Genomic DNA, 72089 nt, shown 5'->3' with positions numbered 1-72089 from the left:
TTGTATAGCTGTAGTGTAATTGGCCTTGCAAGCTTCGTGTTTCGGTGATTCACGCGTGCTATCCTTGAGCTATTTAAATGATTTGGCATCATTTATCATCTCATTTCAGTGCATCTAGTGTTGTTACGCTTGCACATTTGTCACTTCTTAGGCACTTTTGAGAGTTGCCCTTTTAGGCCCCTTTGATGAACCTTTCAGAATGGTTCCACAAACTACCGAAGGGAAGCGTGAAGACTTGGGAAGGCCTGACCGAGATGTTTGTGGCCAGGTTCGTGACAAACAAGCTGCAGCCATTAAGGGTAAACGCGTTGATGGCTCTGAAGATCAGCAAGGATGAAGGCTTTAGAGCCGATGCAAAAAGATACTACAAGGTGTTCAATCGAATACCCGAATGTAATCAAGACGTGGCGGTCGTATCTTTCAAGAACGGCCTGAAAGACAACTGTCCACTACGAAAGTCTTTGGCAAAGACATTGCCAAAAAGAATGGAAGAGCTCATGGCGAGAATCGAGAAGTATGCCAGAGCCGAGGAAGACACGTCGGGGACTAAGGAGATAAAAAAAGAGAAAGAAAACGACTCACCGAAGCGAGGCCGAGGTAACAATGGATCAAGCAAACAAGAAACAGAACTGAGGGCCACACAGGCAGCAACAACTGTGTTCTGAATCTCGATTCCCAAAGTCCTAGACCGGATTCGGAATCAACCCTAGTTCAAAACACTAGCGATGGCACCAGGAGAGTTTATGGGAATGAACGTTGGCAAACATTATGCTTACCACAACGAAGATGGGCACGCGACTCAAGGTTGTGAAGCCCTGAAAACACACTTGGAAGAACTGGTAAGGCAAGGCCATCTGAGAGACCTCATTGATGAGGCTAGGACAAGGGAAGAACAGGCAAGATTGCCTCAGGCAGCAACAGCTCTGCCTCCCCCAGCACCACAACCTCAGGCAGGAGGACCTCGGGTAGTCAATGTGATTCACTCGAAGGTCAACGAGAACGAAATTAGGGGGGAGGCCCAGAAGGTGAAGCACCTGCAACATGTCTACCAAGTCTGGGAGAAGAGACATCGGGCAGAGGAGCGCCAAGGACCAGTAGTGTCCTTTTCAGAAGTCGACCTTAAAATGGTACAGCATCCGCATAATGATGCCTTGGTAGTATCCCTCCAGGTTGGGGAGTGCCAAGTAAAACGCATCCTGATTGACCAAGGCAGCTCTTGCAACATCATGTACGTTCGATGTTACAAGGAGCTCGGCCTTCACCTAGACGATATGGAGCAATCCAATAGCCCAATGGTCGAGTTCAACAGAACGCCGACATGGCCACTGGGAACAACCAGCTTGGAGGTGCAGGCGGGCACCAGGAAGGTAACAACAGAGTTCACCGTAATCGACACACCCTCCCCTTACAACATCATCTTGGGAAGGCCATGGTTGCATACAATGGGGGCAGTTCCCTCAACATTGCATCAACTATTGCGATTTCCAACAGAGCATGGGATAGAGGAAGTTAGAGGCGATCAGCTGCAAGCGAAGAATTGCTCCATGGCAGCAATGAAATCTACCTGCAGCATACGAGAGCCAAAAAAGGCAGAAATTAAAGATGAGGAGATAAAAGTCCTAGAAGACGTCGGCAAGGAGCCAGTCGAGAAGAGCGAAGAGGCACTAAAGAAAATCCTCGTCCAGGATGGGGATGAAGAACGCTTCTTTCTTCTCGGCTCGGGCTTAGTCGAAGAAGAGGAAAAAGAGTTTGAAGCTTTTTTTAGAGCAAATATTGAGGTGTTTGCTTAGACACCTTACGAAATGTCTGGCATTGACCCCGAGGTCACTTGCCACAAACTGAATGTTGACAGGTCGGCCAAACCTGTAATTCAACGAGCCAGAAGACCGACGTTGATGCACGTCGAAGCAGTAGAGGAAGAAGTAGACAGACTTCTGGAGGCCAAGGCCATTAGAGAAGTTCACTACCCGACATGGCTATCCAACACAGTAGTGGTGAAGAAGAAGAACGAAAAATGGAGGGTCTGTGTGGACTTTACCAGTTTAAACAAAGTCTGTCCCAAAGACAGCTTTCCTCTATCCAAGATTGACCAACTAGTAGACGTCACTTCAAGGCATGGAAGGATGAGCTTCCTGGATCCCTATAGGGGGTACCATCAGATAGCCATGTACCGCCCAGACGAAGAGAAGATCGCGTTCATCACCCCAAAAGGCCTGTACTGTTACAGAGTAATGCTTTTCGGATTGAAAAACATAGGAGCAACTTACTAAAGGTTGGTAACCAAAATGTTCAAACACTTGATTAGCCGAACAATAGAAGTCTACATCGACGACATGGTCGTTAAGACCAAGGAGCCTAAGGGTCATCTCGCCGATCTAAAAGTAGTCTTTGAAATCTTTAAAACATATCGGCTCTGACTCAATGCATCGAAGTGTGCATTTGGAGTTGGATCTGGTAGGTTTTTAGGATACCTAGTAACCAGAAGGGGCATCGAGGCTAGCCCAGATCAGATCAAGGCCATCTTAGAATTGAAGAGCCCGACGTCGGCAAAATAGGTGCAGATGCTAACTGGAAAGGCCACAGCCCTGAACAGATTCATCAGCAGAAGCTCAGACAAGTGCAGACCTTTCTTCAACTTAGTGAAGAAAGCCACAAACTTCCTGTGGACCGAAGAATGCGAGGCCACCTTGGCCGACCTAAAGAAGTATCTGACCACAGCTCCAGTCCTTTCAAATCCAGAACCTGGAGAGGAACTATTTTTGTACTTAGCCATTTCAGAGCATGCGATAAGCGTAGTAGTAGCCCGAGAAGACAAAGGGGAACAAAGGGTTGTTTACTATGTAAGCAAAACCCTGGCCGATGCAGAAACGAAGTATCTACCCTTAGAGAAATTGGCACTGGCTTTAGTAATGGCTTCAAAGAAGTTGAACCATTACTTCCAGGCCCATAAAATTGTAGTGCTAACAGAACAACCCTTGAAGTCCTTACTGCAACAAGGAGACCTGACAGGAAGAATTGCCAGGTGGGCAGTCACCCTAGGCCAGTATGACCTGGAGTACAGGCCAAGGACAACAATCAAAGGCCAGGTTCTGGCCAACTTCGTGGCCGAGTTCACGCCAGAATCCATCGAACATCGGGCTCCGTTGAGCCAGGGTGAACAATGTCCAAACAAGCAAGGAGAAGCTCAGCCAAAGGCGAAAAAACAAAGAAAAGAGGAAAAACTCAGACCCTGCAGCATTTACATCGGCGACTCCTTTCGACTGTTCGTTGATGTGAGTTTAAAATGACAGGGAGCGGGGGCAGGAGTAGTGCTGATATCTCTAGATGAACAGATAGTGGAACAGTCTATTCGTTTGGGGTTCAAAACCTCAAACAACGAAGCAGAATATGAAGCATTGATTACAGGACTGAAGCTGGCAGTAGCAGCAGAGGTAGACGAGGTAATAGTCTTCTGTGACTCCCAGCTCATTGTCAACCAGACAACGGGCGAGTTTGCTGCCCGAGATGAACGGATGTTGGCCTACGCAAATGAGGTCATCAGGTTGGCAGCCTTGTTTCAGAACTGTCGGCTACTTCAGGTTAGCCGAGATGATAACAGCCATGCTGATGCGTTGGTCTACCTAGCTAGTGCAATACAACCTAGAAAAGCAAGGACAATAATGATCGACTATTTGTCGGGCCCAAGCGTCGAGCCACTGTCCACAGAGCATGAAGCAATGTGCGTGGACATGGGATCAAGCTGGATGGACGCAATTGTTGCATTCCTAAAAGAAGGGAAGCTGCCAGACGATCACAAAGAGGCACACAAGATCAGATTGAAGTCGACAAGATTCAGTCTGACAGCAAAGGGGCATCTCTACAGAAGGTCCTTCACTGGACCCCTTTTAAGGTGCATACATCCTTTACAAGTTGAAGATTTTTTATATGAAATTCATGAAAGAATTTGTGGAAGCCACGCTGGGGGTAGATCACTCGCCCATAGGGCCATCACCTAGGGGTATTGGTGGCCTTACATGCAGAAAGATATAGAAGCCTATGTAAAGAAGTGTAAACAATGCCAAAGGTTTGCACCTCTGATACACCAGCCAGCAGCAGACTTGAACCTTGTATCCAGTCCTTGGCCATTTGCCCAATGGGGCATCGATCTCGTCGGGAAACTGCCCCAAGCAACTGAACAAAGGAAGTACTTGCTGATAGCAACAGATTACTTCATTAAATGGATAGAAGCTGAACCTCTTGCCAAGATCCGAGATGTGGACGTGAAGAACTTCATTTGGAAGAACATTATCACCAGATTTGGAATTCCAAGAGCAATTGTTACGGACAATAGAACTCAATTTGACAGTAAGCTAATCAAGAACTTCTGTGCAAAGTTCAAGATCAAGAACTACTTTTCAACCCCAAGCTTTCCACAAAGCAATAGACAAGCAGAAGCATCCAACAAAGTAATTCTGGATGGGATAAAGAAGAGGCTGTAGGCAGCAAAAGGAAAGTGGGTAGACGAATTGCCCAATGTATTCTGGGCATATCGGACTATGCCGAGAAGATCAACAAGGGAATCCCCCTTCGCCAGAGCTTATGGCACAGAAACAGTCATTCCGCTGGAGGTCGGCATCCCTGGGATCATAACCCAAGGGGCAGAAGAACGGGACTAATGATGTACTCTTAGCCCGAGATCTAGATCTTCTAGAAGAACGAAGGGAGAAAGCTGTGATTCAGCTCGCAGTGTACCAGCAGCAGCTTGCCAGAGCTTATAACAAGAGGGTTAACCTAAGGGAGTTCCACGTCGGCGACCTGGTCTTGAGAAAAGTCGTCGGCAACAAGAAGGATCCCAGAGAGGGCAAGCTTGGCCCAAATTGGGAAGGACCCTACAGAATCATCTCAGTGCTGGGTAATGGGGCATATCGGCTTGAAGATAATGAGGGCAAAGAGTTACCAAGACCTTGGAACACTTGCAATTTGAAATTTTTCTATCATTAGAATTCCTTTGTTCTTTTGTCATTTGCCGAAGTAAATAAATAAAGATTCATCTTGGTTTTCTTTTCAAAATACTTGACATTGTCTCTAGAATACATGTATCATGAGAACCCAAGTAGAATTTAGGTTCACATGAGGGGGCAGCGAGAGTCGAAGTCATTGTTTAACACTTGTTGAAATTTGTGAACAATTTACAAGTTGAAGTTAAACCGAAATCATTGTTTAACACTTGTTGAAATTTGTGGACAATTTACAAGTTGAAGTAAAACCGAAATCATTGTTTAACACTTGTTGAAATTTGTGGACAATTTACAAGTTGAAGTAAAACCGAAATCATTATTTAACACTTGTTGAAATTTGTGGACAATTTACAAGTTGAAGTTAAACCGAAATCATTGTTTAATACTTGTTGAAATTTGTGGACAATTTACAAGTTGAAGTTAAACCGAGATCATTGTTTAACACTTGTTGAAACTTGTGGACAATTTACAAGTTGAAATTAATCCGAGATGATGTCTAACACTTGTTGAAATTTGTGGACAATTTACAAGATGGAAGACTAAGGTTAAACACTTGTTGAAATTTTATATCTACAAGGTGAAACCAAGATTACGCCGAGAAAGGTAGTTAGGTACTTGCCGAGATAAATCATCAGTTTGTACAACCGAGGTGTGTCACCCCGAGAAGGTTGCACAAGGATTGAAGTGTATATTGAAGATATATAAGATATTCTAAGTATGAAAGCATACAAGGCAAACATGCAAGCATTCAAAAGCAAAAGAGTTGTATTGAAAGAACGTCGACGATGTAAAGAGTTTTACACTACTTCAGAAAGGAAACAAAAATAAAACATAAAACTAAGGCTCCTCAGCAGTAGCAGTTGGTTGAGTTTGAAGTTTAGACGATTGTTGAGAGGATGCCTCGGCAGCCTTTTCCTCCGCGAGCTCGGCATCAATTTGAGCAAGGGTTTCGTCTAGGCTCTTGTCGGCAAAGGTGACATCGACTGATGTCTTCTCAGGAACAACATCTTTGAGAACCTCATCACCCTCTTCATCTTGAGTCAAGTCTAGGACTTGCTCACTCTGAAAAGGGGACTTGGTCCCAGTAGTCTCTTTTGACTTCCTCACTAAAACTTACTCCTCAGCCTCATCCTCAGAATCAGATTCATCATCAGATTGAGCTAGAGTTGGAGTTTGAGGGAATGGAAGAGGAATGGTGTCGGCGCTTCTCAAAGGCGAGTCCTCAGGGACATTATGCTTTTTTAGAAGGGACATCCAACCAAGGGTGAAACCCTTGTTGCATGCCTCTTTCATTGGCTTTTCGTAGGCCTCCGTGACATCGGCCATGCCCTAGACATACGCCTTCTCATCGGCATCCTTGATTTCAGCCTCCTTGGTAGCCAAGGCCTCCTGTAGCTCTTTTTGGGCCTGGGCCATCTTCTCCTCGGCCTCTCTTTTTTGGGACTCAGCAACCTTCCTAATGGCCTCAGCAGAATCAAACTTCTCTTTGGCATCGGTCTGAGCCTTGATAGCAGCTTTGGCCTGGTCCTCTAACTTCTTCATTTTCGATTGAAGGCTTTTGTTGGCTTTTTGAAGAGTAGAGAACTCCCTCTTCATCTCGGCCAACTTCTCCGGATTTTCAAAAGATTGAACAGAGAAAGAATGGGCATACTGGATGGCCTGAAAAAACACAAGACAAAAGTTATTGCAAAATCTTCTAAAGTACAGGAAAGGGAAAAATTGCCAGGTAAGAACACTCACTTGAATAGAACGTTGAAGCATCAGAGCGTAATTTTCATACTCGCTCAACCCAGCGTTTCGGTTAAGATCACCGGGGAGAAGCAGAGCAGTACTGAGGGCTACGCCGACGTTGATGTCCTCAGCGCTATTGTTGGCCATGATTGGCTTATCTTCCAAGGTAATTTCGGGGGCCCAGGGGGCATCAGACTTTTTAAATCCTGAGGTCGTTGCAGAAGATGACCTCGGCCTTTTGGATTTGGAAGATTCAGATGAAAGTGTTTTAGCGGACCTTTTCGCAGGAACAGGGGCAGTTTTCTCACTCGGAGCCGGTTTGGAAATAGGCAACGTATCCTCAGAATCGATCTGAGGCACCTTTGCCTTTGGCTGAGCCTTTTTTATTCGTTTTAGCTTTGGAGGAGGTAGGGTTTGTGTTGGCTGAGCGTCAACATCAGTTGGAATGTTAGCCAGGAGATCTTTGGCAACTGGTTTTGGGCGACCCATCTCGACAGAAGAAACTATTCGGCGTCGACGGCAGCGTTGGGATATTGGAATCAAGTATGGAGCCAAGGTTGACAGTATCTCAGCTGGATCAGAGGTTGACCCTTGGTTTGTCCAAGATATGGACGCGGTTTGTGGAGTTATGGCAGATGGTGGAGAAAGGCTTTTCTTCTTCCTCCTAGGGACGTCAGGCAGAGCTGACTTGTATGTTGGAATAAAATTGAGAAGCAGAGGCGCCTTCCGTTTATGGACTGGCAAGTCCAAAAGTTTCTTCAAATCGTTGCTGGGAATGAAGGATTGGTGAAAGTTTTTTGGTGGCTTAGGAACAGCTGCAAGAAAAATAGACATTAAGAAATGGATAAAGTATGAAAACTTTAAAAAACAAGTAGGTATGAATGCAGGGCTCTTACCATTGCCCTCTACAAAGACTGATCGAAGGAAAGGGAAGAGATGGAGGTCTTCATCTAGGGCAAACTCCCTGTTCCTCGAAGTAATGAAATAATCGTCCCCAGCTCCCTTGTTGGAGTCAGGGAGGTCGGCAACGATTTTGTATTCAGTGGACCTCGGCTTGAGGTAGTAAACGTAGCCAGTGTCTTTTTTAAGGCCACACATAGTGTAGCAATATTGGATGTCGGCTAATGTGATCCTAGCGTTTTCTTGTTGGGCTAAGGCTATGATACCATTGATGGTTCGATAGGAATTGATGGAAAGTTGCATTGGGTTCAAGTTGTAATAATGAAGTATTTCAAGGAAAAGGGTGTTCAGTGGGAGCCGAAGTCCACACTCAATAAAGGCTACCACAGGGAAAGGCATGGAGTCATCAGTAGGCATGATGGAGTCATCATCCCCAGTTAACCTCAGATGGACATCGACTGGGATTTCAAACTCTTGTCTAAAGAATTTTAGTTTGGATGGGGTGTCTACCCTATGTTTCCACATACCCATGATATCGGCTTAATCGAAGGGGTTGGATTTCAGAAGATATTTTGAAAGGGTTATTGGGACCTCGGCAAACACTTGGGTAAATACAGGTTTCAGTTTTTTCCTAAATTGTGGGTTCTACACACAAATCTCAAACCTAAGTCTATGGAAACGAAGATTGAAGGCACAAATCTGGAAAAGACACAAAAAACAGAAAACAAGAACAAGTTTCAGAATCAAGAACAAAGATAGGCTATCAAGAACATAGCGAGTACAAGGGGTACCAAGTGCAAGAAAATGGTGAATAATGTGTGTATTCAGGACATGGGCAAAGACAAAATCGTGGAATAAACACACTTAGATATGAGATTCACAAGTCGAATGTTTAAACAAAGCAGTAATGGCAACAAGTAGTAAAGAGCATCAGAGAATTGCAAACGAAAGAAACAGCGGCTTGCCAGAAAAAGTGAAATCGGTATGAAGATCGCCAAAGTCAGGCAACGGTTACAGAAGTAACAGAACGGCGAAAGCTTCACCAAAAGGGAGGAATGAAGGCAGTTGCAGAGCTTAAAGTCTGGAACAATGGCGGATTCAAGAGAAAAAAGTAAGAGAGAGAAAAAGCAAGAGTATCGAATGAAAAGTGAAGAAATGAAAGAAGAGGGAAAAGTTTTTGTTAAAACTTGAAACGATGGCAAAAAAGGGCAGTTAATGCGCCTAGAGCAGCAAATGCGTCAGACGGCGCACGCAGGCGCAAGATGGCTTACAGGCGCATCACAGGCACGATCCAATGAGGATAAGACACGTGAATAAAACGATTGAATAGTGATGCATGACAGCTCATACGAGTGAGGTAATTCACTGGAGTTCTTGATTAAGGGAGACATGTCGGCCTTAAACAATGATCTCGGCTAAAATAATTTAAGCTGACGTACTGGAAGGAGGTACCGATATAGGTTCCATCACCTCAGAATGCCGAGGTAATAGAACCTAGGGAGCAGTTGTGAGGATATATTTTCAGAATACCAACACGTGGCTAAGGTGATGCCGGCGTGTCAGCCGAGGTGCCACGTGTCCTGGTCATGACGCCGAGGTTATCTCGGCGAGGCCGAGGTTACTTCCGAAGATATCGGAATCCGAGATAAGCGGATAAGGCACAAGAATCCTAGAAAAAGGGGAAGACTACAATTGGGAAAGAATAAGACTCTTAGGGAGTTTATCCCAATCCTACTGGGAGTTCAAGATTGATAGTAATCCTAAGTCCGTTAAAGCTAGGCCCCTGTTGGGACAAGGATTGAGTTAGCTATAAAAGAGAGGCACCCCCGTTAGTCTAAGGTACGGAGTTTATATTCTGAACAGTGAGATTTGCACTATTAATTATCTTTGAGAGATATACTGACTTGATCGTCGGAGTGCCCCGGGTGGACGAACCACCGCCGAAATCTTCTCTTTCTGTTACAGGTCAGTCAGGTGTCATCTATTCTGCCAGTGTTCTCCAGCTGAATACTGAGTTGGGCAGTGTGATCGGAAAATCACTCACACAGTTCGATACTTGACATTAAAATAATGCAATTCGTCAATTTCACCTTATTGAGAATCCCACAATTAAATTAAAATAAGAATTAATTAAATGTAACATATTATATGCAGTGGGATCGTCATATAAAACACAATTTTTGTCTTTTTTTTTGTTGTGATAAATATGATAAATTGAATATATTACTATTGTTAAATTGATTTAATTTTTTTTACGATAATAACAAAATGAATAATTTAAATTATTAAAATAAAACCCGTAATAAAATCAATGAACACATATAACATCTTCCAATCAAAACTATGAAAAGAAAAAAAGAAATTCTCGTTCAAAAACTTAAATAAATTTTACCAAATAACTCCAATGCGAACATCTCTCGCCATGTTCCAAGAAAAGCTTGCACAAGGAACCCACATCATACTCCCAAAGCAAAGCTTGCAGGATTTGTGGGGCATAATTATAAAATCTGTAATATTATATGCAGTAATTAGTATATATATTAATGTATCAATTAGTATTATGATATTATTATTGATCATATTTATTATACAAATTATAAATATTTAAAATCATATAAATGATGCTATATTATCTGTTAGTACATTAGTGTATATATTAATTGGTACATATAATATTATTCTTATAAACTTGATGAACACTGACCAAATGTGGGGACACTGTTGCGCAGCAGCGGCTGCTGTGCAGTAAAATGGACCCATTTCGGAATTCATTTTAATAATTCAAATCGTTCATATTTTAAAATATATAAAGTAGAACATGTCTGTAAAAAAATTAAGTTAATCGGATATCGTTTATCAATTCATCCACTCACATTTGTATCTATAAAAATAAATAATAATTGTAATTTAAAATATTAAAATAAATATAAATGTAAGTAGATAAATGATTAAACGATATTTGATTAATTTTATTTTTTATAAACATATTTCACTTAATATATTTCAAAATTTAAATAAATTAAATTATTAAAATAGACGTCAAAATAAATCTAGGGTGCTGCGCAGCCACTGCTGCGCAATCCACGCAGCAGCATCCTTACTTCCATTCCGACCAGGTATAACCCTCCCTAAGTAAGGGCGTTCCAGATCAACCCCATGAAATACAAATTAAATTATTTTTGATCGAGACAGGACAATTATCCCACTATATACTATTATAGTAATTAAAAGTTAAATTTGGTGTCTAAACTTTTGCTTATTATTATTATTATTATTATTACTTTTATATATTTTTATCATTTGAATAATATGTAATAAATATTTTATTTTATTTTTATTTATTTAAATTTCACGCATATCAAGTATGTCAATCGTTAATAGCTTCATTTGATAAGTGAATTAGTTTTTTTTATCTTTTTAACTTTTACTCTTAAGTTAAAAAATCTCGTCTCAGTTGATTTTTTAAATTTTTTTAATTTTTTTAAGAAAAAAAATAAAACAATTATGATTTAAATATGATATTTTATCTTATTGATTTTTTAATTTATTTTATTTTTTTGTGATTGTTTTAACTGAATGATCCCACGCCAAACAATGGTATTTGTATATGGATCATGCTTTTGAACTCAATCCAAACAGAGAAGACACTTTGTGCAAATCTATACTATATATTAAGTAAAATGATGTTTTTAACCCCAAATTTTATGGGAGTTCTAATCTCTCAATCTAAATATCTTGATTTTTTGATTTAAAAAAAAATCTTAGCATTCCTAACTCCCAAGTCTTATCCTCATAATACACTTTAATGCATTAAGAACAAGTATAAAAAAAATTCTTTGAAATCCAACACATATGAATTCTTTAAAAAGTCTCAACACATATGATTATTATCCCTCATAATAACATTTTAATGCATTAAGAACAAGCATAAAAAAAATTCTTGAAAAGTCTAACACATATGATTATTATCAAAATATTAAACTTTAATATAATATAATAAAAATAAAAGATATTTAATCCTTTAAAAAGTCCAACACATATGATTATTATTAAAATATTTAACTTTAATATAATATAAAAAAAAGACATTTAAAAAAAATATTTAAAATTTATAATTTATATATATAAATAATTATATATATCATCCATATATAACACGAGTGATATGCTAGTTCTAAAATGATTAATGCTTGGGAGCACTAAAAAGGGAACACTAGGGGAGCACTAATGAGGTGGCTCTCCCTTTGATGTGATGGTTGTCTCTTGTGTTTTTCTTTTTTCTTTTATTTTTTACATTTTCCAACTCATTAGAGCTATTAGTGATGGAATTTTTTAGTGGTCTCTATCATTGCTGTTCTAAAATTAATCAAATTGTTCGTAAACTGATCAAGATATTCGAATCATACCAAAAAACCAAAAAAAAAAAATATTGATATAGGATAAAAAACAGGTGTAGGTATGACCCTCACCGTGTATGGAATTACCAGATGATATGAACACACCGTTTGGGTAGGGTTAATTTAGTTATTTTAGTCATAAAAGATAAAAAATATTATTTTAATCATAAAAATAAAATATTACATTCAACTCATAATCATTATATTCTTTTCTCACAAAAAAAAGTTAAAAAATTAAAAAATTCTTCTCAAACCAAACTTTTTAATCGAAACTAAAATAATCAAAAAAATCAAAAAATCAACTCACTTCCCAAACCAACCCAAACCGTAATCGTAGGAGGGAAGGAAGGAACCTTCACCAGCTAAGTCTTTGTCATAATCGTACACGCGGCAACAATCAAAAAGCCCACCCATTCTCTCTTTATTTGTCTGGAGTCTGTCTGTCGAGTATTGTTGAGAAATGCTTCCCAGATTGTCGGTCCTCGTAATAAAACACCACCAAACGCGTTTCTTCAAAAAAAAAAAAAAAAAAAAAAAAAAAAAAAACCGCAACAAATTACGTTCCCTCAATTTCAACACCAAAAATTCCACCTTCTCATTTCAAAGTACATCAAAATTATGACCAGCAATTCAAAAAGAATGCTCACTTTTTTCTTTTTTTTTTTTACTGTTGTTATAATTTTTTAATTTTATCAATTTAAATTATAGTATTTTAATTTAGTTTTAATTTAAATTATTTATCTATTTTTGTTAAGTAAAATAGATAAAAAAATAATATTTTAGTTATTAAACTCAATCAAAAATAATATTATAGACAGTTTATATACACTTACATTAAATTTAATGACTAAATAATTTTCTTTCATTGATTTTGCGACAAATGATTTAGATTAAAAATAAATCAAAAAATTATGATTTAAATTGACAATATTATAAACTCAAAGTTAATTTATTACAATGGTCAAATCCTCATATATATATATATATATATATGTTTGTAATTTTTTTTGATGATGAAATTTATGAATAGTTTTGGTATGTGTTATGTTAATTTGTAGTAAATATTTCTAATGACAAATTTATAATGTCCATTTTAAAGTAAAAGTTTTATTTTTTTGTAATGAAATAAAAAACCCCTTTTGTGGTTATAAAAGTGATGCCTTTTTATGATTTTTATATTTTATATATATATATATATATATTTTTATGAAGTGTACATCATATACATCTTTTAGGCATAATTTTCCTTCAAACTATTAGATTTTTGGTAGTTCTATTTACATCACAAAAAAGCAATTCCCTACTCTCTATTTTTCAATTTTCCATTACAATTTTATTGATATTATTATTTAAAATTATCAAAAAAATACTAAAATTTTAAAATTTAAAATTCTAGTTTCTCATTCCACCGACTATCACTGAAGCGACTAACCACCACCCCTCCTCACGTTGGTGGCAAGAATTTGAAGATGATGGTATGTTTGGAAAATAATTAGTAAATAAAAAAATTATTCAACAAATATTAGATAATAAGTCTTTTGATTTGAAATGAATGAATATAAATCTATCACCTCATTCTTTATGATTTTTTTATATAAATTTTCTATTTATATATCATTGTGTTTTCGACAAAGTGCATCAATACTCCTGTTCATTCACATTCACGATTCACGTGAATGTCAATAAATGTAATATTTTGCAAAAAATATTAGGATAAATTACAAATACACCCCTTCAGATTTGCTTAAAATACAGATTGTCTTGTGGTTTGAAAAATTACAAATATTCCCTTATTAAATTTTTTTATTTAACAGAATTAACTCAAAAAATGAAATTCATAATTGCTCTCCTATACAATAATAAAATTATCTAAATTATTAATTGAAACCTATTTTTAACATCATTAAAAACTGTTAATTAACTTGATGATTTATTAATAAAAGGGGCAATTTGTTATGAAGTTAGAAACATCCGGGGATGAAATGTAATTTTTAAAACCATATGGAGTGATTCGTATTTTAATTAAACCTTAAGGGTGTATTTATAATTTACCCAAAATATTAAAACCATTAACAATTTGAAATAAAATGAACTAATATCAATAATTTGAGATTATTTAAACTGATAATTTACTAAGGGTTGTTTTGGAAACTAAAAATTGATATTTTTTTATTTTTTACGAAAAGACATATAAAAAAGTAGACAAAATAATTAACTTTTTGATATTGATATTTTGATTTTGGCTAAAATAGTCTATTGCCAAACTTGTCCTAAGAAAAATAACATGAATAAAACTTTGTTTGGATTATGAATTTAAGTAGAGATTTGAAAAAGAGAAAAAAAAATTGTGAAATATAATTATATTTCATTCACATTTCATGCAACTTTTTTCTTTTTCTTTTTCTTTTTAAAACTCTAAACTAAATTCATTATTCAAAATACAGGATAAATAGTAGTTTAATGGGTAAAGCTAATTTTTCCTATTATAAATAGGAAAATGCTAAATATTTACTAATATTTCTATTAAATATCTCACATGGGTCTTACACTTATATGAGACATTTGATCACCAAAATACAGTAAATTAGTTAAAAGTCACATTTACAAATGTTATGGTAGCTTTTAGATCCTATATAAAATTTTTTGAACCAGTAAATCATAACTGATAATACTATCAGTTTTTTCTAATTTTTAAAACTAAAAACACTATCAATTTTATATAGTAATGTTTCAAATAATTGTTTCATTAACTGATGAAAAAAAAACAGAGTATGTGATTAAATGTTTTTGCCTTTCTACTTATTGATTTGATTCAATTATCCAATAAAATCAAGAACATTATCAATTTTAGTTTTTTCAATTTGAAAATTGATGTTTTAAAGTTTTGAAAATCAAAATAAATATCAAATCATCATTTTTCTTTATAGATAATCATAAATGATGAATAATAATTATTTGAAAGGCAATTCTGACTATTAAAAATTTAATGAGATTTGAGCGTCTAAAAAATTTTAATTAAGATTTAATGGAATATAAATTCAAAATTAAAAGTTATGTCTAAATGTTCCATAAAAATATTGGTAAAATATTTAGGGGTGCTTTGGAAATTTTCAAAAAAAACTAATTTTTTGACTTTTTAACATTTTTACACAAAAAAGCCACAAAAAAATTAGCTTTTTAACACAAAAAAACCAAAAAATCACAGAAAAATCAAAAAATTAATTTTTTACTAACTTTCCAAAACGTCACTTAAAATGCTAGCGTTACTCTTATAAATATCGAGATCTATGTTATGTTCTCACTCCATAGGCATATCGAGATCTATGTTATTTTTTGGTATGTGTTATGTTAATTTGCAGTAAATATTTCTAATGACAAATTTATAATGTGCATTTTAAAGTAAAAGTTTTATTTTTTGTAATGAAATAAAAAACCCCTTTTGTGGTTATAAAAGTGAGGCCATTTTATGATTTATATATATATATTATATATATATATATATATTTGTTATGAAGTGTACATCATATACATCTTTTAGGTATAATTTTCCTTCAAACTATCGATTTTGGGGGTTCTATTTACATCACAAAAAAGCAATTCACTACTCTCTATTTTTCAATTTTTCATTACAATTTTATTAATATTATTATTTAAAATTATCAAAAAAATACTAAAATTTAAAATTCTAGTTTCTCATTCCACCGACTATCACTGAAGCGACTAACCACCACCCCTAATCACGTCGTCGGCAAGAATTTGAAGATGATGGTATGTTTGGAAAATAATTAGGAATTTGAAGATGATGGTATGTTTGGAAAATAATTAGTAAATAAAAAAAGTTACGCAAAAAATATTAGATAATAAGTATTTTAAATCCATTACCCCATCATTCATCTATCACCTTATTCTTTATGATTTTTTTATACAAATTTTCTGTTCGCATATCATTGTGTTTTCGATAAAGTGTATCAATACTCTCGTTCATTCACATTCACGATTCACATGAATGCCAATAAATGTAATATTTCGCAAAAAATATTAGGGTAAATTGCAAATACACCCCTTGAAATTTGCTTAAAATACAGATTGTCTCTGTAGTTTGAAAAATTATAAATAACCCCTTATTAAAAAAATTTATTTAATAGAATTAACTAAAAAAATGAAATTCATAATTGCTCTCCTATACAATAATAAAATTACTTAAATTATTAATTGAAACCTAATTTTAACATTATTAAAAACTGTTAATTAACTTGATGATTAATTAATAAAATGGGCAATTTGTTATGAAATTAGAAACATCCGGGGGTGAAATGTAATTTTTAAAATCGCAGGAAGCGATTCGTATTTTAATCAAACGTCAATGGTGTATTTGTAATTTATCCAAAATATTAAAACCATTAACAATTTGAAATAAAATGAACTAATATCAATAATTTGAGATAATTTAAACTGGTAGTTTACTAAGGGCTGTTTTGGAAACTATAAATTGATTTTTTGATTTTTTACGAAAAGACATTTAAAAAAGTAGATAAAATAATTAACTTTTTGGTAGTGATATTTTGATTTTGGCTAAAATGGTATATTGCCAAACTTGTCCTAAGAAAAATAACATGAATAAAGTTTTGTTCGGATTATAAATTTAAGTAGAGATTTAAAAAAGAGAAAAAAAATATGAAATATAATTATATTTCATTTACATTTCATTCAATTTTTTTTCTTTTTCTTTTCAATCTCTAAACTAAATTCACTATTCAAAGATAAATAGTAGTTTAATGGGTAAAGCTAATTTTTCCTATTATAAATAGGAAAATGCTAAATATTTACTAATATTTCTATTAAATATTTCACATGGGTCTCACACTCGTATGAGACGTGTGATCACCAAAATAGAATAAATTAGTTAAAAATCACATTTACAAATGTTATGGTAGTTCAGATCCTATATAAAAAAATTTGAACCAATAAGTCATATTTAGTAAAACTGATAATACTATCAGTTTTTTTCCAATTTTTAAAACTAAAAATATTATCAATTTTATATAGTAATGTTCCAAAATAATTGTTTCATTAACTGATAAAAAAAAACAGAGTATGTGATTAAATGTTTTTGTCTTTCTACTTGTTGATTTGATTCAATTATCTAATAAAAATAAGAATATTACCAGTTTTAATTTTTTTTAATTTAAAAGTTGATATTTTAAAGTTTTGAAAATTAAAATAAATGTCAAATCATCATGTTCTTTTATAAATAATCATAAATGATGAATAATAATTATTTGAAAGGCAATTCTGACTATTAAAAATTTAATGAGATTTGAACGTATAAAAAATCTTAATTAAAATTTAATGTTATATAAATTCATAATTAAAATTTATAAAAATATTGGTAAAATATTTAGGGGTGGTTTGGAAATTTTCTCAAAAAAATTAACTTTTTGACTTTTTAATTGTTTTACAAAAAAAAAAATCATAAAAATTTAGTTTTTTAACCAAAAAAAAAAACCACAAAAAAAATTAAAAAATTAATTCTTTACCAACTTTTTTAGACACCACTTAGCGCCGTTTTGGGAACATAGCAAAAAGGCACGTTTCAAAAACGCAACAAAAATGATTTGGAAAGTGTTAAAAACGCAAGTGTAAAATTATAAATTAGGGCCTATGACAAAAAAAATAAAAAAATAAATCTCTTATATTGGGTAAAGATATTTTGGTCATTTTAATTTGATTTGACACCATAAATAAATATTAAATTAAAAAACAAAAAATTTAACTTTTTACTAACTTCTCAAATCACTTTTCAAAAAACTAAAAAACTTGATAAAAAATCAAAAATTAACTTTCTACCCACTTCCCAAAACAGTGGTACCGCTACTTTTATAAATACCGAGATCTATGTTATGTTCTCACTCCATAGACATATGTAGCCATCGTAGCCTTGGTAATTTTCTGCCGACTCCCTCTCTTTCCCACCTAATTCTCCACCTAGAAGAAAATAGAAAACTTCTCCACAAACTCAGTCCTCTCTGCAGAGAGAGAGAGAGAGAGAGTTGGTTTATTGAGGCTTTCAAAAGAAATGGCAACCCCAAGTAATGAGAATGTAGGACCATTCTCTCGTGTATCAAATTGGTTTAAGGCATTGCGTGGCAAGTTAAGATCCAAGGTCATGGAGTTTCTCGAGGAGGCAAAGAAACTGGGAAAAGAAGATCCAAGGAGAGTCATTCATTCACTCAAAGTAGGATTAGCCATTTGTTTGGTCTCCCTTTTCTACTACTTTGATCCTATCTATGAAGGCTTTGGCATCTCTGCTATGTGGGCTGTCATGACTGTTGTCGTCGTCTTCGAATTTTCAGTAGGTAGGTATATTGGCATATCAAAACCATATTTCGAATAATGGTATCGGGATACAAATCAGTATTAAATGTTGTTATATGCGGATCAATGTCAATAAGAATCGGTCGATATATTCATATTCATACATAGTCTATCTATAGAACCATAAAAAGTTAAAAGTGGAAACGAAACGAATAGATTTAAATTTAGCATGGCGTGAGTCATATTAAAATGCATTTTGTTTACTCAATTCATTTCACGACTACTTGTCAAACTAGGTTTTTATTTTATTTTATTTTATTTTTTGGATCTATAACATTATTATTTCTCCAGATTTTGTAAGGGCATTGTTGTTCATTAGTAGATCAATGAAACTCAAAGTTCAAGACTGATGGGTTTTGAGATTTTTAAAATTTTATTTATTTATTTTTATTTTTGGCAGGAGCAACACTTGGGAGAGGTGTAAATAGGAGTGTGGCTACATTTGTTGCAGGTGGTCTAGCTGTTGGTGCTCATCGCGTATCAAGCTTTTGTGGAGAGACAACCGAACCATTGGTACTCGGCCTCTTTGTCTTTCTATTTGGTAATTTCACTACACAAACCAAAATTTTAATTTCGATTTGAAAAAGTCTAAAACATAATAATCAATTATAGAATAGAATCAGACACAATTCAATCACATATCTCTAGTTTTATGATTTGTTTCTGTGTAAATAAATGACGTGTTTCGATAACGTCCGAGTTGCTTACTACTTGAAATAAATTTGTGTGATGCAGCTGCTGTGGTGACATTCCTGAGATTTTTTCCCAAAATGAAAGCAAGATATGACTATGGGCTGCTCATATTCATACTAACATTTTGTCTGATATGTGTGTCGGGTTATCGAGACGATGAGGTGTTGCACCAGGCCAACGTCAGGCTATCAACAATCCTGATCGGTGGAGCAACGGCTGTGATTATATGCTGTTGTATTTGCCCTGTCTGGGCTGGTGATGATCTTCATGATTTGGTTGCTGTCAACATTGAAAAACTTGGAAACTTCCTCGAAGGTACATTTCTTAACAGTCCTTTTCGATTGAGTGATTGCTTTGATAAAGAAAAGACTGGGGCGTGCCTCCAGTTCAGACGGTGGACTGGAGGGTCCAACTCGGTTCATTGGTCTAAAAATAAAAAATAAAAACACATGATTGATTTACATAACTTTAAGAGTTCTCAAATATTTTTTGAAACGAAATTATTAGAATAACAAAAAAAAAAAAAAATACTTTTGACCTTTCTATCTTTACAATTTATCATATTAAAAATAAAAAATTCTTATATGACCTAAATGAAATCTATACATTTCTTATATCTAGATGTTACCTGCATTAATAAAACTTTTAATAATTAAAATGGAACCTACCAAAATAATATAACTGAAACAACTCTTGTGAGTAAAAAGGTATTACAAAAAAATATTGACTTACATATATAGAATTACTTAAAAAATGGTGTCACATTATTTTCTAGATACATTGAGTTTACCCAAACGTCACATATTTTGTAGATGCAGAAAGTGAACAATAAATGAAATTCATCAGGTGACATAATTTTTTAAAATGACTAGTTATAAGGGACTAGATTGGTTCAGTCTAGTTTATGAAACTTATTACGGGTATTATTTTAATAATTTAAATTATTTATTTTGTAAAATTTTATGTAAAACATTAATTAAAAATCAAGTTGATTTAATAATTACAATCACATGATTTTATTGTATTTATTTATTTTTTAAAATTGAATAACAAGTATGATTTTAAAAATAAATCATCTATTTATTTATATATTTATTTTTTTATAACAAATATGATAAATGTATGTGATTATGATTGTGAGCTGTAACATTTACAAGGTAGAGTGAACTTTGCAGGATTTGGAGGTGAATACTTCAAAACAGGGGATGAAGAATCCAGGGATGAGGATAAATCATTTCTCAAAGGATATAAAGATGTTCTTAACTCAAAAAGCACTGAAGAGTCCCTGGTGGGTGAAATTTTTTTAACCCATGTCCTCATAATCTCACCCGCAAAAATTAATAACATACTCAAATTCTAAATTAATAAATTGGTCGACGTCGTTGTTGTTGTTGTTGTTTTTTTTTTTTTTTTTTTTTTCAGGCTAATTATGCAAAATGGGAGCCACGTCATAAAAGGTTTAGATATAGGCATCCATGGGAACAATACCTGAAAATTGGAGCTATTACTAGGCAGTGTGCCTGCCGAATTGAAGCTCTCAATGGCTGCCTTGACTCTCAGAATCTGGTATTGTGCTCTGCTCTTATTATTTGACAGATAGTTTTGGAGAAATTTTTGTATGTAAATAGGGAACATGCTATGTGGTATTTTCTATTATTGTGATTAGTTTTGACAGTAAGGTCCACTATATTTACGTTGAGTGTTTGGGGAACAATAATGGGCATATACATTTATGATTAGTGAAAGGTAGTGCCACGTGATATCCTATCTGCATACAAAAATTTCTCGATAGTTTTGTGTTCATCTAAAATTTTTGCATTTCAAATTTTAGCATGATATCTATAAATCATATGTAAATAGGTTGATTCTTTGAGTATGTGTAATGTTTATACATATCAATTAATAAATTTTACAATTGTTTTACTCACTAATGTGACACCTACCATATTATTGAAGCGAATTAGTCAATAAAAACTATTGTTGGTTTTTTTTGGAAGTGTGAGTTTGGGATCAGCTTAAAAAAGTTAAAAAAAAAAAAAAGAAAGAAGTTTTTTATAGGATCTAAAAATGACATCACTCACTTACTCTGACTTACACCTCTATGAAAATATTATTAATTTGAGTCGTTCCCACTTAAATCCAATTTTCCCATTTTAATTTTGGGTTATACCAACTGGTTTAACTTGACAATTTTATGCTACTCATATTATAGGCATCACCACTAGTCCGAGCTAGAATTGAAGAATCACTCGCAAAGATGAGCAAAGACTGCAGCTATGCTTTAAAAGAAATATCATTAGCAATCAAAACAATGACAATATGGCCATCCTCGGCCAATTCCCACATTGCAAACTCAAAAATCGCTGCTGAAAACCTCAAATCCTCTCTCAAAACAGACTCCTGGCCTGACACAGACCTCCTGGAGATCATCCCTGCTGTTACAGTAGCTTCATTGCTGATCGATGTCATCAATTGCACAGAAAAAATTGCTGAATCTGTATACGAACTCGCTTCCATGGCAAATTTCAAAAAAATAGACTCTTCAATAAAACAAGAACAACAAATCATCGTTCGCCAGAGAACAATGCAGCAATATTCTAGCATCAGAAGACCTCATCATGTCATCACAATTGATACTGCATTTCAAGGACCAGCTGAATGAATGAAACACTGCCAATGAGAGGGCGACAAGTCAGATATCATATTTATAGCCATTATATATATATATGTAATTCCCCTAGTTGTACATCTTTCAGTTCTGTACAACAAATTATCCAGAAATTGTGTTTGAGGCAATTCGGATGAAAATATGGAGGAGAAATCAAAGTTCATTGACAATGGTCTCTTGTGAGAAGCCATGATTGAATGCTTGAGACTCTGTCTCTCTGTGTTTTTAGAGTGATTAAATTTCCCTCCATCTTTTTGTCACATATTATATTAGTAAGTGAAAGATGAGAAATGAGGTTATAGAGGACTCATCTTATTTCTTAATTCATTTTCCTTCTATTTTGTAATGGAGGATTTTCTTTACATATCTAATAATTATGAAATAATAATTCATATTTACAATTATTTTAAATTTAAAAAAATAATTACTTGTCATATTGAATGATATAATGAAGTATCTTCATTATAAACATGTAATAAAGAGGATCACACTCTATAAATTTAAAATTTAATGACATCGTTTTGATATAATTTACACACTACGACAGTTTATGTAGAATCTCCATTTGGAATTTTGTAGTAGTGCTATTTTTAAAATTATCAAACATTTTTGTGATTCAATTTTTTTTTTTTTTTTTTTTGACATTTGTTTAAGACAATTCACATTATCATTAGAGAATCTTCAGTGTAATAAGGCTGCCCCTAAAGTTTTGGAAAATAATGGCCGGACAGGAAAATTATACAATAATTTTATAGTATTACGTGGTCATACTCTTTTAGGATTACCGTCACCAATTTTAATAAATATCTTGTCAGTCACCAATCATCATTTATTATACTATTTATATTTTTCAATCACTCAACACAAATAATTAATACTCTATCTTCTTCAACAATCATACTATCATAGAACACCACGTGACCATACTCTTGAACTACCAAATAATTATCGAGACAATGTATAAATTCCCCTACTCATGTGGAGTGCTAAGGTTCTATCTTGAATTATTCGGTAGCCTGCGAGTAGAGTCATATGGTGTTCCATTATAGTATGATTGATGGAGAAGGTGGAGTACTAATTATTTGTGTTGAGTTTACCAAAAAAGAAAAATTTATTTGTGTTGGGTAATTGACAAATACGAGGAGATATGCCTGTGTTTGGCAAGGGCTTTTTCAGGCTTTTTTGGCTATTTTAGTCACAAAAAACAAAATAGGCTATTTTAGTCATAACAAACAAAACATCACATCCAACCTATAATCATTACATTCTTCTCTCACAAAAAAAGTCAAAAAAGCCAAAAAGCCCTTCCCAAACCAAACTTTTTAGCCCAGACTAAAATAGCCAAAAAAACCAAAAAGCCAAAAAGCCAACCCACTTCCCAAACGGAGGCATAATGAATAGTGATTAGTGACGAAATATGGTCATGTGATACTCAGGGGCTATTGTATAATTTTCCAGACAGGTTTAGTGAAATCTTATGCATAACATCAAAATGAGATCTAATTTTATTTAATTTTTCAAAAAATTGGGGCCTTCAACAATGATTTTGTTTACCAATATATATATATATATATTGTTGGACAATTTTCACTATATTTGAAAAAATAAATTCTATTTGTGTACTTAACAACAAACGGAATACAGTAGAAATAAGGAAATGAGAGAATTTGTTTGATTACAAAAATCAAACCAGAAAATAAAATAAAATAAATAAAACAGATTTTTATTTTGTTATAAAAACAAAATGAAAATCTGAAACAGAAAAATAATAAAGTAGAAAATAAATTAATTACTTACCAAATTAATTTTCTTGAATAAATTTTCTGTTCAAGTCCAGTGTTTAATACTGTGTCCTTAAGACAGATTCATCCTCTCCACGGTGCTTTCAGAATATGGACGCCTATCTCCCAAGATAAAATGATCAACAACGAAAAATTAGAGCACTACAAATTTTTTATACAACGAACACACTTAGTGCATACATTCTTTCTCACAGAAAAAAAATGAAATTAATACAGCAAAATGCATAGATGAATTGCAGCAGAGATGAACGAAAATCGGAGTGGAAAAACAAATGAGGGACTTGTTTTATTTATAGAGGAAGATGTGGTTGTTTAGTTTGAATCCAACAGGTATGGTACTTGTTCAGTTTGATTTAAACAGATACAAATCTGTTTGAATTTAAATTCAAATAGGTAAGGGTTTTTCTTGAACTAAACTGTTCAGACAGATTACAGAAGGTTCGGACAGATTTGAAAAAATTTCCAACGACCAAAATTTGAATTTAAACGATCAGATTTTATTTTACTAAAAAATAAAATTAAATTCAAATGTTTTTGGCCAAAAAAGATAAGTATTAGACTGAACAAGCCCAACCCAACCTCACATCACGCACCCGCGCCCAGGCCAAGGCCAGTCCGCTTGACTGGACCGGCGGTGGCAGTGGCGGTGGCGGCACGCACATGTGGTAATTTTTGGGTCCAATTGGTCTAGCCCACTTTGTCCATAACCTCCCTCTCTACAAAACTTGGGTGCCCTTTGGGGCCTACCCCAAGTTCCAAACTCAAACCTTCATAAACCCACTCAAAGTATGCCCACCAAATCAATGTGGGACAAGCCATTATTCAAACCTTTAGGAAATTTCACCAAAAACACCATTTCCATGGAGATCTTTTTGGCTTCAATTTCCTATTTACCCGATAATGATTTTGTGCAATCAAATACATTATGTGAATCACAACGTGGCATAGAACGCGTTACCACTTAGACCCGCCAACTTTGGCGCATGGGTCCCACCTAAAAGTTAGACCAAAGTTTAGAAAAAATTCTACTTTTTTAGAATTTCCAAAACCATTTCTAACAATCCCCTACATGAATGGAATTTGATGACAACGGATATGCAACAATATGTAGAATTTGTCGAAAGAGTATAAATGGAAAATATCTTGCATCAGGATAGGTAGCTTTCGGCCTTAAACCTTCCCTAGTGATAACCTATCGGACTTACTAGCTAATCAATGGGCGCGATGCCCTGAATTGTTCAGCCGTGTGTGTAAGCCAAGACAATAGATTTCACACAAAATATCTTCTGACACATCGCGGTTCTTACGGTTGTGTTCATTTTGGCCTTAAACGCTCCTGGTTGTTCGTGAGTGCTTCTAGAAAATTTAGCCTCTTCATTCTCATAGAACTAGCCCCAGTTCGACACTCATACAGGTGATTCTTATTGTGAGTATCTCTTTATACTCGTCTAGATTTTTATGCCTAAATCAAGATATAAGTAATCATTAAAAACTAAGCTTATCCTTAGACCCCTGCATACAACACATGTTGTAGATATCACTCTCACCATAGGAATGGGTAGGGAATTTTAATCATTTGGTGATTTCTATTGAGCCACACATAACTTAGTTGTCCCTTTGAACTTAGTTCTTGGGATCTTCAATCATCTAAGTAGGATTACCATTATGACGACTCTTATGTAATAGGCTTTAATCACATCCCCTCTGATGAACTATACACTTGCTCTTTAGTCAAACCTTTTCTTAACGGATCCGCAATATTCTCTTTAGATTTTATATAATCTATTGAGATTATTCCATTTGAGAGCAATTGTTTTACGGTATTATGTCGACGACGAATATGTTGTGACTTGCCATTATACATATGATTATTTGCCTTGCCTATTGCAGATTGACTATCACAATGAATGCAGATAGCTGGCACAGGTTTTGGCCACATTGAAATATCTTATAAGAAGTGACGAAGCCATTCTGCTTCTTCTCCTGCTTTGTCTAAAGTAATGAACTCAGATTCTATTGTGGATCATGCGATGCATGTTTGTTTCGTGAATTTCCAAGAAACAACAGCGCCTCCCAGAACCTGATATCCAATTGGCATTACAATAACCTTCGAGTACTACTGGATATCAAGTAAAGTTCAAACCATAATCACGGGTAAATCTTAGATATCTAAGAACCAGAATGATCGCTTTCCAATGGTCTTCTCCGAGGTTACTAGTGTACCTACTCAATTTACTGACTGCATAAGCTATGTCAGGACGAATACAATTCATTAGGTACATTAGACTTCCAATGATTTAGGAGTATTGTAACTGAGACACTGCATCACCTTTATTTTTCGATAAATAAAGACTGATGTCTACAAGTGTTCTAGCTACATTCATATCATCATTGATAAATTTATCAAGAATTTTCTCAATATAATGTGATTGAGATAATGCAAATCCGTCAGATGTTTTAGTAATTTTTATTCCTAATATTACATCTGAGAGCCCTATATCTTTCATATCAAATCTTTTATTAAGCATTTGTTTAGTTAATTTGATCATATTTTGACTGCTTCCAATGATAAGCATGTCATCTATGTAAAGACAAGCTATAACATATCCTTGGTCAGTGTTTTTAACATAGACGCATTTGTCACATTTGTTTATCTTAAACCCATTAGTAAGCATAGCATGATCAAATTTTTCATACCATTGCTTAGGTGCTTGTTTTAATCCATAAAGAGATTTTACAAGCCGACACACTTTCTTTTCTTTCCCCGGCACTACAAACCCTTTGGGTTGCTCCATATAGATCTCTTCATTTAGATCACCGTTTAAGAAAGTTGTCTTAACATCCATGTAGACGTCCCCGAACGTCCCGGGAGGGAATCCCCCGTCCCGTTTTGTTCATATGGGCACACTACAGTTCGGATTCAAAAGTCACGGTCCTATATCTAATCTCGCAGAGTGCAATGCAAGACTGATGAATCATCAAAGAGTCCATATCCGGCAAATCATTTTTTGAAAACAGATTTTTTGAAAGAAGTGCCAAACATGGACTGCTTTGCCAGATACAGAGTCGCCACCTAAATATTTTATTTTGGAAAATTTAGGAAACCCTGACTCGTTGCCTAAGGCCACGTGTCCGTCATCACCAAAGTTGTCTCGGCTCGGGAACTTGGGTATGATTGGGGAAGGTTACTTCGTGAGCACCCCCGCTCGCCCGATCAAAGATCGGCCTCTACTAACCATGATATCGAGTTTTGAAAACATTATGTGTTCTAACTCACAAGCTATGGAAGACATGCACACACGCACCCACACTTATTACAAATTTGCCCTCACTCAGAGGGGCCGAATGAATAATACAAGCCACCTAATTAACTAACTCACAAGCTAATTAATTATTACAGAACCGAATGAATAACTAGCTACAATTAATTATTACACAACTTAATTAATTAACAAATTAATTAACTATCAAATGAAAGACAACAAACAAATAGGGAAAGCAGTAAACGATGCTGTTTCAGCTCTGTTTGAAGAAGAGGAGGGTATGCATGCTCACTTCGGTTCCTCGCTTCGGAAGGCCTTCCGGTTGCTCTTTAGAGGCTCTGTTTGTAGGGTGTCTTCCAGTGCTTGTTGCTGAGACTTACCAAAACACTACTGGAGAGTTCACCAGTGGCCTGCCGGCCATGAAAGGACAGTTGCCGGCCAAAGGTGGTCCATCGCCGGCCAAGGATGGCACACTGCCGGCCATCAGTGGCAGGCTGCCGGCCACTGGTGTGCTGTGACACCAAACTGCAACGAAGCACAAAATAGAGAAAATAGAGGGTTTCCCAAGGACATGTACACACCACGGCACTCCAAATCACCTCAAAACATCAAGGGAGAGGCCTAATCGGATCCACGACCATCAATCACGCATCCCGATGCATGATGGCCAAAGATCCAACTTGTGCCAATCAATATGAAAATGAATGCACAAATAAGGCAAGTAAAGCCTAGAACTCTATCATGAATCATCAAGAGCTTCGGCGACCAAGAATTGAGACACGTTCCATCACTTGAAGTATGAAACGCCCCTCGTTCCTCGTGCCCAGATTAACACTTAATCCAAGCAATGCAACACATAAGCATGGCAAACATGCAACATGACCTAAATGTGCAAACATGCAACTAAACCAAGCATGCAACAAGCATATAAGCATGATGTGAGGTGATGACCTTGGACAACATGACAAAATGCAACATGAACATGTGAGCATGCGAGGTATGCAAAGCTTAAACAAGTATGCGACAACATACGAAATGAAACAAGCATGCGACAACATGGTAAGATGGGCTTACACCAAAGATGGACGGCTCTCAACTAGGTCTAAATCAGTAGCCAAAAGTGATGAATTAAGCCACACAACACACTCAAGCATGCGCCGCGAGAGATGAGGCCGAGCAAGTCATGTTTGGTGCTCTGGACAATCTATTTGCTAATACTAATGTTAAATCTAAGGATATTGGTGTTCTTGTTGTCAATTGTAGTTTGTTTAATCCGACCCCTTCGCTTTCTGCTATGATTGTTAATAAGTATAAACTGAGGGGAAATGTCAGGAGTTTCAATTTGGGGGGTATGTGCTGTAGTGTAGGGGTAAATGCCGTTGATCTTGCTAAGGACTTGTTGCAAATTCATCGAAATACTTGTGCTGTTGTTGTTAGTACTGAAAACATTACTCAAAATTGGTATTTTGGGAATAATAAGTCTATGTTGATACCCAATTGTTTGTTTAGGGTTGGGGGTTCTGCGGTTTTGTTATCGAATAAGTCTGTTGATAGGATGCGGGCTAAGTATAAGCTTGTTCATGTTGTGAGGACCCATAAGGGGGCTGATGACAAGGCTTTTCGATGTGTTTATCAAGAGCAGGATGATGTTGGGAAGACTGGTGTGTCCTTGTCAAAAGACCTCATGGCAATTACCGGTGGGGCTCTTAAAACCAACATCACTACATTGGGTCCTCTTGTGCTCCCAATTAGCGAGCAGCTGCTGTTCCCGAAGGATGAAATGAACACTTTGCAGAGCAACGGCTCATTCCCACTATACAATGCCATTGAGTTCAAATATAGTCCAACGTGGAAGTTGGGATCTGACTTACTATCGTATATTTGAAACCTCGGCATACTAAATCTCTTCGGCACCTCAAACCTGTATAATTCCACTGAGAATGGTGTCCTCGGCTTATCTGGGGAGGTTACCTCGGCGTCGGCATTCTGTTGTTTCCTCTTGAGGTAATCTCTTAAGTCCTCATTCGTCCGCCCAGGAGCTCGGCTATCTCCTACTTTCAATCTTTTTGGTGCGCTACTTTCAGTCTCGTGGTGAGTCCTTTTCGACCCTTCTCCATGAGTTGTGTCGAAGCACAGTGCTTGCCCCTGAACATTCCGATGTCCTTTGGGGTCTGCCTCCTTTGTGCGATGCATCCTCCGTGATTCTTCTCTTCTTGACTCTCTTCGTCCGACTTTCCTAGAAGGTCGGTGAGAGTATCTATCTCTCCCGTTGTGCTGAGGGGCTACGGGGATTGTTTTCTACCCTCCCTTTTGGGTATTGGCCGCTGGAACCGACGTGTCCTGCAGCGGGAACGATGGCTGCATTATGTTATTTTGCATCATGAAATTGACGACTGACTACAGGTCTGCCAATTTGTTTGCCATCTCTTTTACCTCTTCATCCCTCCGTAGGCACCTATCTTTCCAAACCTAGAGGTTGTCCTCGTTGTAGTATCCACTTCGATCTGGTTTCTTTGGTGTGTCGCCAGTCTGGCCGACGTCTTTCACTCCGTGATTCTGGTCACGAGTTTTTGCGTTGCATTCGTCTCCTGTGATATCAAGGTCAATAGGTCTTCCACTCCTAGCAGGAGTGTCATCCCCAATCTTTTCCTTCTGTCCATTACTGGCCATCTATTCTACTTTCTTTCCCACAGACGGTGCCAAATTGTGTGAGTGATTTTCCGATCACACTACCCAACTCAGTATTCAGCTGGAGAACACCAGCAGAATAGATGACACCTGGCTAACCTGTAACAGAAAGAGAAGATTTCGACGGTGGTTCGTCCACCCGGGGGCACTCCGATGATCATGTCAGTATATCTCTCAAAGATAATCAATAGTGCAAATCTCACTGTTCAGAATATAAATTCCGTACCTTAAACCCACGGGGGTGCCTCTCTTTTATAGCTAATTTAATCATTGTCCCAACAGGAGCCTAGCTCTAATGGACTTAGAATTACTATCAATCTTGGACTCCCAGTAGGATTGGGATAAACTCCCTTAGAGTCTTATCCTTTCCCAACTGTAGTCTTCCCCCTTTTTTTAGGACTCTTGTGCCTTATCCGCTTATCTTGGATTCCGATATCTTTAGAGGTAACCTCAGCCTCGCCGAGATAACCTCGGCGTTATGACCCGGACACGTGGCACCTCGGCTAACACGTCGGCGTCACCTTAGCCACGTGTTGGTACTCAGAAAATATATCTCTACACAAACTATATGAGAGTTTAATTAAATATTTGATTTCAGCTTAGTAAATTTAAAATTTTATTAATTAGGACTGAATTGGAGTTGATTAAGTTATAAAAAGAAAAGAAAATAAATAAATAAAAATAATGATAATAATACATAGCTATACATGCTAAAGATGTAATTTAATTGGGGATTATATAATATACAAAAAAACATGATATATAATTAGTTTAAACAGTGGGCCAAATTAAAATTAAGTCAAAAATTAAAATAAATAAATAAATAAAAAAGAGTGCCCTCTAAGCTCTCAAGCCTAGCTTGATGAATATGCATGTATAGTTTTAATTAGTTGGTGAGTCACCTAATCTAGAGGGACAGGTGGAATAGATGGCCAAGTTATAACTTGCCACACGTTAACGGTTGATTGGGGACTAAGGGTTTTCACCAACTATAAATAGAGGGGTTCGTGGGTTGTTGGTCTTGTTTGGCAAGTGTCTCTTTTAGTAAAAAAAGTTAAAAGGTTGTTAAAAAAATTAAAAATTTATACCAAAAAGTTAAAGATTCTATTTTCTCTTTACTTTTCGCACATTTTTTTGTACAAAGCCAAAAAATCATCCCAAACATGCTAGTTTTTTTTACATCACATTTTAGCTAAAAAGTTACTAAAAAAACTTGTTCCCAAACGAGGCCTAAGCAGGAGGAAAAAAAAGGATATAATTAAGGGCAGCATACTAGAAATATTAGGAAAGTAAAGATTAAGGGTTAATATCTAAGTGAATTATATTATACATTAAGTCACTATAATATATTTTACGTATATTTTGAATTATTATAATTTATTTTATATAAGTTATGTTTTATAACTTATATTTATATTACGTTAATTATTTTCTGAACTACAATTGCTTATATGAAACCCATAGATATGTTTGTTTAAATTTTAAAAATTATTTGACAATGATTTTGTAAACAGTTATTTTCTGTAAGTACTACCATGGGAGTCTCATGCCTTGGGAATTTAAATAACCATTGGCCTCTATTTTGCCACTTTGTGATCCTTTGTTTGTCATAAATACATTGATCTCTATTCTGATTGTCATCCCGGTGACCTCTGTTCGATTCTGTTTTGTACCGTAGTTATGATTATTTTATTTATATGATCTATATATTATATGTTTGTTATTCAAAATGATTTTCGTATTTTATATTCTGTATTTTAATATCAAACTCTGTTTAAGCCAATAATTATCCATGGTGATTTTTATACTCTCATGCTCTCGGTATAATATTTCCCACTTTGTCATGTGCTTGTAGTTATTTACCACTTTCAGGTGATATGTCAGGACTAGTACGTGGGGTAGGCACAAGACACTTTATAATCATAATCTAGGCTCATGCAATAAAACTAAATAGAAGCTCCAATGTATATGTTCTGTTATTATTAAAAAAGTTTTGGGTATCATTTTATTTTACTCCGCTGCACTATTAATTTGTCATGATTTCAGTTATTATTTTGTTGCGACACCAAACCTCCGGATACCAAGTTTGGATCGTGACATTTTAAAAATAAATATCATTTATATTTTTTGTGATAATTGTGTTTATAATTATCGAATTCACCTAATTTTTGTATGGATGAAGCACGCGAATTGTTCGACAAAATGAACAGTTCGAATTGCCGAAACAAGAACCCATGGTGGGCGATCCTCATCAAAGTTGTTTATAACTTATTTTGTTTGGGAGCATGTGTTAAACTATTTGGTTCAGTTTTTAGGTATAGCTTATTAAGTAGTTGTTTGGAATGATTTAAATAATTTTTGAATTTTTTATGAAAAGATATGTAATGTGATAGAGAGATAATATGACCCAATTAATAGGTAATGTTCTTTTATTATTTTGGAGGCCTAAATCCACTGATGTATACCTAGGAGTTCTTATTGGAAATAATAAAAGTGTACAACTATCCGATGAGCCAAGTCTTGGGCCAAAAGGAGTAATAAAAGGGGTTGACGTTGTTAAAAAGCCTTCCATTCCGGTAGTGAGTAGCAATTCGGTCAAGATTGAGAAATCTTCTAAGAGGCTTGAGGATGGAGGTGATCTTAAGGCCTCAGACCCTAACATTGCTAGTCAAAGAAATAAAGAAAGGAAAAAGAAGTTATTGAAAGCATCCATGGTACTTCCAAATTTCAAGAGATGAGGGTATTGGTTTGAGGTGATTGGTTGTTATAAGGGTCTGAATTGAAAGGGGATTTGTTTGGTATGAGGTGTAGGTGGACTGTAAAGATTGGTGTTTTGGGTGTTGGGGGTGGGTTGAATTTCCTTTCTTTTGTTGTTTGTTCGGTTGGTTTCTCTTCAACCTTGGTGTAGTGCTAGTAGATGATTGGCTTGCTTTCCGATCCCAGCCTAGCTAGAATCGTCTAGTTTGCTTTCATATTTTGGCGCTCGTCTCCCTTTATTAATGTTCATCTTTGTATTCTGTACATTTAATTTTCATCAATAAAATTTCTTTTGCTGATAAAATAATAATAATAATAATAGTAATAATAATAATAATAGATAATGTGACCCGAATAAGATTAAAAGATAAAAAGACGTGCCACTTTAATACATACCAAACAACCCCTAAGCAAAAATAATTTAAATGAGTTGAAAATAAATAAATTTTCTATAAGCTAGACAAGTGTTTTTGACTTGTGTTTTTTGATTATTTTAACCTACAATAAGTTACACTAAACATTAAAAAGTTATTTATAATTTTTTTTTCAAATTTTAGAAAATATTAGCAATTAACCCTTGCAATGCAAATGCTATTTTTTTATATATATTAAAAAAAATATTTGATGTTACAATGTGTGCTATAAAATAATAATTTTAATTTTAATTTAAAATAAAAATTAAAGTATGATTTTCATTATTTATTTTTGATAATATCGGCGTTATCGTTTTATAAAATTATTACTTGAATATTTATATATATATATATATATATTAATTTTAGTTAAATTATTTATGTATTTTGATAATTTTAGTTTTATCGTATTATAAAAATGTAATTATCATACAACAATTTTGTATGATATACATTAAATTATAAATAGTAAAATAAATACTCACTTTGATATGAAAAATAATAGTTAAATTATAAGAAGAATTAGTAACATAAAATTAAAAGTAATTCTAACTATTTAATTTTCTTTTAGATTCATTTGGAAAATAAAAATATGTAGAAATAGAAATTATATAATATTTATTTAAAAAATTAAATATAAATATGCTATAATTGGATTATTATATAATGATTTTATATTATATATATATATATATATGTATATGAAATTATAAGATTGTAAAATAAACACTCTTAATTAAATTGAAATATCGACTATATAAAAGAATTTTAACAATGACTAATCAAGAAAGAATTACATAATAACATCTAAACCCTAAAATAAAAAATAATGAAAACATCCAAACAATAAATACATATCAGTATATAGAGTGATTAATCATCTATAATATGATATTAAAACATAAAAAAACTAACTGTTCAACAATTAAAAAAGTAATTCAAGCAGTAAATCCAAACCTTAAAGGTTCCTTGAGAGTATTGTTATTGTGAAAATGTTTTCTCCTGTAAGTTGTGATTATAAAATAATGTAGGAAATAAAGTATAATTTCATATATAGAATCACTATAAAATTTAAACGACAATAATATAGAATTGGTATTGGGTATAGAATAATACACGGAAAAAAGAGGCAATTTAGTATTAAAAAAATTCTAATACCCTTGAAAGAATTAAGAAAAAAAATGTAAAACGAAAAATTAGTATTGGTTTGTGGATTATTTCAATTTACGATGAAAAATATATAGAAAAGAAATATTTGTCAAATAAAGACCATATAAAATAGGTGAAGTTAATATAATTTAAATTAGGTTTGAGTTTGTGTAGAATTTTATATGTAATTAAGAAAAATACATGATGACATGATTCTTTTAGAAAAAAAGTAAACCCTTATAATGTGCCACCTAAGCATGAGAAAAATACTACTTTTAATATAATATATATATATATATATGTGAGATGCTAGAGTCTTTAACACAATTTCTACTTACAAATTATATGTGACAAAAATAACTTATATAAATTTTTATTTTTATTTTTATTTTTATTTCTACTTACAGATGTTTCAACTTCTACCATCAACTTTCAATTTATAATTAGACTATAGTAAACCAACTCATTATGTCATTCAAACATTGGCTCGAATAGTTTTTTCTATTCTTTTCTTCCCACTTTGAAAATGGAATATAACTTGACGTCATGGTAAAAAAAAAAAAGAGAAAAAAAGTATATGACTTAAAATTAAACTTTATGTAATGTAAGTCACATCTTTATAAGTCTGGTCCCTGATTTTTACTTTCTATGCACTCTTTTAGTAATGCTCAACAAGGTCATAACATAATTTTTCTACATATGGGGTTACATTTGAATATTCTACCTTCAAATAAAACACAATTTAAGATGATTTTTAATATAAAGATATTGTTAATACATTATTCAACTAAAGTTAATTTTCTATATAAAAAATGTTTCCGTAAACTATAATTTTCTAATTTTTAGGATTAGATAAATTACTTCAATCATTCTTCAGATTTGCAAAAAACAAATAATAATAATAATCATAATAATAACAACAACAACAACAACAATTAAATTTCATAAATTTCACATAATTACACTAACCTTCTTTTAATGACAAAACTAATGCCGAAGATGTGTAATCACATGAATAAATATGAGTAAAAATACATTTTAGTGTAGGAAAAAATGACAACATAATTTTTCATTGAAAAATACTATTTACCATGAATTTTTGCTCTGCTAATAAAGTATATGGTGTAGATTTAATTGTGAGCCATTATTTTTCATTGAAGGTCTTGTTGACCAGTGTAATTAAGGCACAAGAAAGAGGCAAAAAACTACATACAAGACACTTTTTAATAAATATGAGTAAAAATACATTTTAGTGTAGGAAAAAATGACAACATAATTTTTCAATGAAAAATACTATCTATCATAAATTTTTGCTCCAAAAATAAAGTTTATATGGTTTAGATTAAATTGTGATCCATTGTTTTTCAGTCTTGTTAATCAGTGCCATTATGACACACAAAAAAGGCAAAAAAGAGTAAATGCAAGACACTTTTACTAATTACAAAATACTTTTCATTAATTAAAATTTTTTTTTTTAATCTTTTTGCAATTTTGACCACGTGATACCTTCCTTTATTTTGTGATTGGATTTGACAGTGAAGTCTATTATATTTATGTTGGGTGTTTGAGAGACAATAGAAGACATATATGTCTTTGTGATTGGTAGAATGTATTATTTGACAGCAATGCCTGATACTCTCCCAGCATACAAAAATAGTAATGTTGGTGTAGTGCAGGGCACTGGAAAATCTAAATCATTCATTTATTTTAAAAATTGTAATGTTAAATACAAGCATAATTTTTATATAAAAAATTTCATATAGAATAATGTAATTTTTTTTGATTTGTTTATTTTAACAAAAAATAAAAAAAAAAGAACACTCATTGTTGTGGTTTAAAATTGTAAAATTGTCCCTTTCACATCATTTTACATGAATTTTATGCATACAAATTTTATTTATAAATTATTTTTCTTTAAACTAAATTGGGTGTATATATACTGTGGGTGCTGATTTCTGACCACATAACCAAACATAGAATTTAGTTAGAGAGCACGCGACAGAATAGATTAAGCCAATAACTTGCCAACAAGAAAATGATAATTCCGAGGTGATTCGTCTACACAGGAATACTCCGACGATCAAGTCAGTCAAACAATTTCTAAAAAATATTACACAAGTACTCAATGCACAAATTAAAGCGTACCTTAGACCCATGATGGTGCCGTACTTTTATAGCCAGCATTGACTTAGTCCCTTAGAAGTCTCACTTCATAGGACTCAAGCACAATGCTTATCTTAGACTCTCGGCTAGATGAGGATAAACTCCTAAAAAGTCTTATCCTTATCTAGACTAAGAACCTTCTCTAATCTATGACTCTTGCCCTCTATCCAGATATCCCATGATCTTGGTATTATCGCACCATATCTCGATCATACCATAATTATTTCGGCAACATGCCTCACCCACATGACATCTTAGTTGACACTTGAGCGGTATCTCGACCACGAGATGTCATTCATAAAATGCTTCCTCACATATACCTATGCAGTAGACACTCATTCTTTGATTTTACATGAATTTTAGGCATAAAATTTTTATTTATGAAATATTTTTCTTTAAACACCTCCCCACCGCCACTCCACATCACCCCTTCGCCACCCAACAATTATTAGAGAATTGGTTTTAATTATTTACATGTTTTCAATTATTATAATTCTTTAATTAAAAAAGAATTATACATGAGAATCCTCAGTTATTTAGCGAATCTACGCCCGAATTTAATCAAACCCGATGTGCCTTTTCTACCACCATATTCACCTCAAAATTGTTTTGCCCAACGTTGAATCCACAACGCTAATGTCGAATCTACAACGATGAGTCACTTTGGAATCTACCAAAATTTTAGACCCAGGTTCCTTGAAATCCATCGATGAGCACCTCTCTCTTTTTTTAAATGAAAGAACAAAATAACCCTTAATGATAGTCAATGAAGTTCGTTGATCAATTGATCACCTTCAAATCATCAAGGAAACAATACATATATACTCTCTAATATATAACACTTTGTTTTTTCTTTCTCTCTAAGAATCTGAACGGATTAAACCCTGTAGCTTGACTTTTTCGCGCCCCCCTTTCGAAAGTTCGAAATAAGCCCTACAGTTCGAATTCCTACAGTTCTAAATCTAATTTTACAAGTGCAATGTGAAATTGATAAACATCAAAGAGTCCAAATCCGGTAAATCTTTTAAAAAATTGATTTTGAAGCAAATTGCCAAAAATGGGCTGCTTTGCCAAATACAGAGTCGCCACCTAAATATTTTAGGAAATTTAGGAAACCCATGAGTCATGCCAAAAGCCACATGTCCGTTATCACCAAGATTGTCTTAGTTCAAGAACTTACGTACGAAAGGGGAAGGTCAGGAATACATTTGAGCACCCCCGCTTGCTCGATCAAAGATTGGCCTCTATTAATCATAATATGAATCTTATGTGCATTATATGCTTTTGTTCCGGTTATTAGGCTAGCATTACTATGTGATGCGCAAACACACTCAAGTATAGACTAACTTGCAAGAATTGCAACATTTGATTCATGTTCATTTTGCAAAATTGTTTCGAAATATGTACTACTTGAAAAAGTGATCGCATATGAACATTGCTCAAATTATTCCAAATTCAAGCAATAAGCTTTCATCCACGAGCATTCAAGCAATTTAACACTTAAGCATTTAGCCTCATGGCAAGTATACTAAACATGGCAAAAATGGCAATCACGCTCATGCAATTATGCTAAAGTGAATAAAAGCTCACTTAGTACTCCAAGCAAAAGTAAACAAAGAGTTAGAAAAAATGCATGATTCCTAACTATGCAAGATGACTAATGCAATACATGCGATATGCAATCTAAATAGGATCGGCTACTTAACATGGCATATGAATTGATTTGATAACATGCGGTCTAAGCACGTATTCAAAGAAGTATTGAAACGACAATGCAGTAAGAATGATGAGCCGAGCCTTGGTGCATACAATACAAATGGATGGAAACATGGAGTATGCTAAACAAAACGTGATGTTCCTAAACTAACTATCATAAGCTAGTAAATAAAATGGAGAAAGACGTAGGGTTGGAAGACATACACATTATTACATTGCGCTCTCACGAAGGAGAGTTCGATTAAACTAAGCTAATTAACTAACTAATTAAAGCTAAGCTAATTAATCTAACTATTACAAACCAAAACGAATAAACTAGCTAAACTACTTAACTAATTATTACAACACTTGAATTAATTAATTAGTTAACTAACTAATTAAATAATTACAACACAAGTGCAATTCAAATAAGTAATTAAACTAAACAACCAACTATTATGCCTCGGGAAACGAGGAATGTTCATGTGTATGCTTGGCTTCCACCCAAAAAGACCACTGTTTTGCTTTTGAATGTCTCTGTTTGCACAGTTGAAGACCAACACTGTTGCTCATTCTGCTCTGCCTTACAAACTCACTATTGAATTTTGCACCAGTGGCCGGCCAGCCAGTGATGAGGAATGCTGGCCACTAGTGATGGCCGGCCGGCCATCAAAGGTGGTCTGCCAGCCACCTGTTGGCCATGGAAAATGGCTTGCTAGCCACTACTGCACATGTTTATCTTGCTGCAATAGAAAACAAACAGAGCATAAACAGGGCATTTTAAGGATTTGTTTACACAATTAACCCCTCCTTTTTATGAACAAATTCAAAGAGTGGTGAACTTAAGCCACAAACCACAAACTCAAGCAATTTCATTGCATGATGGCTTGTGAGCCAAAGTGTGCAAGTTCAACAAATGCAACAAGAAGAGACTCTAAAGACCACCTCCCTATCACGGAACCTTGGAACCTTGAATCATTTCATCACTAATGAGTATGAAATGGTTCAAGTTCTATGTGTTCAATTAACGCCCGATTAAACATAACCAAATTATTATCTTGCTCACTCTTATCTCCAAGTTTTAGTTACTCCATTTTAGTTACCTTCCCATCCTTTAATTAATTGCGTTCAAAGGGTGAGATTAAGTCCTCTAATGGAAAGAGAACTCAAACCAAAAGTTGCTGTAGGCATGAAAGAGACATCATACTGTTGGTAATGAACCCTCTAGGGGATTAAACCATTAAGCATGACATCTGAATCTCATGCTTTAAACAAACAAATAGTTTGAACTACTTTTAAAGAAAAATAAAAAGCCAAGAAAGGAGAGAGGTTGTAGAGATGATTAAATGCTAAAAATGAGTGAGAAAAACATAAATAAATGCTATCAACGCAAAGAAGATGGTGTCTAAGGTCTAGAACACTGAACTCATGAGGACTATTACACTATATGCATGCAAAGCAAAGCTCAAAGGCAACTAACAACCTAAAACAGTGCTAAAATAGGTTAAAAGTAGTCATAAAATATGTTGGAATTGAGCTAAACATAGCTAGATTAATATGCTAAAACATGGCACCAACTAGGCTAGTAAGCAAGACACAAGGAGGAGAGGCTAACCACTCCAAATTTGAACTCCAAGACATGATTTTGGCCACTGAAAAAGCTCTAAAATCAGTGTGTAAAAGTTTGAAAAAAATAGTAAAACGGTGGGAAACACAAGGGCAAAGACCTCCAAAACAAGGTACAAAGAAGGGCTATCAACCCCTCAACCTTGAATGGCCTTAAACCCAAGCTTCAGCCTAAAAAATACAGAGTTTTGGCAGCCCAAAACAGTAGGAATAATAGTAGAGAAAGCAAGCAAATATATAAAGCCTTATACCTCTTGAAGAAAAGAAACAATTCCAAGCAACAAAACCAAGTAAACACACCCTCTAGAGCTCAAAACAAGCTCAAAACAAGCTCAAAAGTATTTTAGCACAAAGATGATGAGATTTGGGTAAGGGTGTATAGGCAAATGTTGAAGATTTATAGGCAAAAGTGTAGAGATTTGGTAGAGGGAGAGGAAAATTTTTGATCTCCAAATTTTCTAACCCTAAAACATGAGAGAGAGGCCTCTTATATATAGAAAGCATGAAATTCTCTCAAGGAGATCTAGCCCTACACGTGGGGATAGATGCATGTATCTGTGAAAACAACTGGCACAACTAGCATAAAATATCTGCAAAATACACTAGTGTCTGGCCAGTCATTAGTGGTGGCCGACAACCCAAAAATGATGGTCGGCAGGCCACCAAAAACTGCAAGCTTGAAGAACCAAGGATTGGTCCAGAACTAAGGCAGCAAAGATACAGGGTTTGAAAGGCTCAAAGTTGTGGCATTCCGTTGAGGACTTCGAGCATTTGGCAAGCATATAAACTCATCATCGGGTGTGCATGCGAGGACGTCCAAGTCGTAAGGGCCGTAAAAAATGGGGTGCTTATAGTTGCCTCTCTTTGACAGAACTCAGAGTCATGAAATGACGTGAGTGAATATCAAAGCCTAGAGACGACCCATTTTGACAAGGCCGTAAGACTTGGACAAATAATCAAGGCATAAATAAATTGTTGCGCTCGCAGACTGCCTACGTATCCCTTTACAAAGAATTAAACCAACGTAGTTTTGGGGCAAAATGCAAATGATATGCACAATGCAACTTTGAAAGCTAGATTCACATGCTCTGCGAAGCCGACTATTCGAAAAACTCATGATCATGCGAGATGATGCAATAGGCAATAACAAATGCGATAAGCAAGAATGAATACAATAAGAAAAATAACAACACATGAATGAGCAGCTTCAAGCAAAAAGAAGATAAAACCACACTCTAACCATGCCAAAACAAGAGACGAGGAAAGAAAACACTTCTCAGGGTTGCGTTCCACGTACCCTGAGAAACTGAGAAAATCGCTCGGGGTTGTGTTTCACACGTTTTGAGAAACAAGAGAAATCGCTTGGGGTCGCGTATCAAGCGTCCCGAGATACAAGAACAACCGCTTGGGTTCACATTTCATGTATCTCGAGATAAAACCCGCCCAGGGCCGCACGTCACGCATCTTGAGATAACAAGAAAACTGCTCGGGCTCGTGTTTCGCACGTCTCGAGATGAAACCCGCCCAGAGCCGCGCCTCACATATCCTGAGATAACAAGAAAATCGCATGCGTCCTGAGATAACAAGAAAACCACTCGGGCTTGTGCTTCGCATGTCCCGAGATGAAACTCGCCCAGGGCTGCGTGTCACGCGTCTTGAGATAACAAGAAAACAGCTCGGGTTCGTGCTACGCACGTCCGAGATGAAACCCACCCAGGGTCACGTGTCGCGCGTCCTGAGATAAAAAGAAAATCGCTCGGGCTCGTGCTTCGCACGTCCTAAGATAAAACCCGCCCAGGGCTGCGTGTCATACATCTTGAGATAACAAGAAAATCACTTGGGCTCGTGCTTTGCACGTCCTGAGATGAAACCCGCTTAGGGTCGCGCGTCATGGGTCCTGAGATAATAAGAAAACCACTTAGGCTCGTGCTTCGCATGTCTCGAGAAACAGGAGAGTGGTATGCGATAGATGCACAAAGGTAAACAAGTGCGATAGATGCACAAACTGGAACTCCTCCGAATGAACCGTACATACAATATCGTTTGCTTATGCTGGCAAAGGAAGAAAGTAAAGAACTTAACAAGTGCGATATAGTGATAATGCATGTTCTATACGAGATAAACAACCAAGATACAATATTAATCGAAGGCATCTTCTATGTGTGAAATGAGATACATATTCTATGCGTGAAACAAGAGCGAAAGCATATTCTATGCGTGACTCATAGTTGATACAAGACGCACGTGAAATATATATGTGAAGTGAAATGCATATTCTAAGTAACAATGTGAAATACATATGCTATGCAACAAAGTGAAATGCATATTTTATGCAAGGAACAAAAGCATAATTTGACAAAAACGAATTCAGTAGCAATTTTTGATTTACCTTTCGGAAGAGTTACAAATATGTTTAAAAAGGATACACCTTGTTCATGTTGACAAATGACGAACATCATGCGCCAAAACACAGTTTTGAGCTTCCGTAGAGACAATCTGAACCCAACAGTGAACTTTCCTTGCAACTCTTGGGAAACAAAGACACAAAACAACATTAGAACTCAGAGGGAGACCGTCGGCCACCTGCTGGCCACAGAAGGAGGTTGTTGTCCGCCTGCCGGCTATTGAACCGCCTTGCGACCACCAGTGAGCCTTGCCGGCCCCCTACCGGCCACCAATGGCAGTTCGGGGCAAAAAAGACTTTTCATACATGGGTCTTTAAGTACAAGCCACTAGGGCTCATTTCCTCACACCCACATGTCCGAAAATGTTCTCTCTTTCTCTCTCTCTAGGTTCTCATTCTCTCTAGATTTGCATTTTCTACACATTTTCTAACACCACACGCAAACTTTATTCGCTAAACCCTCTTAGTCCTCTTCACTTTGAACCGATTGGAATTTGATTTCGACACTTTTTTTCTCATTTTCACCCTTATAGGTTTGTTTCCCTCGAGTTTCTCTCGAGTTTTGTGCATTTTTCTTGACTTTGACTTTTTCTTCCATTTTCTCTCTCCTAGGGTTGCTTTTTCCAAGTTTACATTCTTTTTTTCATTTTTCTTTATTTTTCACCTACTTTTCACCCATTTTCCAGATGGCAGATACTTCACCACACGACGAGGCCCCTCCAGAGGTTCCCCCACATTTCCACCTATTCCCGAGGCAGATGAGCTGGTCTTTACCGAGGCGGCTGGAGGTATTGAGGCTAACCTCGAGGCAAAGTTCGAGCCTGAGCCTAAACCAGAGCCACTACCAGTGAGAGTACATCCATTTTATCCGGAGAGGTACCATCCTTGCACATATATCTTGCCAGCTGGTGGCATTAAGTGCTTTAGCGACTTCATTTTTGGTGTGTCGGAGGATCTCCTGCTGAGAGAGCCGACTTCTCACATTTCATCCGTCGTAGTTGAGGTATGATCTCTATTTTCATGCATTCCTGCCTGTCTTTACTTGCATTTCTTGCACTGTATTTTTTTATTGTACTTTCATCACTGCCTAATCTGATTCATCTATCTTTACCACAGGGAGAGTCTTGTGCCTTTAGAGGGTACGGAGCCACGATTGCGCGAGACTGGTATGACAAGCTCCCTGTAGGAGTTCGTGACATCATAGACGAGACCGGCTTCAGCCTATTATGCTCCGGCCTTACACAGGTCATTGCTAGCCGTCTTCTTCTGGGCACACTTGTGGAGAGGTGGTGGGACACCACCAACTCCTCCCACTTTTCCACTACTGGGGAGATAACAATGACTCCCTATGACTTCGCCATGCTCACTAGCTTAGACGTAGGGGGTGATCCAATCCCGTTCGATACAAACATGGGGGAGGGGGAGGCAGCCTGGTTAAGCTGCTGGGACCGCGTTCACAAATATACCGGACATGCATGGTCAAACATACCTGGTTCGTCGATCAGTTCAGAGGGAGCGAGCTCAAGACAGTAGAGGAGATGGAGCAGTACGCTCGAGGCTTTCTGATGTGAGGCTTTAGTACTGCCTTGTTTTCGAACAGGTGGAATACCGTAGGCTTATATCTGTTGAGCGCCCTGGTGACCCTTCCTCGGGTGCGCTTCTATGACTAGGACGGAGCCGGCCTTGCCATCTTGTATGGATACATGAACTTGACCTCCCATCTAGGAGAAGACTTGATCGGAGGTTACTGGTGAGCCTGGGAGGTATGCATCTCAGTTCCCTCTTTGCACTTTACATTTTCTGCTTTACATTTGTTCAACACCTGTGCTTTCTGTTTTGCACTTTCTGTATCTGTTCATAGATTGTGGTTTCTGCTTTGCACTTTTTGTATCTATTCATACATTGTTGCTCACATATCACTGCATTTTCCTTATAGCTATGGATGTATGCATATTTTCTGACTTTGACCCCAGAGCCCATGGAGGAGTTCCCACTGGCAGTCCCTTAATCACGAAGGTATGACGGCTGGCACCAGCGCAGGACCCGTGAGATTTTCACATTCTTGCGCCATTACTTCGACACTATGGTTGCTCATGAGGTAACCCAAAACGTAGTCATTTTTTCTTTACAACTGTTTTGATTCACATTTTAGCAACCGACAACAACTAATAATCTGTACAACCTCTATTTGCAGATTATGTGGCTCCCATAGACTATGATGCTGGGTGGGATTCGGGACTAGTATGCTGGGGCCTGGGCCATTTCTCACTTCTGTATTCTACTCGAGGGCCTAGTCTATCGGGCCTAGTTCCTGAGCGAGCGATTCAGGCGCCAGACTATGGGCCTACCTGACCCGATCATTCTGATGGTGTCGCCAGAGTCCATGCGATCAGCGGACAACCTATCTATTGATGAGGTCACTCGGTTTATGGTGGGCTTGGATGTTGACTACTTCCGAGCAGAGGGTGACTATGCGACCTTTATCCAGACATATCTTATGCCACCTTTGACCAGTGCTCGTGGAGGTGAGAGAATGAGAGCTCTTGCTGCGAGAGAGGTACTTAAAGTGACCAGGGCGACCAGGGCTCGTGCTAGAGGGGCTTCCCGGGCGAGGTAGAGGACTGGTTGGCCAGAGCTTCCCATTGCACTGACATGCTAGCGTTATATTGGGGATGTTTATTAGGTCCCAATTAAGCTTGAAGTAGCCATGCACAAGCTTGTTGGGGTTAGAGACCCTGACTAAGGTATGGACCACTCTTTACCACTTGCATCCCATATTTCATTTCAGATATATTCACTGCGAACATTGATCATCCAAATGCATTTACAGGCATCCATTGAGTACACAGGGAGCGCGCTTAAGCTGATAACCTCCTTGATGGGTATGATACAGAGGAGGGAGACATTGCTCGGTCTCCACAACATTCTGCTAATTTCTTCAGTTTTGCACTTTATGCAATCAAATTTCCACTGATGCACTAGCATTTTGTAGACGCGCCGTGGGCCTCGCTACTACAGTTCGGACTCGATTTGTGTCACGGTTCTTAATCTGAACCAAAGAGTCCAAATCCGGCAAATCATTTTGAGAAACAGATTTTTGAAAAGAAGTGCCAAACATGGACTGCTTGGCCAGATGCAGAGCCGCCACCTAAATATTTTAAAATGGGGGAATTTAGGAAACCCTGACTCGGTGCCAAAGGCCACGTGTCCGTTATCACCAAAGTTGCCTCGGCTCGGGAGCTTGGGTACGATTGGGGAAGGTCAGCTATGAGCACCCCCTCTCGCCCGGTCCGAAGACCGGCCTCTACTAACCGTGATATCCGTTTTTGAAAACATTATGTGTTCTTATTCCGGTTATTAGCCTAGAATTACTATGTTATGCGCACAGCAAACAAGTATAAACCAAATCGCCTAAATTGGAACAAAACATTTCATGCTTGTTTTGAAAATGGTTTGCTACTCACAAGTAGGCTAAAATGCAGGTTTTGCCACCCTCGAGTGGGCTTTTTAGAAAAGATGGTTTTGCCACTATCTGGTGGGCTTAAAACTCACAGTTTTAATGCATTATCCCAATTTAGGTAATTCAACCTCCATCCACAGGCATTCAAGCAGTTATGTCACATAAGCAGCTAGCCTCATGGTAATCATGCAATTATGGCAACACTCACACACATGCGGTATGCTAAAGCAAAAGGACTTACAGAGTACTCCAAGCCAAAATAGAAACTAGTTAGTAATCATATGCATGATCCTAGTTCATGTTAAGATGGCTAATGTAACACATGCGGAATGTCACTAGAGTAGGCTCGGCTAGTCTATAAATGACATGTGAAAATGCACAAGTAGCATGTATTCAAGTTAGATTTGAAATACTTATGCAGTTAGTATGATGCGCCGAGCCTGGTGCATGCAATACTGATGAATGATGCACGCATGCATAGCATAAGGTATGCTAAAGTAAACATGTCCTAATACTAACCATCAAAAGCAGGTAAGTAAAAGGGAGAAAGAAGTGGGGGTTGGAAGACATGCACACACGCACCCACACTTATTACAAAATCACCCTCGCTTGGAGGGACCAAAAGAATAATACAAATTAATTAACCTACAAGCTAATTAATTATTACAGACCAATTAATTAATTAACAAATTAACTAATCTAATGAAAGCAGTAAACGGCCTCGGGAAGAGGGCCCAATGCAATGCGTGCTCGGCTCCGCTCGGAAAGTCATTGCCATGCACAAGTTTGCCTCTACTTTGACTGTTCTGCTTCTCTGAAAATTGCACAACTTCCAAGGTTGCTTCTCTGAGTGTTGTGGGACACTACCGGCTGAGTGAGATCATCACCGGCCATTTAGAATGGTCATCGGCTAAAAATTATGCTCTCGGCCAAACCTGTTTTGCCGGTCGGCACCAAACACTGCCGGTCGGCAAAAAGTTCCTGCAGAAACTTGTTTGACAGCAGCAGAGGGCAGACAAGGCATGGCAATGCATTTTCAAAGCAATGTATGCACCACCACATCCCTTATCATGTTTGTGACTCAAAGGGGTATGGTGCTCAATTCTCGGACCACCAATTGCGCATTTCAATGCGTGATGGCCCAAAAGCCAAGTGTGAAACTTCAATATGGAATGAAATGCACAAAACAAACAATGGGCCCCAACCTCCATCATAATCAATTCAAGAGGCAAGAGATGCATGCTAATGTAATGCAACCTAGGCATGTGAGCTAAGTGTGCAACATGATCATGCAAACAACAAAACCATGTGCAATAGGCACATGAACTAAACAAGTAAGCGTGCAAGGCATATAACATCAATGTTAATGACACACATGCAACAACATGAAAGGCATAACACATGTAAATATGCAAAGCGACTTAACACAAGAAGCATGCCAATTGCAATGACACTTAAACATGCAACATGTTAATAGGCTAAGTACCTAAAAATACAAACATGTATAGCATGCAACAACATGCCAAAGGGATGGTCTTAAACTAATTTGGACAGCCCTCTACTAGGTCCAAAACAGTGGCCAACATGCTCAAGAATGGAAGCCAAAACACATACAAATAGGCATGCATGCAAGGTCCAACACTTAGGCACATAGAGACAACTTTTAAGCACACTTAAAAGAGGAACAACATGGGCATATGGCATGCAATGTAAGCTCTGAAAATCATGTTAATGACGGTGCCAAAACAAGCAAACAAGACAAGAATAGCATACAACAAATGATCTAAAGCCTAAGGCTCACCAAAGAAGCATTGAACTACACTTAGCGCAACCACACATGGCATGAATTAAGTGACTAAAAATAGAGATGTGACATGCTAAAATGAGCCTCAAAACCCACCTAAATGGCATCTAAATGGCTTAAGTATGGAAGCATGCACAAGGGCCCAAACAAGGAGCATAAGACAACAACCTTTTAACACATTAAAGGGGTATCAAATGCAAGCATACAAGCATGTCAAAGGGACTGAAATGATGCTACAAATGGTGCCAAACCAATAAAACAAAGTGTAGACACCCCATTTTTGACCGACCTTGAGACTCAGACGTCACCAGTTGAGCGCTCGGTGATATTGCATATTGTGCTCGTTCAGAAGTTTCAGAGTCTCGGCTGCGAGCCTTACCTCCGGACTTCCGGACTCTTTTGTGCTTTGCCTCGGTTTGCGAACTAGGCTCTGTTTTCTCTATTTTCTCTTCTCGAAGGGAGGGAGAGGTCTCGTAGATCATCTCTCAGTGGCCGTAGGCTACGTTTCGTGGTCGTAGGCCATTTTGCCCATTTGGAGCCCGGTTTCTAGTTTTTCAGAGCCGTTGGCCGTATGCCTCGGTTCGGGACCGCTTAACCACCTTCGTTTGCCTCAGTTTTTGGCATACATCTTATTTGTTCCCTTTTGAGGGACACTGTGGTCCGAGAGACTAATTTCGTGGTCGGACACCACTTCCGGTGCCTAACAGCCCACTTTCGGGGCCCCGAACTGCGTGTTTTGGCTCCCGAACCTTCATTTTGCATTTTTGGGCTCCGACCCAAACTTGAGATAGTCTTATTTTGAGATCCTTTTCATGTTTGATTAAGGACCTTTTGCTTTTTGAGATCGCCTCCTATCACTTGCTTCTTTAACGCTCTTTTAGGCCTATTTTTGCGCGGTATTTTAGGCTTACTTGTGAGCTGTTTCGGACTTGGTCATAAACTACAAAGTGTCTTTTTTTGAGCCCCTCTTCAACTTTTTTGAAGGGCTCTCGGCCATTTGGGTCCAGCAGCTATCACTTGCCTTTATATCCCACTTTTTGGCCTTTTTAGAGGGAAACTTGGATTGTTTTCCCTCCATTTTTTCCGTCCATTTCCCCCCCCCCTTTTCCCCCCATTTTTGCCTATATATCAGCAGCTCCAGCTTCTGGTTTAGGGTTAACAAAATTTCCCCCCAAGAGCCTTGTATTGTATCTCTCTCTCTCTCTATAATTCTAAGCTTCAAAATCCTTAAGTTCCTACACCCATTTCTTCACCACCACCAAGCACCACCACCACTACTCCATTCCAGCAGATAGGAGTGGCTTTCCAGCAGCTAAGAGGCAACATTTTTCAGTCCTAGAGGCAGCAAAGGTTGGGTCTTCAAGGGTGAGCACTCTTCTCCCTCTTTCTAGCTCATTTTTTGCCTCATTTTTTTAGCCTCTTTTCTTGCTGTTTTGAGCTCTGACCAAAACATAAAATGCCATTTTTTTGAGCTATATTCCATGTTTCATTAAGGGCTTATTACAGTTTGAAGCTTATTTTTGGCACTTTCTTCATTACCCCTTTGTATGCCATTATTTTGCATGATTCTTTTAGCCTATGTGTGATCTGTTTTCGAGCATGATGTAAACTGTGGTTAGGCTTATTTTGAGCCCTTCTTCAACATTGAAGAAGGGCTCATCCTTGTTTGGGACCTCCATGCATCACTTACCATTATACCCCTCTTTGGTCCTCATTTTTTGCATGTTTTTTTAGCTTATCTTGCTTCTGTTTTTCGGCCATGATCAGAACTGAAAGTGGCCATAGTTTGACCCCCTTGTCATGTTTCATTAAGGGTCCTTGTCTGTTTGATGAATATTTTGCATACTTCATGTTATACCCCTTTGTTGGCCTATATCTTGCGTTGCATTTTGAGCATGTTTGTATATTGATTTGGGGCTTGCCATCTACTGTAAATGTTCATATTTTTAGCCCCTTTTCAGTGTTGTAGAAGAGTATTTTTTTTTTTGGGCTTTGCATCTACCACTTGCTTCTTTGTCCATTTTTCGGTCCAATTCTTGCATAAGAGCTTAGCCATACCTATGTTTGTTTTTGGGGTTTTTATAGTTCTGTAAAACATCATATTTTTGGCCCCTCTTCAATATTGTAGAAGGCCCCTAACCTGTTTGGGGTCAGCAGCTGTGAGTTGCTTCTTTGTCTCATATTTAGGGCCATTTTTGCATGCTAGTTTTGCCCTATTTATGTTTGCTGTTTGGCCATTCTTTGAATTGAAAAAATGCTTATCTTGGGGCTGCCTTGCTTCTGTCTTTTCATTCCATGTACCAATTATGCATGCTTTGTATAGCTGTAGTTCATTCTATGTGCCTAATTTTGCATTTCGGGAGAGATTCCATGCATCGGGTGTACTTTCGCCTCATTTCGGGGCTGTTTTCCCCCACATTTCAGTGCTGAAATTCCATTAGCATGTTTGCATATCATTTTCCATGCTATTGCATTGCATATGCCATTGCCTCGGTTTGCGTGCCCGTGTGCACGCGTTTCGAGGCACTTCATTTTCATCCATCGGCCTCTTATGTGAGTGTGGCTGAGGCTCTCTCATGTTAGTGTAAGTCCATGTTGCATTCTATATGCCATTTTAGCCATATTGCATTGCGTATGCCATTGCCTCAGTTTGCGTGCCCGTGTGCACGCATTTTGAGGCACTTCATTTTCATCCATTGGCCTCTTATGTGAGTGTGGCTGAGGCTCTCTCATGTTAGTACAAGTCCATGTTGCATTCTATATGCCATTTTAGCCATATTGCATTACGTATGCCATTGCCTCGGTTTGCGTGCCCGTGTGCACGCGTTTCGAGGCACTTCATTTTCATCCATTGGCCTCTTATGTGAGTGTGGCTGAGGCTCTCTCATGTTAGTATAAGTCCATGTTGCATTCTATATGCCATTTTAGCCATATTGCATTGCATATGCCATTGCCTCGGTTTGCGTGCCCGTGTGCACGCATTTCGAGGCACTTCATTTTCATCCATCGGCCTCTTATGTGAGTGTGGCTGAGGCTCTCTCATGTTAGTGTAAGCCCATATCATATTTCTATGTTATTTGCATTGCATATGTCATTTTCTCGGTTTGCGCGCCCGTGTGCACGCATTTCGAGACATCTCATTTTCACAGCATTGTGCATACTAGGTTGTATCTTAGATCGCATTCGTGCATTTTTTCGGTTTGCGTGCCCGTGTGTACGTATTTCGAGGCATCTCATTTTTATAGCATTGTGCATACTAGGTTGCATCTTAGATCGCATTCATGTCATTTTCTCGATTTGTGTGCCCGTTTGCACGCATTTCGAGGCATCTCATTTCCATAGCATTGTGCATGCTAGGCTGTATCTTAGTTGCATTCATGCATGTCATGCATATTGCATCGTGTTCGGGATAGGAGTTAGCCCGGACACGGGAAACGAGGTGCATTCCGTACTCCGAGTGACGGAATGTATCTCGATTCCCCAGTCACCGACACTCCGGATCGTCCATGATGGAGTTAGGTCTTGCTGTGTTTTCGTGTGTATCCATTTAATATTTAAATTGTGCAATTCGACTCCTCGGCCATCATGCCTTGATATGCGTGATTGGTGGCACGAGGATCGAGGCATGCATATATTTGTGAAAATACATTGCTATGCCCCTTTCCTGCTCTCTGTTGCAGCAAAATGAAGAATCAGCAACTTTTCGGGGCTTGGCGCGCATTTCAAGAAAAGGTGTAAACAGAGGCTAATTGGGGCATCGTCATGGATTTCCGCACAAAGGCAACCCGGGCATGCATCATTCATCATCCGGAGCGGAGTCAAGGCAGTCCCTGGCTTGCATGCCAGTTTATTTATTTTCTTAGTTAATTTGTTAATTAATTAGGAATTTGTACATTATTTGGACTGTATTATTTGGACTGTACTATTCTTTTATTCGGGATTGTATATTTATTCGGACCCTCCGAGCGAGGGCACAACTGTAATAAGTGTGCGTGTGTGCGATGTATGTCTTCCAACCCCACATCTTTCTCCCTTTTATTTATCCGCTTATGATGGTTAGATTAGGGCACGTTTAAATTAGCATACAGTATGACAGCATGTTTGCATCATTCATCTGTATTGCATGCACCGGGTTCGGCGCATCATACTAACTGCATTTGTATTTCAATTCCAAGTTGAATACATGTTAGCTGTAGCATTCCATATGCCATGTTCAGAATAGCCGAGTCTGCTATAGTTTGCATTTTTGCATGTGTTGCATTAGGCATTTCTGTATACTTAGGATCATGCATGATTTCTAATGTAGTTTCTGTTTTGGCTTGGAGTACTCGGTGAGTTTTTATGCTTTAGCATCCTTGCATGCGTGTGAGTGACTGCCATGAATAGCATGCTTACCATGAGGCTATATGCTTATGTGATATAACTGCCTGAATGCCTGTGGGTGAAGGTTGGGTTATTTGGATTGGAACAATTCATTCAAATGTGTGTTTTAAGCCCACTAGATAGTGGCAAAATCATATTTTCTAAGCCCACCCGAGGGTGGCAAATCCACGTCTTAGCCTACCTGCGGGTAGCACCATCAAACCATTTTCAAACAAACAGACATGAAATGTTTTGTTCTAATTCAGGCGATCCAGTCTATACTTGTATGCTGTGCGCATCACATAGTAATCTAGGCTAATAACCGGAATAAGAACACATAATGTTTTCAAAAATAGATATCATGGTTAGTAGAGGCCGATCTTTGATCGGGCGAGCAGGGGTGCTCACGAAGTGACCTTCCCTAATCGTACCCAAGTTCCCGAGCCAAGGCAACTTTGGTGATGACGGACACGTGGCCTTTGGCACCGAGCCAGGGTTTCCTAGATTCCCCTAAATAAAATATTTAGGTGGCGACTCTGTATCTGGCAAAGCAGTCCATGTTTGGCACTTCTTTCAAAAATCTGTTTTCTCAAAACGATTTGCCGGATTTGGACTCTTTGGTTCAGATTTAGAACCGTGACAATTTGAGAGTCCTGAGCTGTAGTGACCCCAAAATGAACAGAACGGGACTCACCCTCCCGGGGCGTTCGGGGACGTCTACAGTTTCTGGCGACTCTGCTGGAGATTTAGAGAACTTGACTCGAACTCATGATATCTGTTTTTGACTAGACTTATGTGTTTCTTTGCATTGCATTTGCATTGGTGCGCCTAGGACACCGTGTTTGCCATCTGCTATTCCTGAACGGTTTGCCAGAGGCTTGTCTTGTCAAGGCATGACCATAAGGCTGACCGGTTGTGGGCTTTGCCAGTATGGGAACACAAACCCCGGTTTTACCGGGGCACCCTCTTTGACCATTCGACCTAGTGCATATTCGGATCCATAGTGACCATTCCAAACTAGGACAGGTTGCTTACCCGTTTATAGGTTGTTTGAAACCGCTGCGTGCGTAATGAAACCCTAGCTCCTGACAAAATAGGACAGGGAAACCCTACCCCAACATAGGGGTGTTTTGGCTCTCACTTGTCTGCTATATGCTTTAGAGTGCGTCTCTACAGGAATGCATGTATCAGTTTGCAAGTCTGGGCATCAGGCCTGCGGGCATTACCATCAGTATGTGGGAATTAGTTTTACCTGAGGGTATCAGTTTGCAGGGGCAGAAATTTGGGCAGAATTCAGTAGATGCTGCATGTTTTCCCTTTTGCCAGGTAGTCTTGGAACCATAGCTTCAGAAGGCTCCGATATCCCCCGGGTACATTGGATTCGTGTTGATAGACTTTGTCAGGTTGGAAATTCAATTCAAGGGCAAATCAGTGTTTCTTCGCTGAGGTAAGGCAAAGGAGGGCCAGATAAGGTTCACTTTGTTCATCTGATTCGACAGTCACCAGTCACATCATCAGCAGACTCGTGATGACGCAAAATTCGGAAGAAATTATGGTTATGGCAGCCGCATCAGACCAAGGAATCACATTGCGGGGTGATACCGATGTTGGAGTGCCACACCCACCCAGGTCACTTGCCGCACATCCGATCTGGGAACCCCAGTTATTTCAAACCCGTGAACCCACTACTTCTGAGCTAAAGAGAATGATCGAAGACCTTCAAAGAACTGTGACAGATCTAGCTTCTGGGACATTGGCTCCATCATCGACCACAGCACATGCCAGGAGTTTCACGACAAAAAGCTCCCCAATCTTGGGACGGGCTGCATTTGAAGAAGGCCGATCCCTTGACCAAGTGAGGGGAAGTGGTGAAAACAAGATAGGGACGGACATGGATCCCCATGAACATCTTCTGTTGGCTGTTGAGGCTTTGAAAGCCGAGGGACTGAACAAAGAGCAAGTGCTCGCGGTTGTTGCAAAAACTGTGGACGACACTTTTGCCATTCAGAATGAGAGCATTTTGAATCAAGGGACAAGCCGGGAGAAGGGTCGTTGTATCAGAAACGTTCCTTTCAGTTATAATCCTGCACTCGGAAGAGATCAACAAACCAGGCCAGCACCTGCCAATCCCTTTACTGGTGCGTCGAGCAAAAATCCACAAACCTCGAAGTATCTACCCCGAGGTCAGAGAGTCTTCCATGCTCTCCATATGCCTTTGTCCAAAGCTCTCCAAATCCTTGTTGGACAAGGCCATCTCAAACCCCTTGAGCCTCGGCCTCTCCCGAACCTTCTTCCGGCTATGCATGATGCTACCAAGCACTGCGCTTTCCATCAACAAATCGGTCATAACACCGACAGTTGCGTCCGTCTCCGCCACGAGATACAAAATTTGATTGACAACGGGGTCATCCCCGCACCAGGTCCTGCAAAGCCTATCGGCACTTGATCAGTGAATTTGGGGGATAATGTGATGTGATTGGGGGGATGAACCACCTGCGGGCAGCGCTCAGTTTACTCCAGATATGGTGGATGGCATGCACTGTTTTGAGCATTTGCGAATGCTAGTTTTTGTACTTTCTGACTTGGGTATTGGGTCAGTCTGTTGTTTTGTATATAGTCAGTCTTTTGTACTGAGTCAGTTGGGTCTGTCTTGTTGTATCGAGTCAGTCTTGTTAGAGTCGGGTGATTTCGGGGGTGTTACCTTGGGCATCACTTGCCTGTTTTCTATTTGTCTTTTTTTGTTTTCTTTTGAGTCTGTTTCTGCCAGGGAGCCAGTAACACCAAAAGATTTGAATGAAACAACAGTAATTTTTGCACTTCTGTGTTCGCTTCTGCCGTGTGCTAGTTGTGTCAGAATCTGAATGAAACGGCAGTACTTTTTGCCTACTCTTCTGCACCCCAAAATCATTGCATTGACCTAAGTTTTTCAAAACTTTTTGAACACTGCGGTGAAAACGAAGAGGAAGGAATTCCCCGAGTTTTGCAAAATTTGATCATTTGAGAGAAAGAGATGCATGCTAAGCCTTTAATGAGTGAAATCATGCTTGTTAGCGTGAGTACTGAGAAGGACCCTGGTTTGATCCAGACTGGTTTCACACTATCTTCACCGCAAGCGATTTGTCGCTTTCTTAAAAACTTTCAAAAACAAAATGTTTTGCGCGGTCCTGCGAAGACCTGTGTGGAATTGCTCCTGAGATTGTGCAGCCTAGGATCGCTCTCAGCCTCGAGATTCAACCCCTTTGCTTCCAAACCTTGAACTTGAATTCAGAAGGTTCAACGGTCAACTACGACGTGAGGCCTATGTGGCCAGATTTGAAGCAGCCCTCGAACAAGAGGCCAGGAAAGTCGGATCAAGAAGATCAGAAGATCAGAAGAAGCTTGCAAAGCTAGAACAGAAGTACCCTTTGAACTAGGGGCAAAGATATCAGATGTGCTCGAAGAGCCGAAGATGAGTCCTCTTGCAAATCAACAGCCACTCTCCTGGATACGGATGGCTTCGAAACCCTATAACCATTTGGCATGGACCAAGCTACACTTTTACCCTTGAGAGGCTCGCTGGACCGAAAACCCGGAAGGGCGACCCAGGCAAAAGTTAGAGCAAGAAAAAGAAGAAAAAGAACAAAAAAAGAAAAAAAGAAGAAAAAGAAAAGAAAAGAAAAAAAAAAGAAAGAAAAAATGCAAAAAAAAAGAAAGAAAAGAAAAGAAAAGAATATAAAAAAAAAAGAAGAAAAGAATTGAAAAAAAGAAAGAAAGAAGAATAAAACTCGCAAGGTCGAAAACCCGCGACGGGTGCCTTGGCAAAAGTTAGAGCATAAAAAGGAGAGGTTAAATACCCGAGCGTACCTTAACCCCGAACTACGTAAGGCTTGATTCCTATCTTCGGGATACGTAGGCAACTTCATTTTGAAGTCCAGCCGTAAAACACTACATATTCGATTGTGTCCATGCGATGGTTTTGGTCATCTTTGTCTTCTCTGTATCTGAGAGTCTGCTTGCGTTCGTCGCTCTGAGGACTACCCACAAAGCGCTGCGGTGCCATCCAAACAAGGGGCAACTTTCCGTTGCCACTCGATGCGCTGCAAGACCATTCAAACAAGGGGCAACTTTCCGTTGCCATTCAATGCACCGCGGTGCCGTTCAAACAAGGGGCAACTTTCCGTTGCCATTCAATGCGCCGCGGTGCCGTTCAAACAAGGGGCAACTTTCCGTTGCCATGCAGTTCCCCTCAAGCAAGGGGCAATTTTCCTTCGAATCCGAGGTTGTGCATCTCGAGAGTAGGTTCCGTACTCGTTGAGCAGTGGTCATTTGCAAAAATAGTTTTTGAGAATTTTTACTAAGGTTGACTAATCTTCTCGAAAAGTATTCCTTTTTTAAAAAACTGGACCATTTCTTGGACCAAAAAGAGAAAAATTTTCAGTGCTCATGGCCTGACTTGCATGATTTTAAATCAGAAAATTGAACAAGCATGTTAATCTAACTCCCATTTTGGTCAAACTGTTTTAGTAGAAAGCAAAAACAAAAAATGGTCAAAATAATGAACTAGGGGCACAGTTGGGTCAGGTGTTCTGTCTTTTCCCCTTTATCAAAATTCTTGCCGGAAAGGGCACTCTACTTGTCGGAAAGGGCATCGTATTCGCCAGAAAAGGGCACAACAAAGGGCAGAAAGCTCTCACATCCTTCAAGCAACGAGGTATCAAGCAAAGTGCGAAGCACGAACTAGAATGGGGCAAGATATTCCACTCCATCATCTGGACAGATCTTATCACGTCCAAACTCCCCAGCAAAGCATCATCAACTGATGTTAGCTGCAGATTTGCTACACACCCAGTTGTAGCGCAACCTTTCCGTGGAAGGAATTCACTAGCTGTGAGCGGAAGAAAGAGAATCTAGCAGAATGCTGGGGACACGAGCCCACAATTTGCTGTTTATCCATCAACCATCCAGGGAAGGGATGAAAAATGAGAGATTGAAGAATAGAGAGATGTGCGATGAGAGGAAAAGTGAGAAGAGGGTTTTTTTTTTCAGAAAAAACAAAGCTTGAGGGCCGAGTGATGTGAGAACCACAAATGAGAAAGGGTGGGAAACACTACCCGGTGAAACAGGCTCCCTGTGTATGTCTGAGTGTCGTGTCTTTTTGTTTTTTTTCTCGATTCTTGTTTTGAGTCGTTACGAGTGTTACTCGATGTGTTTAGGTTGTTTACCTTTTGTTTTCCGTTGTTGAGTCGTAGTGCGTTGTGTTCAGTTGTAGGCTCAATACCCGGTCGAGAACTCATTTATCAATTTTAAAATAAAATTGTTTTGCGCTCCGAGTGCCGTGCCGTTCTCCACATCTGTGCAAAACAAGATTCGTTCTTTTATAAAATCACAGGATTCAACCCAGGTCATGTGAGAACAGTAGAACCAGGACCTATCTGAAGCTATATATGGTTCCGGACTGCAAAGCAAAAGCAAAAGAGGAAAATGTCGGGTATCCGAGTTTGTTTCAACTTCTACAGGTTCCGTTTTGCGTCCTGTCTTTTCAGATCAGATTGTCCGTTCAGAATGAGCTGTGTGCCGAATAAACTAAATACTGTGTTATGAGCTGCGTGTTCAGAATAAGCAGTGTGTTGATATGAGCTGTGTGTTCAAAGTGAACAGATTACTATGTTGACTGTTTCACTGTCTCAAGTCAGAATGGCGATCAAAAGTGCTCTTCCCGAGTACCATTCCCCGTCAGAGTTATCTTGGCTTTTGTTTGTACTGAGGGAAAGTTGTGAATATGATCAGAAAGAAAAGCGGCATCCGTGGCTTTTACATGTAGAGATTACCCTTTGTCAGCAAGAAATCATTTTACCATTCTTCCACTCGCGTGAGACGCATTCGGACTTCGAATCCACCTTTCCTCCTTTCACGTGAAACGTATTGGGATGTGACGTTCACCCGGTTAAAACCTTCCCTCTCTCCGTATGAAATACGTTGAGATATGCCTGTTGGTTACACCATTATTTTTCTCCCCGGTTAAAACCTTCCCTCTCTCCGTATGAAATACGTTGAGATATGCCTGTTGGTTACACCAGTGTTTTTTTCTCCCCGGTTAAAACCTTCCCTCTCTCCGTATGAAATACGTTGAGATATGCCTGTTGGTTACACCATTGTTTTTTTTCTCCCCGGTTAAAACCTTCCCTCTCTCCGTATGAAATACGTTGAGATATGCCTGTTGGTTACACCAGTGTTTTTTTCTCCCCGGTTAAAACCTTTCCTCTCTCTGTATGAAATACGTTGAGATATGCCTGTTGGTTACACCATTATTTTTCTCCCCGGTTAAAACCTTCCCTCTCTCCGTATGAAATATGTTGAGATATGCCTGTTGGTTACACCATTGTTTTTTTCTCCCCGGTTAAAACCTTCCCTCTCTCCGTATGAAATACGTTGAGATATGCCTGTTGGTTACACCATTATTTTTCTCCCCGGTTAAAACCTTCCCTCTCTCCGTATGAAATACGTTGAGATATGCCTGTTGGTTACACCATTGTTTTTTTTCTCCCCGGTTAAAACCTTCCCTCTCTCCGTATGAAATATGTTGAGATATGCCTGTTGGTTACACCATTATTTTTCTCCCCGGTTAAAACCTTCCCTCTCTCTGCATGAAATACGTTGAGATATGCCTGTTGGTTACACCATTGTTTTTTCTCCCCGGTTAAAACCTTCCCTCTCTCCGTATGAAATACGTTGAGATATGCCTGTTGGTTACACCATTGTTTTTTTTTCTCCCCGGTTAAAACCTTCTCCCTCTCCGTATGAGATGCGGTTAGGTATGCCTGCTGGTTACACCACCTTCGCACCTTTCACGTGAAACGTGTTAGGAATTTATCTCAGGTCGCGTTGTGTACGCACTTGAGCGGTTGTTTTTGGGCCTCCTCTCACGATTTCAGCGTGATTTGAGTGTCCCCTTCCTTACGCGATTTCAGCGTGTTTGGAATTTTTTCTCAGGTTGCGTTGTGTACGTACCTGGGCGGTTGTTTTGGGGCATCTTCTCACGTTTTCAGCGTGGTTTGAGTGTCTCGTTCCTTACGCGATTTTAGCGTATTTGGAATTTATCTCAAGTTGCATTGTGTACGCACCTGGGCGGTTGTTTTGGGGCCTCCTCTAACAATTTTAGCGTGGTTTGAGTGTCCCGTTCCTTACGCGATTTCAGCGTGTTTGGAACTTATCTTAGGTTGCGTAGAACGCGCTCCTGATTGATTTTCTTTGTTCTGCCTCCACTCACGAGTCCAGCGTGGTTGGAATATGTCGCCCTTTGCATCTGTTGTACTCTCTGTTGCATCGCATCTATTATCTATTGCATCACATCTGTTACATCCATTGCATCATATCTGTTTTATCGTCCGGTCTAAGGAGACCTTAAATCCTGCATCATCATTCGCGCCATTCTGCGCATCGCACTTGCATTTCTTCGCACTGTCTTGTGCACTCCCCGGTCTAGGAGACCTTAAATCCTCTAAAGGTGCAATTCCTTTGGTGTTTGTCGTGCTCGAACGACTTCCGGTGGTCTGGTATAGCCACCTGCCTGTGTTTGCGGTGAGTTCCTAGGAGACCAACTGAGACGGTGGAAACTAGAGTTCGAATGGCTTATGCCTAGAACGCAAAGGTTCGGGATTTCCGAGACTAAAGTCAGGTTTAAATACCCAGGGGTTTATCCTCGGCTTGAAATCTGTATGGCAGCCCCATAGATTGAGATAGCATCTGTATGCACCTCAATTCTGGATACTGATCCAACCTAGTCTGTCACCCTGTTGGAGAATAGGGAAAGCTGCAACCATAGTCAGGGAGAAAAGTAGTACCCGTGGTTCAACTGAGAAGAAACGGGAGACCCCCAGCAGCATGAGGTAAGTCATTGCCAATGCCCCTGTGAGGTACCTTCATTTCCTAGCTATTACATTGCATTTCAGTTATTACATTACAGTGCATTGCATGAATCCTCCAATTTTCAAACCGGCTTCGCATAACGTATAAGTCCAATCTTCAAATCGGCTTCGCGTAGCGTATAAGTCCAATCTTCAAACCGGCTTCGCGTAGCGTATAAGTCCAATTGTCAAATCCGCTTCGCGTAGCGTATAAGTCCAATTATCAAACCGGCTTCGCGTAGCGTATAAGTCCAATCTTCAAATCGGCTTCGCGTAGCGTATAAGTCCAATCTTCAAACCGGCTTCGCGTAGCGTATAAGTCCAATTATCAAACCGGCTTCGCGTAGCGTATAAGTCCAATTATCAAACCGGCTTCGCGTAGCGTATAAGTCCAATCTTCAAACCGGCTTCGCGTAGCGTATAAGTTCAATTGTCAAATCGGCTTCGCGTAGTGTATAAGTCCAATTATCAAACCGGCTTCGCGTAGCGTATAAGTCCAATTTTCAAACCGGCTTCGCGTAGCGTATAAGTCCAATTATCAAACCGGCTTCGCGTAGCGTATAAGTCCAATTATCAAACCGGCATCGCGTAGTGTATAAGTCCAATTTTCAAACCGGCTTCACGTAGCGTATAAGTCCAATCTTCAAAATATTTCTGCATATCATTTTGCATTATGCCCCCTGCCTGCGGGCATGCCTACGGGCACATCTTTGTTATCTTGCCTGTTTGTCTAAGTCTTCGGCCTTGTCAAAAATGGGTCGTCTCTGGGCTTTGACATTCACTCCCGTCACTTATGACTTCCGAGTTCTGTCAAAGAGGGGCAACTGTAGACACCCCATTTTTGACCGACCTTGAGACTCAGACGTCACCAGTTGAGCGCTCGGTGATATTGCATATTGTGCTCGTTCAGAAGTTTCAGAGTCTCGGCTGCGAGCCTTACCTCTGGACTTCCGGACTCTTTTGTGCTTTGCCTCGGTTTGCGAACTAGGCTCTGTTTTCTCTGTTTTCTCTTCTCGAAGGGAGGGAGAGGTCTCGTAGATCATCTCTCAGTGGCCGTAGGCTACGTTTCGTGGTCGTAGGCCATTTTGTCCGTTTGGAGCCCGGTTTCCGATTTTTCGGAGCCGTTGGCCGTATGCCTCGGTTTGGGACCGCTTAACCACCTTCGTTTGCCTCAATTTTTCGCATACATCTTATTTGTTCCCTTTTGAGGGACACTGTGGTCCGAGAGACCAACTTCGTGGTCGGACACCACTTCCGGTGCCTAACAGCCCACTTTCGGGGCCCTAAACTGCGTGTTTTGGCTCCCGAACCTTCATTTTGCATTTTTGGGCTCCGACCCGAACTTGAGATAGTCTTATTTTGAGGTCCTTTTCATATTTGATTAAGGACCTTTTGCTGTTTGAGATCTCCTCCTATCACTTGCTTCTTTAACGCTCTTTTAGGCCTATTTTTGCGTGGTATTTTAGGCTTACTTGTGAGCTGTTTCGGACTTGGTCATAAACTACAAAGTGTCTTGTTTTGAGCCCCTCTTCAACTTTGTTGAAGGGCTCTCGGCCATTTGGGTCCAGCAGCTATCACTTGCCTTTATATCCCACTTTTTGGCCTTTTTGGAGGGAAACTTGGATTGTTTTCCCTCCATTTTTTCCCTCCATTTCCCCCCCCCCTTTCCCCCCATTTTTGCCTATATATCAGCAGCTCCAGCTGCTGGTTTAGGGTTAACAAAATTTCCCCCCAAGAGCCTTGTATTGTATCTCTCTCTCTCTCTATAATTCTAAGCTTCAAAATCCTTAAGTTCCTACACCCATTTCTTCACCACCACCAAGCACCACCACCACTACTCCATTCCAGCAGATAGGAGTGGCTTTCCAGCAGCTAAGAGGCAACATTTTTCAGTCCTAGAGGCAGCAAAGGTTGGGTCTTCAAGGGTGAGCACTCTTCTCCCTCTTTCTAGCTCATTTTTTGCCTCATTTTTTTAGCCTCTTTTCTTGCTGTTTTGAGCTCCGACCAAAACATAAAATGCCATTTTTTTGAGCTATATTCCATGTTTCATTAAGGGCTTATTACAGTTTGAAGCTTATTTTTGGCACTTTCTTCATTACCCCTTTGTATGCCATTATTTTGCATGATTCTTTTAGCCTATGTGTGATCTGTTTTCGAGCATGATGTAAACTGTGGTTAGGCTTATTTTGAGCCCTTCTTCAACATTGAAGAAGGGCTCATCCTTGTTTGGGACCTCCATGCATCACTTACCATTATACCCCTCTTTGGTCCTCATTTTTTGCATGTTTTTTTAGCTTATCTTGCTTCTGTTTTTCGGCCATGATCAGAACTGAAAGTGGCCATAGTTTGACCCCCTTGTCATGTTTCATTAAGGGTCCTTTCCTGTTTGATGAATATTTTGCATACTTCATGTTATACCCCTTTGTTGGCCTATATCTTGCGTTGCATTTTGAGCATGTTTGTATATTGATTTGGGGCTTTCCATCTACTGTAAATGTTCATATTTTTATCCCCTTTTCAGTGTTGTAGAAGAGTATTTTTTTGTTTGGGCTTTGCATCTACCACTTGCTTCTTTGTCCATTTTTCGGTCCAATTCTTGCATAAGAGCTTAGCCATACCTATGTTTGTTTTTGGGGTTTTTATAGTTCTGTAAAACATCATATTTTTGGCCCCTCTTCAATATTGTAGAAGGCCCCTAACCTGTTTGGGGTCAGCAGCTGTGAGTTGCTTCTTTGTCTCATATTTAGGGCCATTTTTGCATGCTAGTTTTGCCCTATTTATGTTTGCTGTTTGGCCATGCTTTGAATTGCAAAAATGCTTATCTTGGGGCTGCCTTGCTTCTGTCTTTTCATTCCATGTACCAATTATGTATGCTTTGTATAGCTGTAGTTCATTCTATGTGCCTAATTTTGCATTTCGGGAGAGATTCCATGCATCGGGTGTACTTTCGCCTCATTTCGGGGCTGTTTTCCCCCACATTTCAGTGCTGAAATTCCATTAGCATGTTTGCATATCATTTTCCATGCTATTGCATTATGCCATTGCCTCGGTTTGCGTGCCCGTGTGCACGCGTTTCGAGGCACTTCATTTTCATCCATCGGCCTCTTATGTGAGTGTGGCTGAGGCTCTCTCATGTTAGTGTAAGTCCATGTTGCATTCTATATGCCATTTTAGCCATATTGCATTGCGTATGCCATTGCCTCGATTTGCGTGCCCGTGTGCACTCGTTTCGAGGCACTTCATTTTCATCCATTGGCCTCTTATGTGAGTGTGGCTGAGGCTCTCTCATGTTAGTATAAGTCCATGTTGCATTCTATATGCCATTTTAGCCATATTGCATTGCATATGCCATTGCCTCGGTTTGCGTGCCCGTGTGCACGCATTTCGAGGCACTTTATTTTCATCCATCGGCCTCTTATGTGAGTGTGGCTGAGGCTCTCTCATGTTAGTGTATGCTCATATCATATTTCTATGTTATTTGCATTGCATATGTCATTTTTTTGGTTTGCGTGCCCGTGTGCATGCATTTCGAGGCATCTCATTTTCACAGCATTGTGCATACTAGGTTGTATCTTAGATCGCATTCGTGCATTTTCTCGGTTTGCGTGCCCGTGTGTACGTATTTCGAGGCATCTCATTTTTATAGCATTGTGCATACTAGGTTGTATCTTAGATCGCATTCATGTCATTTTCTCGATTTGCATGCCCGTGTGCACGCATTTCGAGGCATCTCATTTCCATAGCATTGTGCATGCTAGGCTGTATCTTAGTTGCATTCATGCATGTCATGCATATTGCATCGTGTTCGGGATAGGAGTTAGCCCGGACACGGGAAACGAGGTGCATTCCGTACTCCGAGTGACGGAATGTATCTCGATTCCCCAGTCACCGACACTCCGGATCATCCATAATGGAGTTAGGTCTTGTTGTGTTTTCGTGTGTATCCATTTAATATTTAAATTGTGCAATTCGACTCCTCGGCCATCATGCCTTGATATGCGTGATTGGTGGCACGAGGATCGAGGCATGCATATATTTGTGAAAATACATTGCTATGCCCCTTTCCTGCTCTCTGTTGCAGCAAAATGAAGAATCAGTAACTTTTCGGGGCTTGGCGCGCATTTCAAGAAAAGGTGTAAACAGAGGCTAATTGGGGCATCGTCATGGATTTCCGCGCAATGGCAACCCGGGCATGCATCATTCATCATCCGGAGCGGAGTCAAGGCAGTCCCTGGCTTGCATGCCAGTTTATTTATTTTCTTAGTTAATTTGTTAATTAATTAGGAATTTGTACATTATTTGGACTGTATTATTTGGACTGTACTATTCTTTTATTCGGGACTGTATATTTATTCGGACCCTCCGAGCGAGGGCACAACTGTAATAAGTGTGCGTGTGTGCGATGTATGTCTTCCAATCCCACGTCTTTCTCCCTTTTATTTATCCGCTTATGATGGTTAGATTAGGGCACGTTTAAATTAGCATACAGTATGACAGCATGTTTGCATCATTCATCTGTATTGCATGCACCGGGTTCGGCGCATCATACTAACTGCATTTGTATTTCAATTCCAAGTTGAATACATGTTAGCTGTAGCATTCCATATGCCATGTTTAGAATAGCCGAGCCTGCTATAGTTTGCATTTTTGCATGTGTTGCATTAGTCATTTCTGTATACTTTGGATCATGCATGATTTCTAATGTAGTTTCTGTTTTGGCTTGAAGTACTCGGTGAGTTTTTATGCTTTAGCATCCTTGCATGCGTGTGAGTGACTGCCATGAATAGCATGCTTACCATGAGGCTGTATGCTTATGTGATATAACTGCCTGAATGCCTGTGGGTAAAGGTTGGGTTATTTGGATTGGAACAATTCATTCAAATGTGTGTTTTCAGCCCACTAGATAGTGGCAAAATCATATTTTCTAAGCCCACCCGAGGGTGGCAAATCCACGTCTTAGCCTACATGCGAGTAGCACCATCAAACTATTTTTAAACAAACAGACATGAAATGTTTTGTTCCAATTCAGGCGATCCAGTCTATACTTGTATGCTGTGCGCATCACATAGTAATCTAGGCTAATAACCGGAATAAGAACACATAATGTTTTCAAAAATAGATATCATGGTTAGTAGAGGCCGATCTTTGATCGGGCGAGCGGGGGTGCTCACGAAGTGTCCTTCCCCAATCGTACCCAAGTTCCCGAGCCGAGGCAACTTTGGTGATGATGGACACGTGGCCTTTGGCACCGAGTCAGGGTTTCCTAAATTCCCCCAAATAAAATATTTAGGTGGCGACTCTGTATCTGGCAAAGCAGTCCATGTTTGGCACTTCTTTCAAAAATCTGTTTTCTCAAAACGATTTGCCGGATTTGGACTCTTTGGTTCAGATTTAGAACCGTGACAATTTGAGAGTCCTGAGCTGTAGTGACCCCAAAATGAACAGAACGGGACTCACCCTCCCGGGGCGTTCGGGGACTGTAGACACCCCATTTTTGACCGTGCTCAAGACTTGGACATCACCGTTTGAACACTCGGTGATCATCCATGTTTGTGTTCGTTTGGAGTTCCCGGAGGTCTCGGCTCGCGTACCCTGCCTCAGGATCTCCGAACTTGACTGTTTAGTGTCTGGTTTTGCACCGAACACTCATTGTTTTGCTTTGTGAGACATCCCCACACACCACCGGCAGTGGCTAAAGGCCACCGGCTGGGTTTTTGATGCCATCAGCACTTTTGTTTGCCGGTCGGCATATTTTATTGCCGGTCGGCATAGTTTGTTGCCGGTCGGCACTGTTTTTTGTCGAAATGACATTTTTGGGCAGCCGACCACTGTTCATCCACTTTATGGAGATATTTTGTGCCAGCTGTGATAGCTGGCACCAACTCTTCTCCCCTCCATACACGTGTATGGAGGGATCTCCCTCTAGCCAAGCTTGTTGTATAAGCTTTGCAAGAGGGAGTCCTATAAGAGAGGGGCTTTCCTCTTGGATCTAGGTTAGACTTTGGCAACCAAAAACCAGAGCTTTGAGATATAGATACATATCATCTCTATATCTCCCTCTCTCTCCTCCTTTGTGTGTGTTTCTTAGCTCAAAAGGTGGTTTTTACCTTACTTTTGCACCATTACACACACTATTACACCTTACTCCGAGATTGAGGGACTTGGAGGGTTGATTCTTGAGTTTTTGGACTGGTTTTGATCAAAAGAAGAGGGCTAGACCATTTGTTCTTCAAGGGTTCTTCAAGGGTGAGCATTTTGCTTTTTATTCCCCAAACTTGCAATAGTTTTCTACCTATCTTGCTTGCTGTTTTAGCTCTTGTGTATAACATGAAAGAGGCTTATATTTTCATGCTTTAGAACTTTCATTAAGGTCATTTTGTGGTTTGAGTACAAACTCACCCTTCTAGGCCTTGTTTGGTCCATTTTGGTGCCTCTTTTGTAAGGTTTTGGTCATCTTTGTATTTTGATCTCTTCACCACTGAAAATCAGTGTATTTTTAGTGTTAAAAAGGTGGTTTGAAGTCTTGCATAGGGGAGGGACACCCCTCTCCCTTCTTTGTTTTGTTTCCTTGCTTTTTGGCTTAAAAGGGTAGCATGTGTGCTTGATCATTCTTGGCCTCATTTCAAAATTTTTTTAGGTGTTTTAGGTCATGTGTAACCTCTGTTTTTGGCTGGATTTGTGCCTCCTTGTATGCTTGTAATACTTGCTTTGTATTGCTCCATTTTGCTTAGAAGTGCATCTCATGATTAGGCCATGATTCTTGTGTGTGTTGGCTTAGTTCCATGAAGCTTTTAGTATTGTTTTTCCATGCTTAAAGTCTGTTGGTTATCCATTTGGTCATGCTTGGCATGTTTGTCATAGGTGCTATGTATTTCAGCTTGAAAGCTTTGAGCATTTTGACCCCTAACATGCATGGTTGTGATTACCCTCATGATTTAACATCATCTAGGACCACATTTTAATCCAAGAATCATGTTTGTATGTGTGCATGCATGACCTCTTTTGTGCCTTGAGGGTGTACCCTCTTATGCCTAGGAATAGGCCTTGGTGCATATGCCTCTTGGGAGTCACCTTAGCTGCCATTTTAGGAGGGTTTGGAGTCCTATCTTGGTCTGCAAAATTCTGTTTTTTACTTGTTTTAATCATGCCATGAGAGGCCATGTTGGTGGGGGTAAGTTGTCCCCTCTTTGTGCCTTAATCTTGGGACCATAACTTTGCTTGTTAACATGAGATGTTGCCCATCATTTTGAGCATTTTTTGGTGCTGTTTTGGGGTGGACTAAGGTCTGTCCCTTTATGGTTCAAGGCCCCCATTGCATGCTTGCTTCATGTTTGTTGTATGGTTGTTCCATCAAGCCTCGTAGCATGTGAATCCCATTCCCAAATTGGTCCATATTTGCATCATATTTGCATCTTGTATGCTTGGCATTATACATTTGTCATGTTGGTTGCATAATGCTTGTTGTGCTTTACATCTAGGTATCATGTTGCATGTTGAGCCATGTTTGCATAACATGCATTGCATTCACTTGGTTTGGGGTGTCAAACCAAGTGTGGGAATCAAGGAACATTCATACTTCAAGTGATGTAATGTGCCTCGATTCCCGGTCATCGGGGCCTTTGACTCCAACTTGATGAGGCTTCGGATCCCATTTTGTTTGTTGCATGCATCCTTACATCAAATGGCAAATTTGATTCTTTGAGCCACCATGCACCATTGATGGCTCGAGGATCGAAGGTCGTGCTTCTTTGAGTTCAAAACATGATAGGAAGCATAACCATGCTCACATGTACCTGAAAACCCCATGCCATGCACTGTCTGTTCCCTGTTTGCTGTCAAACTGTCTTCTGCAGGAAGTTTCTGCCGACCGGCAGAATTTTGTGCCGACCGGCAATCTATGGAATGCCGATGAATCCAATAAATGCCGGTGGAAATTGTGAAGTGCCGGTGGGAATTCTGTCTGGCCGGTGGTGCTCTGCAGCATGTGAGGAACCTGCTCCAGGACTTTGGTAATTTTCAGAGAGACAAGGCAGTACAAACAGAGGTGGCAGGAGTACGGTACGGGTTTTTCGGGCGAGTCGAGTTCCGAGCATGCATCATCTGCGCATCCCGAGGCAGAGGCTATGGCCACCCTCTTCTTTCTTTTGCATCCTTTCTTTTAATTAATTAGGAAATTCTGTAATAATTTTTATTTGTTTATTATTCGGGACTGTAATATTTATTTGGACCCTCCGAGTGAGGGCAATGATGTAATAAGTGTGCGTGAGTGTGTGTATGTCTTCCAACCTCACGTCTTTCTTCCCTTTTACTTACCCGCTTTGATGGTTAGTATTAGGGCACGTTTAATTTAGCATACCTTATGCTATGCATGCGTGCATCCATGCATTTGTATTGCATACATTAGGCTCGGTACATCACGCTAACTGCATTTGTACTTCAAATTCTAAACCGAATATGTGATAATTGTGCATTTTCACATGCCATGTTTAGGTTTAACCGAGCCTATCTAAATTGCATCTTGTATGTGTTGCATTAGGCAAATTAACATGAACTAGGACACGCACATTTTGCTAACTAGTTTACTGTTTTGGCACGGAGTACTAGGTAAGCTTTTATGCTTTAGCATATCGCATGCGTGTGAATGTTACCATGATAGCATGATTACCATGAGGCTAGCTGCTTATATGATATAACTGCTTGAATGCCTGTGGATGGAGGTTGAATTACCTAAATTGGAATAAATTAAAGCTGTGAGTTTTTAAGCCCACTAGATAGTGGCAAAAACATCCTTTCCAAAAACCCACTTAAGGGTGGCAAAATCTGCATTTTAGCCTACTTACGAGTAGCAAACCAATTTCAAAACAAACATGAATTACTTTTGTTCCAATTTGGGCGATTTGGTCTATACTTGTTTGCTGCGCGCACAACATAGCAATTCTAGGCTAATAATTGGAATAAGAACACGTAATGTTTTCAAAATTGGATATCACGGTTAGTAGAGGCCGGTCTTCGGACCGGGCGAAAGGGGGTGCTCATAGCTGACCTTCCCCGATCGTACCCAAGCTCCCGAGCCGAGACAACTCCGGTGATGACGAACATGTGGCCTTTGGCACCGAGTCAGGGTTTCCTAAATTTCCCCATTTAAAAAATATTTAGGTGGCGACTCTGTGTCTGGCAAAGCAGTCCATGTTTGGCACTACCTTTTTTCCAAAATCTGTTTCTCAAAACGATTTGCCAGATTTGGACTCTTTGGTTCAGATTAAGAACCGTGACACAAAATCGAGTCCGAACCGTAGCGGCGTCCCCCTCGCGGACCTGTTACAGGGACGTCTACACAAAGCAAATAAAGCATGCTACATACTCACACACTTAAGGCCAACAAGCCAAAATGCAAAGGAGCTATACTAAACATGGAAAATGTGAATCTAAAGACCCAAGACAGACCTTAAGCATATTAAAACATGACCAAAAACTTCACAAAGCTAAGCTAAAATATGCAAGCATGGTGGTCCAAAGGCAAGATGCATTTCTGGGCAAAATAGAGGAATACAAAGCAAGTGTATGATGCACATGGAATCTCACCAAACCATCAAAAATTAGTGAATAAAACATGTGAAAATAGGCCCAAATAACCACTGATACGCAACCATGGCATGCAAAAATGATGAGTTACTTTAGAGGGCCATGCAAGGAGTTATTAAGCACATGCAAGATAGACATTTAGCAAGATCAAATCAACTCTGGAAATGGCTTATGGGGGTCCTAAAACCCACTGAAAAATGCTTGAAACAAGGTTTGAAAGCATGCAAATAGGAGCCCCTTTGGAAGGCCAAAAAGGGCAACAAACAAGGCAACAGAGGAGAGGGTCACCCCTCTCCTTCTTAGGACCTTAAACCACCATCCTCACCAAAAATAGCACAAAATGGGGCCAAACAAGGCCTAAGAGGGGGTAAACGACCCCAAACACAAAAGTGTCCTTAATGAAGTATCTTAAACACAAAAAAACAGAACTTTTTTATGTTATACGCAAAGCTCAAATCAACAAGCAAGACAGGCTAAAAGGGTGTGCAAAAACGGGGAATAAAGAGGAAAAATGGGTTACCTTTGTAGCCAATACGGGACAACAGCCTCTAGACCCAAAAATGCAACCTTCAACCTCTGAAAACAAGACCCAAGAACCTCCAAGTGATGATGGAAGTGTTGTGCTAGGAGGTGTAGTTCAAATGGCCAAGAACTAGACCCTTTTGGGCCCTTTAACCCACCCAAATGTAGAGAGAGAGGGAGATATATAGAGAGAGTGATATATATATCTTATATATCAGATTTTCTAACCTCTCTAATGGAAGGAGAGGCTTTCCTTATATAGAGAAACCAATGGGGCAAAGCTTCTCTTAGAAGCTTTGACCAAAAAGGCCAAGCTACTCTTAGAAGCTTGGAGCAAAAGGGCCAAGAAGGCCAAGCTTCTTGGAGAAGCTAGACAAAAGGGCCAAGCTTCTTGGAGAAGCTAGGCAAATGGGTCAAGCTTCTTGGAGAAGCTAGACAAGGGGTCAGGAGGTGCAAGCTTCTCTTGGAAGCTTAGAAGGGTTCAAGCTTCTTGGAGAAGCTAAAAAAAGGGTCAAGCTTCTTGGAGAAGCTAAAAAGGGGTCAAGCTTCTTGGAGAAGCTAAAAAGGTTCAAGCTTCCTCAAGAAGCTAAAAGAAAGGTTCAAAAGGGTCAAGCTTCTTGGAGAAGCTAAAAAGGTTCAAGCTTCCTCAAGAAGCTAAAAAACGTTCAAAAAGGTCAAGCTTCTTGGAGAAGCTAAAAAGGTTCAAGCTTCCTCAAGAAGCTAAAAAAAGGTTCAAGAGGGTCAAGCTCCCTCAAGAAAAGGTCTCGACTAGGAAAAGTGGCCGATTGATCAAAAACAGTGGCCGGCCGACGAAACACAATGCCGACCGACTATCAATAGTGCCGACTGGCCATCACCAATGGCCGGTGGCAAGGAAACATGGCCGGTGGCCTCAAGCCATGGCCGGTGAGGTGTAGGGATGGCCTAAAAGCTACTTCCCACCCTCAGAAGCAAAATAACAAGTGTTTGGTGCAAAACCAGACACAAAATAGACAAGTCGAGAGGTCTTGAGGTAAGGCGCGTAGCCGAAACCTCCGAGAACTCAAGACGAACACAAACAAGGGTAATCATCGAGTGTTCAAACGATGACGTCCAAGTCTTAAGGACGGTCAAAAATGGGGTGTCTACACATTTCAACTGTAGTTTATTCCAAACTGCACTAATACACTGCATTAGCGCACTGCATTCACATATTGTACTCATACACTATATTTGACTTCTGCATGCACTCATTTTGCATAGCACGCATGCATCTGATACACACATTATATACTATGCCTGCATCTTATACACACATTGAAATTGATACGTGACAACTGTTCTTTTCACATCCCAGCTATACTGACTACTCTAGCAGTGGGAGCACCAACAACGGCAGCACCTTCTCCAGCAGTAGGGAGGAGAGACAGAGACAGAAGTACTCGAGACGGAGCAGTCCTCTAGAGCCCATCTTACGCAATGATGATGCTGAGACCAGCGGCTCAAAGGAGGCAACGAGTCAGCACTCTGGGTCGTTTGAGAGCGGAGATGATGACGCCGACTCGGGTTCCAAGAGTGGAGGTGACAATGCTGAGAAGGGTTCTGGAGCAGAGAGCGGAGACGCTGCCTGCTCTAGTTCTGGCTCAGAGACAGATTCAGACAGCAGAGCCAATGGAGATAGTGCCCCAGAGTCCTCTTCTCCGAGGAAGAGGACGAAGAGGGCCTCTCAAGCCTAAAGCGGCTGGCGCTGCTTTTTTGCATTTTTACTTAGTTTCTTTTTGTTGGGAACATTAGCATATGTATAGCCGTAGATAGGTTTTATTGCTTTAAAACTTATACTTCTCTTTTGTAAAATGCCATGATCAGAATAAAACCTCACAGTTAGTGTCTGTCATTTTTGCATCATGAGCACCACATTAACATGAAATGGACATGGAATTGAATTGGTCAAGAGCACTTGATAGAAACAATGCTCTTAATTGGGTAATGAACCGACTAACAACCAAAATACAAAAAGCAACATACAACTCGATAAGCAAAATACCAACTCGATAAACAAAACAAAACAACTCAAATACAACTCAACAAACTTGCTAAAACCAAAAGGACTCAAAACAAGACCTTAAAAACGCACAAAGAGCAAAACAAAACACATGCTTCTAGCATTGTTCAGCACAAAGGTGGATAACAAGGCTGAAAAAAAGGCTGCCGGCTAGAAAAGATGGCCTGTCGACCACCAAGGTAGCCTGCCGGCCATCAAGGTGCAGAACCTCCAAATTGTTGACAGCTGGCTTCCACTCACTGCCTTATCTTCTACAAAAGGTTGAACTTCGAGAATTCTTCATTTCAATTGCAAATTCTTCACAAAAGGAGCTATTTTTCGCTGAAAGACTTTTGGGTTGGATAGCGACTTTAGACGGCTCGAAAAAGGTAAATTTTTAGGGTTTTGGCATAAATGCACTTTTTCCGTTGAGCCGAACTCCACTTTGTTTCCCGTTTCTTCAAGCCACGGCTAGGTGTTGGGACTCGATTACACACGTCTTTAGCTTCGAGGGACAAGAAATGGGCCCAACAATTTAAGAATTTCAGGCATTAATGGAATCCTAACGCGACGAGGAAATCATGCCTCAGCCTCGTTTTGGCCACGCTCAAGCTTTGAGACAGATGTGTGGGCATACTCTTTACGAGGCTCAATCTCTGGCCCACAATGGAGAGCTAGATATTCTGAGTTTGATTCATCGATTTTCCGAGATTGGTGACCGCAGCGACCGTCTTT

At 38.7% G+C, this 72089-nt stretch overlaps 1 protein-coding gene and 1 pseudogene across 1 annotated transcript; both read left to right on the top strand.

Annotated features, from left to right (window-relative positions):
- Window positions 1-17933: 17933 nt before the first annotated feature.
- Window positions 17934-22125, top strand: LOC114257467 (aluminum-activated malate transporter 2-like). Its single transcript, XM_082910753.1, has 6 exons — window positions 17934-18381; window positions 18801-18941; window positions 19136-19408; window positions 20269-20381; window positions 20516-20659; window positions 21306-22125. The coding sequence occupies exons 1-6, from the start codon at window positions 18102-18104 to the stop codon at window positions 21753-21755; spliced, it is 1401 nt and encodes a 466-aa protein (XP_082766879.1). The 5' UTR covers window positions 17934-18101; the 3' UTR covers window positions 21756-22125.
- Window positions 22126-27034: 4909 nt separating this feature from the next.
- Window positions 27035-71049, top strand: LOC145814120 (3-ketoacyl-CoA synthase 4 pseudogene; annotated as a pseudogene).
- Window positions 71050-72089: the final 1040 nt, after the last annotated feature.

The sequence above is a fragment of the Camellia sinensis genome, unplaced genomic scaffold, assembly GCF_055761805.1.
Source record: "Camellia sinensis isolate YWXY unplaced genomic scaffold, ASM5576180v1 Unanchor1, whole genome shotgun sequence".
Classification (NCBI taxonomy): Eukaryota; Viridiplantae; Streptophyta; class Magnoliopsida; order Ericales; family Theaceae; genus Camellia; species Camellia sinensis.
The sequence above is the reverse complement of the archived record's forward strand: the minus strand, read 5'-3'. Positions and strand labels throughout refer to the sequence as shown.

Excerpts from the sequence above, each read along its gene's own strand:
- LOC114257467 (XM_082910753.1), top strand. The coding sequence starts at position 18,102 with ATGGCAACCCCAAGTAATGAGAATGTAGGACCATTCTCTCGTGTATCA. Across the intron at positions 19,409-20,268 it reads ACTTGGAAACTTCCTCGAAG|GATTTGGAGGTGAATACTTC; the intron begins GTACATTTCTTA and ends TGAACTTTGCAG. Across the intron at positions 20,660-21,305 it reads GCCTTGACTCTCAGAATCTG|GCATCACCACTAGTCCGAGC; the intron begins GTATTGTGCTCT and ends CTCATATTATAG.